The sequence below is a fragment of the Cinclus cinclus genome, chromosome 1, assembly GCF_963662255.1.
Source record: "Cinclus cinclus chromosome 1, bCinCin1.1, whole genome shotgun sequence".
In the NCBI taxonomy this organism is placed as follows: domain Eukaryota; kingdom Metazoa; phylum Chordata; class Aves; order Passeriformes; family Cinclidae; genus Cinclus; species Cinclus cinclus.
In genome coordinates this window covers 30,864,918-30,925,865 of record NC_085046.1, presented here as the reverse complement: position 1 = coordinate 30,925,865, position 60,948 = coordinate 30,864,918, and the positions used below count along the sequence as shown (strand labels likewise).

Sequence of the window (60,948 nt, the reverse complement as noted above, 5' to 3'; positions counted from 1 at the left end):
CCCTCGCCGCTCCGTCCCGTCCCGCCGCTCACCGCGTTCCCGTCTCCCTGGGGACGGCTTTTCCCGGCCCCTTCCCGCTGTCGCAGCCGGGGGCTCGGCGCTGCTCCCTCGGCCGGCGGAGCGGAGGCGGCCCGGTCCCTCCGCCGGGACGGCCCCGGGGGCGGGCGGGCGGCGGAGCCCGTGCGGGCGGAGCCGGGGGCGGAGGGCACGGCAGCGCGGCGGGATCTCAGGGAGTTCGGGACTGTTTACAGCGTCGAGACCCTATGGAGCAGCACCGGTGCATCCTCCCCCGCGCCGCCGGGAACGTGTGAAATACGAATCCCCGTCTCAGCATCTCTCTCCGCAAATGCGTACAAAAGTGCCATAAATTACCTGTTTGTTGCCTGCGCGTACCTGGTCCCCATCGCGCCCGGGACAGCGCGTCCGGTGGGAGCTGTTAGACGCAAACCAGATCACAAATGTCCGGCTCCCACTCGGGGCTCCAGAACAACCACTGGGACAGGTCCCGCCGCACCCCGCTCCCGCTGCGGCGGGGACACAAGGACAAGGGGCTCAGCAGGAAGCAATGCCTCGACAGCAGTTTAATTTGGGCAGCTCCCAGTTAGACCATGAGAGCAGCAACCGCCTCTTCCACGGCGGCGGGAGGACAGCTGCTTTCGGAAGTTACGCTTACCGTGCAACAAACATTTCCTACCGGGATTTAAAACGGCTTGCTTTTTGCAGAAACAAACAAACAAACAAAAACAAACAAATAAACAAGAAAACACCCCCAAAAAACAGGTCACTAGTGTTTGCCCTCAACTTCACAGCTGCTAAAGCTGCCTAACTCTATCTGATTAAGCACAAACAAAACACAGATATTTTTGTAATGCATGTTTTCAACCCAGTGAAAGCAAAATATCTGTGGATGTCATAGAGAAAAACACCCCTTATGTCAGCTGCAACGAAAACCGGCTTCACTTGGTGTGACAGGTGTCCCTCTGAGATTTCTTCAGTTTAGGAGTTACAGTCTGGTCGTGTCTCTACCAGTCCATGGTGGTCTGCCAAGCTGTATAGCACCTCTGTAGACAGCTACCCATCCCAGAAAAAGCTGATTTCTGCCATGTGACTAATGCAAAAACACCCTTACAAAAGGCTTGGGCATCTGGAGATCTCTGTGATCATGGAGTTGTTTTCAAGAAAACATCTAGGATGGAACTATGTGTTGAGCTCTACAACCAAAGTATCTTATAAAGCAGTACCTCTGACTGCACAGAGCCCTGTGCTGCTGCATGTACAACTCTTTCAGCAGCTGAGCACATATAGTGAGGCAATGCTCAGCAAACCACCTTGTGCCAGGCAGTTGCCCCACAGACCTCTGGATCTGGCTAGCTTTCTTTGTGCAGAAAACTGTAGTGCTGCTTGATGAATTTTACTCTCCTCGTTTTGCAGCACAGGGGAACACTACATTTCTTCCGCTGGTTTCTTTTCTGTGAGCACCTTTGTTCTTACATTCTAAGAGAAGGCGATTACTTTCCCATCTGCAGGGGTCAGCCAGAATTCAGCAGTGTTGCTAGGGCTTGGAGCTTGGCTTTCTCACCAGTGCCATCCGTTTGCTTTTCATGCTTCACTTGGTCAACAGTGAGCATGTAACCAACTTTCAGAGCAGTTTCAACCTTTCTCAAGTTTTTTTTGGTTTTTTTTTTTTTTTTTTTTTTTTTTTACTTCTCTTGCTCCTTAGAGATATTGATCTGTGCACTATAGCTCCTCACAGCTAAGCTTGAACTACATCTCTTTTCTGGAACCACAGAGTGGCAAACACTCGTCTTGGTGCAAGTGCAGGGATTTTTCCAGGCTTCCCCTGCCTGCACAAACCTGACGCTTGGGTCACAGCCAGAGGAGTCGACAAACTTAAATGGGCTCTGATGAAAAAATTTCATCTGTCTGTCTGTCTATCTATCTATCTATTGAAAGCAAAGCAAGTAATTTCTCCATTTCCTAAGGTGAAATCAAATAAAACATGCTTTAAAGAAAACTTGAGAGGCCTGTAATCAACAAGGTTGAAAAACCCTAAAAGTTAACCCAAAGTCTTCCTGACTTATGTAACCTCAGTGACTGTCTCATAACTTGTCCTCAAGCTTTATTTGCTTTATTCTTTTCTGATAATCCTTTTGTTTCTTTAAATCTCATCTCAAATATTCAGCAGAAAATCTTCTAGGAGTGCACTTCAGCAAGAATATGGTAAAAGCTTCAATGCAAATTATCTAGTTAGCTACTGCAGCTGTAGCACAATGAATAGACATCTTCAACATAATATATAGAGTGGATATTTGAATCTCTTAGTTGGCCAGTCAGAAGGACAATTAACAGATGGTTTACAGACAAATTCAACAGTAATTTGAGATCATAATAATACATTTTAAGGGATATAAGGTGACAGTTTACTAGCTATACATGAAAAAGATACTGATCTCTAAGATCTCAGCGAAGTAGCATAATAGACGCTTTTGTTCTCTGAAATGAAAAAGGTTGGCACCTTCAAAACGTAGTTTTCTGATCCTTATTAAAAACTGCCTGTAGAATTCTTGTGGAAAGCTTTGTTTAGTTAGTTCAGCTCAGGGTCACATGGTACATCCTGTCAAGTCATTCAGATGAAGGGATAAATACAAATGATTGTGGCACATGTACTTTAATTTCTTCAATATGACAAAATGGTCATCTCCAAATTCCTTTTCTGAACCTGTGACACATCTGAAAACTGTTATCACCTTCCATAATAATTTTCACTCTTGATTTTCCTCCATGTATCATTGCTGTCCAACTGTTAGGGGTTTGTTGCAATATTTGTTTCAGTCAGCTTCTTTTCACTGCATGTGTTTCTGTGAGTTTGCTAGATATCTTCTCAAGACCCCAGATGATGATTTCTTTTCCTCAGTGCCAAACTGCTTTTGAAAGCTGCAAGTGTAAAAATAGAAGACTAACCAAAAGTTCCAATCTTAGTTCCAGAAAAGGCTTTAGGCATTTATTTCAATAAAAGTGAAACTTAGACATGCCAATGTAGAAGTCTGAAAAAGTAATATTTACTACAATACATCTGAACTACACCACTTGAACGTTATCAGTAAATTGACATTGGATGCCAGTGAATGTTTTCAGTAAATTGATGTTGGATGCCAGTGAAATCAGTTCTGCTCTTATTTAAGAGCAGGAGCTTAAATGTATGATTACTTCATGTCTTAAGCTTTTACTATTAAACCAGAGAATTTTTATTCCATCAAGGCCACCAACTTTATTTCTGTGTAGTTTCATGCCGCTATAAAAGAGGAAGCGAAAAAAAGTTGAGGGAAATTTCATTTTTTCTATGTAAGTTGAAAAAATCTCTCTGGTTTATGACAATCTGTAAAAATTGATTGCTTCTCTTAATGTAAACAGATAGTAACATCCAGGATGATTGACATTTACTATGCCCATGCACAGCTCCCAGGGGACTCTACTTTTAACCATATTCTAATCTGTCTGCAAGACCAGCAGTTTAGAGAAATAAACACTAACAAGGATTTCCACTTTCAAAGACCTTTCAATACTGAATCTACTGAGTAGTCTGTGACTTCTGCTCAAGATAAAGAAGCTGCCAGTACCACGTGCAAGACCAGTGTTGTATCAAAGGTGAAAAGCATAAAGTATATTTGCGAAAGGAAAATCCTACCCATTCTCCACCTCCTTCTAGCTGAACACAGTAACTACTAATGGTAACTTACTGCTTTTCCTGACTGTGTAATATCATTTTAGACTCCATTTAGGTTTCTTTTAGTTCTTCAGTCTCCTATTTTGTAATATACGCCTTTTTTTTTTCCTAATTAAGTATTTTTTCACCCTTCTCATCCCACTCTCAGGTAATTCTTGCCTCCTTCAAATATCTTGACTTCTTTTCTCTTTATAAGCAGCAGTAAACTTTAGTGACTGCTGCCAATAAAAATCGAAGACTTAAGGGGGAAAAGGTACATAACCAGAATCCTGTTTGTGCTCTAGCTACCTTCTTTTCCTCCTTTAAATAAATACTTCTTCCACATCTAGTTACGGAAGTTTCCTGTTAGGAACTGACATAAAATGATGAAAATCTGGCATGCCTAAGCAAAAATTACAACAGTACAAAAGTAAAATATGTGACTGGAAAAAATTACTTCACTTGGTTTGGCTTTCACTTCCTTGGCTTTTTTCAACTCACCTGTGTAATTTTGCATATTAATCCCTTAGATTTTTAAAACTGTAAGCAGGAGAATCTCTATTTGCAAGACTGAAGTAGAACTGACAAAAAGAAGTTAGCAAAAGGATATTGTTTTATATACTTATTGATGTACGAACTCTAGAACCTTTAAGTCCTGAAAGATGCATATGCCCACTTAGCATATAGATACACATACTGCCTATCAGCATCAGTTTAAATTAGGAAATTGAGCTGTGAAAGTAAATCAATGCCTCATTAATTCACTTACTTTAAAAAAATCTGAATGTGTCTAGGTCTATGCAGAGAATGCTTCTCTTGCTACTTGCTTTCAGTAGATTTAAAAATCTTTCAGAACTTTGAAAAATGTGTCAACACCAAAAGGTCAGCCAGCTTTGAGATTGGGCTCTTCCTGGAATTTGGTCCAAGTCTTTCCTTTAAAATACACAAAAGTGCCACAAAGCTATGCATTCAGCTAAAAACAACATAAAAAAGAATGCTTAACAGAATTTTGGTACTTGCTAAGAAAACCATCCAACAAACCATAATAAACTGAACAGAAAAACACCCACCACTACATCCACAGTAGCTGGGCAAAGCACCACTCCACCTGCTTGTGATAACCTCTGTTTTTTAGTGAGGGTCTTCTAGAAAAGGTATCTTGCTGTCCTCTCTCTCTCCATGGAAGGTATTCTAGCAAGCAAAGACAGCACATGCCAGCTCTAGGTCTCCACAGCACTTCCATTTTCATTGACAAAACTCAAGATAGCAGGAAATGATGGAAGTCGCTTTGGGGAAAGGAAAAGGAATGGGAAGCAGGGCCATGGGAGGCATTAGGAAGTTCCATATGAATTATTCCTGATATTTGCTACCTAGTTGGACAGAAAATAAAGCTAATGGAATAAACATAAAATGTAACTTTTGATAATTTTAGCAATGGCAGTGAATTTACAGTTGTGGACTCAATTTGGTGTCATGCTTCACGGTTCCCAGAGTAGAATGATCACATCTGAAGGACTAAAAAGGGTAAAACAACATACACATTTATCCTTATGCAAAATTTGTTATTTTCTGATATTGTATATTTGAAATGGTGCAAGCAGAGGACTAGTCTCTTAGCAGTAATGCAGAATTTGCTTCAAAACACACCAGTGCCATAATACTAAAAAATTGGTCAATAAAGACATATTAGTTAGTCAGATGTTCCATTTACTTTGCATTACGACATAGATTGACTTCAGAAGTTTGACATTCAAATAGAGGTTACTGAGACTTTAACAGGTATTTAATCAAACATATAACAAAGATCATGTATTTTATATCTCAGTCAGGAAAAACGATTCTGCTTTGGAGTACAAGGTTAGAAGTCCCAAATTACAAATTCATCTTCTTTTGGAAAATGGAAGAAAGTGGCCTTCTTATGTGGTGGTTAGGGACACGTTATAGTGGTGGGATTTGCAGTGTTAGCTTTTCAGTGAAGCTCAATGATGCTAAAGGTCTCTTCCAACCTAAATGATCCTGTGCCTCTCTATGTATTTCTTCCTTTGTGAAACAGCATGATTTATTCACTGCAAAAGCATGGTAAAGTCTACCATAAAAATTTTTAGCATTTTAGAAAAATTAGTAAAACACTATCATTAGCAATTGGGTGTATCATGGAAGCTATTTTAGTACAACAATGCAGCAGCCTGTCGACACTTCACTAAGAAAAGCTCGATGTATTTTCTATGAATTGAAGTCAGTACTTTCAGGTTTCCCTTTATTTGTTATATTCACTCCCTGTGTGCAATGCAGTGACACTTCAATTATTTATCTGTCAAACTGAATTATCTTCTGTTTTCTAAATTTGTATTTCATCTCTGTGTGTGCGTGTGTCTGTACATATTCCTTACCTTAGGAAATTTTCCCTTTGGTGTGTTCAGGAACAACTGCAGCCTCCATTCGCAAGAGCTGAACAAACCCCACAGAATTCATGCTGAGCTAGAATCTGCTGGTTTAATTCCCTGCTGGGAGTCTGCCAGTTGGGAAATGCTGACCAGCAAGTACAGCTCTTAATTACACAAATCCAGAAGCTGCTGCCAACCTTTCCCCATTGAGAAGCATTTGTTTTCTAGTGTTCTTCTTGATGAACAGATTATCATACAAACATTATTTATTGCTGCTTTATATTGTAAGCAATTAAATGAAGAAACCTTTTAAACTCAAGGGAATTTTAATAGGTTACTTGCAAAATGTTATTGCAGGCAACAACTTGTACATGATTTTAGTTCCAAACCCACCAAAAAATTATACAAATCAGCATTGTAAAAGTGTCAGATTAATGCCTTACAGGCTTTGCTGGAAGAATTAATTTCTAAATTCTAGATGTGGGGAAACATTACTCTCATTTTTTTCCTTTTCCATTTTTTTTAGAAAAATTTACAAGTGAAATATTACTACAAAACTTTTTTTTTATAAGGAATTTTTGCAAAACATTTACATTACATTTTACCATCAACTATTTTTCTGTTTCAAAATCATTATGTAGATTTAATACCCTATGCTGCACATCAATTCTTGCGGGATGACAATTCAGTGACATGCATAAAAAAAACACCACAAGGCATTAAAATGAAGACTTAAATACAAATATTGTTGCAATAAAACAGTTATAAAATTGAAAAATAGGACCTAAACATCATGCTTACTTAACTTTGACAAATTAACTTTTTCTCCTAGATTACACACTTTTATTACTGCTCTCGTGAAAGAATGTGATAAATAATGACTTAACACCAATTGCTAATGTAATCGGCAACACATACACAAACCTAACCAAAGAAAGTATATTGTAAGAAAAAAAACTATTCTAACACTGGAGTTCTACCATGGTAAATACACTTTGCACTGATAATTACAATAAAGCAAAATTTTTAACAGTGGCAAAGGGAATGAACAGTGAAATGCCATTAAACAAGATACTACTGCACATCTGTGCCCTATTACTTACAACAGCTATATCCCACTGAGTCAAATAAAGGACATTGAAATTTACGATCCTTTTAAGACAGAAAAGTGGATTCAGAATGGTATGCAGAACAGACTGGCAGAATGTTTCTAATTCCAGTGGTAAAATGTGCACCTGCTAACACAAGTTAATGTACTTGAGATGCTATGAAGCCAACCAGATTTAGATTTGGATACATCTATAACAGGGATTCATTGCAGATTAAAAATTACTTCGGTTTCCTATCTGCATACATAAGTATGCATGAAAAAAATTACATATGAAATGGTTGTGCAGAATGTTTGTAACTTCAGTTTACAAAACTGTTAACTTTTAGGAAATATTAACATTAGGAAAGTTCCTCTTTGCATAAAGTAATGTAGAGCACTGATTGTGAAGCATAATGATAAAATATATCTTTGACATTTCATTTCCATTATAATAAAATTAACAGTTAATACTACCTAATGTTCATCTGTATTAAATGTAACACCTAATTGCTTCTGATGTTTTAAATCCAGATACATCAGTTAAGAGTACTTTAAATAAAATATACAAAATAATGTACAAAACCCAACTAAAATTTAAAGACTCTGTTACAAGTCTAAAAAAGCTTTAAGAAACTTGAAATTCATAACCACAGTGTAAAATTGTTTTTCTTTAATCTCAAAGCTTTTTATGTAAACTGAAAGTATAAAATACCCTCAGCTTAGTATTTTGCTACAAAGGGCTGGCCTAAAGTGTACACAGTGTAAACAATGATATTTCTTTTGCTTCAAAAATACAGAAAACACCACAAGATTGATAAATTGTTCAGATGAGAAGTATATGCTCTTCAGGGAATGCACAGGGTACCTGTTATGTCTCACAAACCAACAGCTACCACACACATTCTTCTTTCATAATTTGTTGGGGAAAGAAAAACATCTTGTTCTTCTTGCACTGTACTTCCTTCAGATACGTAAAAATATTTTGGTGTATAAATCTTCTTAAAAACCGATCATGATAATTTATTAATAAGTGACTGTAGATGTAAAAGGTTATACTTATGCCTAGGGGAAGTAATTAAAAATCCTGAGTATGAAATATTTGGCCATCTTTCCTCCTTGTACCTACTGGAATTTTCACATAGAAAATGGAATTTTTGTTGTTGTTTTTTTCCTTTTTTTCCTTTTTTTTTTTTTTTTTTTTTTTTTGCATTTCCTCTATATTCACTGTCACATCTGAAAATGTAACCAAACCTCTGAAACCAAAAGTCATGTCCCAAAAAGATGATAATATTTCTCTTTTCCCACTTTGTTTTGTGGTTGGAGAGTCAATATAAGACTTGATAGGTAACAGGTACTTATTATCAGCCTACATATTATCCTTGAAGAGAAAAAAAGGAATGGTAATGTTTAATGGGAAAGAGAAAATGTTTACTTCTTTTCTTATTAAGATGTGATAATTAATTTTTTTCTTTGGCTATTAAGTCAAAGCACAAAGAACTCACCACATTAACCACAACATAATAAACTAGTATTTACAGAGAGGAGATACCGGACAACAGTCAGTTGTCTGATTGATTTCCATGATTCTAACAAAATTTAAACAGTCAAACACCTAAGGTCAAGTTTTTAAGATTCAAGGTATCTATAAGTTAGAAATGGGCCACAGATATATTAAAATACAGAATCATACAACCACAGAATGGTTTGGGTTGGAATGGACCTTAAAGATCATCTTGTTCCAACCTCCTTGCCACGGGCAGGGAAATATAAAATGAAATTAATTACCAAAAACTGACACAATTTTTTTTTTCATTCTACGTAAAGATACCATTACTTCTGTAAATCTTATGTTAATATCTTTCTATGATTTTATCTTTCCTACTGTTCACACTAATTCTATGTAACCTAGCTCTCCACACAAAGAGAGGAATTAGAACTCACTGATTGTCATTTATACACACTACCATAATGTAGTAGTCAAAATTAATCTGAGGCCCACCTCAGAATCACATCGCAGCATGCATCACTCAGCTGCTATTTGAGTAATTCCAAAACATGAGAAAAGATGGCCAAAATTAACCGATGTGTTGGATGGACAAAACCCCAAAATATATCCACTGTTGTTCATCCTGTATTCTGTTTTTCTGTGCCTTGTGGGAAAAGGACGCTCTCAGGAAAATATTACAAATTTATGTTAAAAACAAAGTGCCTTCATCAAATGGTATTAATCCTACTCAAGGCCCACCCAGTATTACATTGATACTAAGTGGTTTATAAACACAACATACATTGCTAAAATAGGGGGGGAAAGTTCACTTGAAATCATTACAGAATATACAGACATATAACTAAAAAAGTACAGTATGGAAATATTATTTCTCTATCTGTTTATCCAGTCATCAATTTGCGCTGTTTGTATTTTTGAAATTTTTGTCTTGTTGCACCGGTGTACACTTCCCATGTTGACCCTCCAACCTGGAACACTTACAGAAGTCATGACTGAAAAAAAGATTTCCTGCTCTGTAATCCACTTTACCAGCCCACTTCCACATCCTGAAAGGTATGTAAACTTAAGTGCAGCACTAGGTGTCCATACAAATGATCCTTTCAGAATTCTTCCATGTTTGTTGAAACGTTAGGAGTTGCTGGGTTTGAATCTTGAGAAATGGCAGCAACAGTGACAATTCTTGGAGAACCAAGAACCTCGGTAACTGAAGAGTCCAGTTCTCCTGAGGTAACAATAGCAAGGGCTGTTCCTCCACCCTTCTTGTTCTGATGAGTTTTGACATGTTTTGAGAGATGGTCACTTCGCATAAACCTTTTAGAACATTCTGGGCACTCAAATCTTTTTTCACCTTTTTTAAAAGAAGAAAACCAAAATGTTACTGAAAGAGAACACCGAACACTGCTTGATCATCTGAATCTCACTCTATTCTAATCAACATTCAAAGTGTCTCTAAAAGGACACACTTTTTTTTCAATCTGATTCATTTCCGGATGTGTTCTGTTCAGTCACAGGCTTTTGGCCACCTACTCTACACTATTAAAATGTTCTCAAGTATTTGCTACACTGTGATTATCTGATGAGAAGTTTGAATTTTAAGGACACCAGAGAATTTTCCTAAACTTCCATAAACCTACCAGAGCAAGGGAGGTAAAAGCACTCAAAGAACAACTTGGTAGCATTTTTAAAGAATACTTTTGTTACTCAGTGATGGGAAGCAAATTCAGAAACATGAATTCCAATGCTCCATGAAGATGTACATTAAGGGAGACAAATTCAATTTACCAAAAGGTCCTGTCACTGTTCAAATGCAATTAGTGCTTAGACATCAGGTGCTGTAGGTTGGGGGAGGAGGGACAGGGAGGGGGAAACACTCTCCTGGGACTAAAAATACAAAGGCTGATAAAGTTTTCAGCTTTTAAAAGGCCAACTTTTCCATTCTGAACTGTTAAGAGAATTTGCTTTATCAATTCCCATTTGAAACTCTAGGAAATTTCCCAAGAAGATCAAATCTAGTGTATGGACTAGATAAATTTCTTAAGGACTGAGCTAATCCAAGGGAGGAAACAATAACAATTGGTCCATGGCCAATCCTACATCCCTGACCTAAATTTATTACATTTAGATCAGGCACTAGCTAATGTACATCAGCTACTTATGATGAAATGGTCATCTTTTTCTAGCTTACATACAAAAGAACAGTTGGAATAGATCCCTTTTTATTTACATGACTTCACAGTCAGGTGAAAACTGGAATCTACCACTTCCTTGTTTTAAAGTGACTTTATTTACACTTAAGTGTAATTTCCAGCTGACTTAGTAAGTGAGAACCTTGATACCATTGTTTAATTATGGCCACTACCATTCAGACTCGCTGTACTATGTAGAGAGGGACGACCAACCTGTGTGGGTTCTTCTATGCCTTTGTAACTCATCACTCCTTGTGAATCGCTTGCCACAAAAAATCCAGTTGCAGACAAATGGTCTTTCACCGGTATGCCAGCGCAGATGTGCCCGAAGATGAGATGTCTTGCCATAAACTTTTCCACACCCTTCAATATGGCAGATATGCTGTTTCTTTTTTCCTGGCTCATTGCTGCCTCTAAAAAGATCATATTTAAACAGCTAAGTAGTTATAGTCTAAAACATTACCAGCTATTAGGAGAAACACTTCATGCTAATAGAGGCAATTTTAAAGCCCGTCTAAAAAAGCCCACACAAATGTACTTTCTAATAGAAAGCATTAAAACTCTAGGCAATATAGGACAATCTCATTCCCAAATGAGGCAAGCCGTGATAAGATGCTTAAATATATACTGATAAAAGTTACATTTACCTTCCTTCTCCCTCTCTGCAATTAGGACACGAGCAGGCAACTCTTCTCAGTCTCTTGCCAGGCTGCACTTCCTGGTCAGAAGCTTGTTGAGCTTGTTGAAGCTGCACTTGTGTTATCTGATCAGGACTAACAGCACCAATTGCTGCATTAGCAATGCCACCTACTGCTACGGTTACAGGAGCTATTGTGGCTTGCTGTACTTTTACTCCATCCTGTCCTTGCTGTTGACCTGTAAATAAAAATTTGTTTGTACCTTTTATTAGTAATTTCAATAAGTGAAATGCACAAAAAAACTTTATACATTTACATTAGATGGACAAAAATCCACAGGGAAGCCACAAACAAGATGCTAAATCCAGCCATTTTCCTGAAGCACCACCTACCTGCTAGTTTAATGTAATTTGTTATTAAAACAGCACAAGACTGCAAATTACTGACTGATACTAAGAAAAATTAACTAGTTTAACAAATGTACTCTTTTTCTTAAAGGCTGAGACATGCAAAATCTTATGTAGAAATGTTGTTCAGTCAATTGCCAATTAATGTCTCTCTAAGAACCTTTGAACTGTATCTGCATTCAGAAAACTAGCATTAATTAAAAAGTTGCTTTATGGCACTTACAGAATTGTCACTTCCCGTTACAATCTGTTGTGAATCAACATCGAGCCAGAAAGGAACTTTTGAATGAAAAAAACTTATGACTAGACTTGAACAAGCTGACATACCAAAGCTTTCTTGAGACTGCTGTTTTGTAGAATTCTCTACTCAGAATGGGGTAATCCTGGTTAGATGTATAAATGGGGGGACAAGAAGCAAGTGCAGCCCTGGAGAAAGACATCTGGTGTTTGGGTTGATGGCAAGCTGTAGAGGAGTCAACATTGTGCCCTGGTAGCTGAAAGGGCCAGCTGTACCCTGGGGTGCATCCAGCAGAGCGCAGTGAGCCAAGTGAGGGAAGTGACTGTCCCACTCTGCTCTGCACTGGTGCAGCCTCACCTTAAGAGCACCCTGTGCTGGTTTGGGAGCCTTAATGTAAGAACATCAAACTGTTAGAGTGTGTCCAGAGGAGGGGACCAAGACAACGAAAGATCTCAAGGGCAAAGCTTAGAAGGAGCGGCTGAGGTCACTTGGTTTGTTCAGCTGGGAGAAGAGAAGGCTGAGGGGTGACCTCCATGCAGTCCACACCTTCCTCAAGGGAAACAGTGGAGGGAGAGGTGCTGATCTTCTCTCTCTTCTTTCTGGTGACTAGTGATAGGACATGAGGGAATGGCATGAATCTGCACCAGGGGAAGTTCAGGTGGGACATTAAGAAAAGGCTCTTCACTGAGAGGGTGGTAGATCACCAGAACATCCTCCCCAGGGAAGGGGCCAAATAAAATTCCAAGACTGACTTGATAAACGAAGAATTCAGCTTCATTGCTTAAGTCCATTATCTCATTGGCCTTCTTGACTTAAGGAAATCTGGATTACTGGCTTGATACTAAAGCAAAAGAAAGTATTCCAATACAGGTAGGAAGGGTAGTTTCTTGAACAACAAAGTAATACTATGTTTGTTAAAAAAGTTAGTACTATATAGACTAAAAAAATACATATAATAAATTAAATCTGACACAGAGATATGACTTCCAATGACAAGATGACAACACTGAACGCCAGCCCTCCTAGTAACAGAAATGGGACAAAATATAATTAGATGCTGCCATTTTCAAAAATTCACTGCCTTCATACAACTGTGAAATTAAAGGAAATACTAGATCCTTATTTAGAGAGTGTAACAGGCAACCAGAATTCTTTAGAGCAGAATAAAATATTTTAAGACATGAAAGTCCTCAGTACTGAAAAATTAATTTAAAATGTAGAAATTCCTCGGGGATAACAGGATTCAGAGATATTTGAATGGGTTTTAATGACTTCTGTAGCATCCATAACAGACACCACCAATGGAGACAAGAAGAAAGCTCTCACTGCAGCCTAAAGGGCCCAGCTACTGCATGAGTTGACACACAGCCCAGCATGGGACTACTTCGTTCACGTGATTGCTGAGGGGCAGCAGATGCTTGGAGAGACTATCTTGTGCAACACCATGCTATGAGCCAGATATGAAACCCAACACACACCACCTAACACCACCACACACATGAACATAAGTTAGGACTGAAGAATATCATATGCAGAGAACCTCCCAAAGTGACTTGTCATCTCAAGGCCACTGCTGGCTACAGGAAATAGAAAAAATCTGGTTTCTGCCTAGGTGAGTACCAGATTACCTTCACCTGAAACACGGACCAAATTTTCCCAGTTATCTATCTCCCTTAGTCTAATCTGCCTAGATATGAATAAACATTAATTCCTTGTCTTCTTAAGAAAGCCACAAATACTGACAGACACAGAGTGTTTTCAGTTCTCTGAAAAGAACAAGGACAAGCCCATAAGAGATAGTGTTTGAATACCACTTACTGTTGAGCAGACAGTAAAAAAAAAAAAAAACAAACAAAAAAACAAACAACAAAAACCCACAAAAGCAAACAAACAAAAAAATCTAAAAGCATGCTGATATCAGCAGCAAATGAAAAATAATTGCAGGCTTAACCTTGAGTGCAGAGGGCCCCCATATGTTTAGGACAAAACCAAGTCTTTCTTTTCAGAATAGTAATGTACTGGAAATGTATATATTTCCCATACTTTAATATGAAAGACAAGCACTCATGATAATCCTTGAGGGAGAGTATGATAGGGTAAGGAGAACATAATGATATAAATGCAAATAGTAATATCAAGTACTTTGGTCTAACAGTAGCTGAAGAGGATACTAGAACTTCCAAAGCAACTGCTAGTCCTGGGCATCTCCTTGTCAGGCTATTAAGCTGCTGGAACACCGACTGAGTGATATAAACAGCCAGAGAGAAAAAAAAAAAAAACCAAAAAAAACCAAAACAAACAAACAAACAAAAAAAACCAAAACAAACCAACCAAAAAATCCCCCCAAAAACTAATAACTTTTTTATATATATCTAATGCTTCTCCTAATATGATAATATTAATATGAAAATATGATTGCTTGTGATAAAACACACTTGCACTTTCTGGTCAGCCAAAGGTAAATGAAAAGGAAAACTTGGTCAATGTGCAGTCTTTTGCAGAGCAAAATCCACTCTCCATCCATGTTAAACATACCCAAGGTGCTAACTCCTTTAATTCACAGAGCAGCACCATAAAGGAAGGGTCTGTGACTGGTCACTACAAACATTAAAGATATAATAGATATTATGGCCTGCTGCAGCCTCCTATTCTATTTTCTTTATCCGTCACATTTTTTAGTACATTGTTAAGAATTACACTTTTTTATTACATTCTGTTAGAAGGATGAATCCATCTATGTCACAAAGTCCAAATGAGCAAAGAAGTCCTGAGACCTAAGCAGGCTGTGGTCAGAACTCAGTTGAAGAAGATTATTATCTCTTTCTCTCTGCTTTTCTTGTATTGATATTAAAGTTTTGATGCAACCTTTCCCTGGGCTGGTGTCCTGAGGTGACTTTATGATGTGGTATCCTGGTATCCCCATCATCTATATTTTTGCCCAGAAATGGACCCTGTAGCTCTAAACAAGGCCCAGAGAGACAGAGAGAGCAAAGGGAGGGTAGAATATGCACACCGTTTATCTGCAGAAGTTTCATTTTTACTCCCCTGAAATTCCTTTTCTCACAGACTGTGCTGCTTAGCACAGGCAGTGAAAAAAAAAACAAAACTCTCAGAGTGCTCTCTGAGTTTGCAGCCCTGCAGCTGGGAGGAAAAAATGGAGAGTCTTTCTTTATTTTACACTAGCTTCTAGTTCATTAGCCAAGACAAGAAGTTTTTCTCTAGACTGTGCCTTCTTCAGAGGAACTGTTGAACTCTGCTCCGGTCCAGAAGACAAACATTGAGAATCCACACCAGCAAACCCCAGTGTGGAGAGGCACCCCCTGCACCCCTTGGATGCTGCCTTGCCAGCTCCTAACCTGAAAAAAGACATACCTAAAAAAAAAGACTTTAGATTCTGCATCTCTTATCTCTTCAGAGCAACAAGAAATTTTATTGCTTAGTATTATTCTTTTTGTTTTTCCTGTTTGTGAGTACTTTGCTCATTAAATAAGCAGCTTTTCCACTTCTCTTGAAGAAAATTTACCTCCTAAACTGGTTGGGGGAAGGATTGATTAAATCTACTTTCTAAATAGACCCCTTCAAAAGTTTCCTCCCTAAATTTATCCTAAATCAAGAGAGCAGCCAAACCAAGGCTTTTCAAGCAAGATGTGAATTGAGACACTTGAACCCTGAGAAGGATGACTCCTTTGCTCATCCCATGATTACTGGTTAATATCCAGGATATAATTCTAGGATATGGCCAATCCACATTTATAGAGAAGCCTGTTCAGCTTTTCTAAAAATACAGTATATTTTGCTGATTCCAACCTTCACTGTCCAAGTAATGAGACGAGCTGTTGGAACCCTGAAGGCCTGGGAGTTTTGAACTTTCTGTGCTTTCTGGCACTGGTCCTCAGGAGAACACTGCTTTTGACTTGAGGCCTTAGAGAAGGCTTCCAAATCTGAGTGATGGAGTTGGAATCACTGGTGTTAGTTTGAATAGAAGTGTGCAATACCACATGGTGAAGGGTCTGGAATTTGGGGTTTTAGAATATCATAATAGGTATAGGACAAGATGGAGGTTCTTGGGCTGTGGCTTCTTCTTCCTTCTTGCTCCTTCTTCTTGATATTAGGTAGCAGTTTTTGGTTGGATAGAAAGTACTGCAGTGCAAGTTACAGGTGTTTGGTCATTGGGTTAAAAGCATAAATAATATAGCTGTTAGCTTTTAATTGGATAGTTAGGAAGTAAAAGACCTTGTAACAAGCAAGATACAGCTCCATTTTCTTGCTTTTAGCTTGTTAGCTAGAGGTGCTGTAGAACTCACTGTACTTTAGATAAGAATTAATAAACAACTGAGTCCGAACACAAAAATCCTGTCTCATGCTTCAGTCCTGATTCTGAGTGAAGGAAGAGGAAAAAAGAAGCAGTCACTAATAATGAGCAACTACACAAGGGTCTTCTGACACTTCTTCAGAATATCAAGTACCACACTGCTGACACACACACTATATACTTTTCTGAACTTTCCTTCTCCCATGTGAGGACAGGGCATATTTTGGAATAGAAGATACACACTACTGAGCTACAACCTTAATCTATTCATTAAACATATACAGTGACACATTTGAGTAGAAATTCTCCACAATAACCATAAAAATGACAATAATAATACAAAGGGGACAGTGTTAAGTAAAGTTGCTCAGGTAGACAATTATATGCCCCACATGGTTTCAGTTAAGCAGTAATTAGATGACTGCTCTTTAGATAGCATTAACTAGTTATGACATTTTCTAATATGCACATTGACTTTTCTTCTTTCAGTTAATCTCATGGAGTCACTATTTTAAACTCCCTTCCCTTGAATTCCACTTACTAAATTCAGAACAGAAGGTTCTGAAGCTCTCAAAATATACGAATTGCCTTATTTGAAGAACCAGGCCACAACATTCAATAAGCAAATCTGGTTTTTGAGGTGAAAGAGTTACTGAAGAAAGCACACATACAAGACAAATATTCATTGTCAGAGATTTACACAGCTATGAGAAAACACTGGGAGGTTCAATAATGTAATTACTGGACTTAATTTTTGTTTTGAACTCCAGAGAGAGCATCTCAACAAGCTAGCACACCAGTAATACACAGGGTAGAAATGTATCTATTCTCATTTTAAGGTTGTTAAACATAAAAGTCTTTGTTCTTTAATAATAATAGTAATGTATTTTAGACTAGTTGAAATACATTTTCTCCTAAAGAAAAAACAGAAAATTTTCACAAAACAACTGACAGAACATGCCCAAAATCTCAAAGTGAGTCTGCTATAGTCTTGAGTTGTATGGGATGCTTTTTTAAACTACATACTAGAATTCTATGGATCACTAGGGGCTTTAACTTTTACATCATTTGTAATTACTAAAGAGGAAGAAAAATAAAGGGAATACAAAGGAAAGATAAGAGAATTTAATTAATTCTTAAAGCACCTCTACCATAGAAAAGATACTGATAAAACTTAATATTTATATGAGTTTGTCAGCAGACTACTAAATTAAATGAGGGCAACTTCTAAAAGTTTAAAACAGAGAGAATTTTTCAGTTGAGAGGATCTAGGTCTAAACTGGCTTCTTATTTGGAAAAAAAAAAAAACAACAAAAAACCCAAACCAAACAAACAAACAACCCTGCTTACTCTAAAAACAGGTGGTTGAGATAATGTTACACATACAGGAACAGAATGATCTCTTGACACTTCCTAGATGGAGAAAAAAGGGCTTATTAAAATACGCTTTCAAATGTCTTACTAGGGCATTAAGTGCTATTTAAAGCCTTCCAGAAACGCTGCTACAATCAGGAGATCACTTGAAATTGCTTCTTTCTGACACACTCCAAACCACAAGACCTGATATCACTACACTTCACCATTCGTAATGAAACCCTTGAGTAACAACAGCTCTCATGTTTCAGCCCAGGTTTCAGAAAGAGATCCACACAAATCACTACGTGAGGGAAGAAAGTCACACTTCAGTCCATCTATATTATTCTGTATGACCTGTGAAAGCAGTCATTACACACTGACACCTGCTTTTGGAAGAGAGGAAGTTTTCTCAAGTTCCTATGATTTCACTGGTAATGATTTCTGAAATTGTAAAATATCTTGATTTAAAAAAAAAAAAACCAAAAAAAAACATCGCTGAACTTGCATATGTCCAAGCTTTACTGAACACATTGTCAGGATATAAAGTTAAGTTACAACCAAATGTTACAAAATAACACTGATACAAAACAACATTTATACAAAATAACATTTTGTAATAATTTTGTAATAATCAATTGCATTTCATTTCCTCTCAGGCCTAAATTCTCTCTTGCTATTGGATAGTAACCACTTATTTGGCCACAGGACAAAATGCATATAGCAAGGAAACCTGATATAGTATTTACTGAACAAATCAAGTGCAACAGAAGTCTCACTGATTGCAATATTAAAAATACGATTATGACTGAATATAAATTTTTAAAGTTTCTCAAATAAAAGAACCTGCATGAACTTAGTCACTAATCTTTCCCATTTAAGCCATTAAGTAAATGCATTGCTTGTTAACACAAGATACAGGGTTATCAAGATAAATGACTGCATGTCCTTTATTCTTCAGCATCATTTGCTCAGCTTTCCAGTTTTAAGTAAAATTGCATCTTAGCAGGTAAAACTCACATATACTTTCCCATACATGAGTTTGTAGCACATTCATGCAAGAAAATTAAACAACTTTAAGTAATTACCATGAAACCAAATAATACACACACACACAAACACACACCGATCACATTTTCAGTTAAAAAATAATTTGCAAAACCTTAACAGCACTTGAATGATTTAAGAAAGCTAATGCATGGTACCTAAAAGAGTACTTTTCTACAGAGTGATTGACCACCGGTTACAAGGCTTGGCCATCCATCATAAGTCAAACCAAGCTTCCTTCCACCACACACTACATCCGCATTCCTACTCTTGTTCACCTGAAGTAGCAGGCACAAAAGATGACTCTCTGAGGCAAAGAAGGCAGAAGGGAAAAAAATGGACTTTACCGATCTACAGAAATCATGAGAGTAAAGCATTAGAAAATCGGATCTTGGAAAACAGAGAAATTTGAGACTAAGAAAAGGAAACTTCTGAGTTCTGGTACACAGTTCCTCAGAAAAAAATTATGTATTTCCTGCTGCTGTTGTGCAACCAATGTTTAGCAGCCAAAAGATGAGAGCATCAATGACAGAGTTATTGGTGACAGCAGTAGGGTGCACCTTACTTCAAAATATGAGAAACACTTTGCAAAATGTACCTAGAGCTACAGTGGCTATCGCTGCAAAAAAGAAAATTTGTTCAACTGTAAATTCTAAAAAGTAAAGAGAAGGTTGCAGTTACAATCCATAATTCAATACATACTACTACTACAAGACAGCCTGCAGAGTTCCAAAGCTCTACAAGCATCAGAGCTGATGCAGCAACTCACTCATTAACAATTCACTGATACAAAGCAATGGGAAAAAAGAAGTTTCTCATCTGCCCCTACCCTGCATACACCAGGTACTGTAAGCTTGAAAAGATACTTTAATATTATTTTCCTACAAAGACATACACATAATTTATACTAAGATAATATCTATATACTTTATATATTTATATAACAATATACTTACAATAACATGTCTATATAATAGAATAGAACATAATGCTTGAAGATATAACCAAGATTTAAATATTGCTTAGAATTATATGTCAATGTAGTTAGAGATCCTCAATATTTTTAAAAAAAACTGCTATGAATGAGGTTCTGTGCTGAAAAAAAGCACAAACCATATTTTAAAATTATATATATGTAAAGGCAACACTGAATTTAAATATTTACACAGAAGATTATGAAATATGCTGCCAATTCTGCTGCCTCTTCTAAGCAGTGGTTAATAAAGATGTATGAAGCAACAATATGAAACATAAAAAGAATTCCCCAGAACAGAAACTGCAAGCATTGATACGAGGGACCCACACGTTCTGTAGAGAAGACCAGTTCAGAGTAAGGAGAGGAATTGGATTCACTCAGCTACTACAAGGGTCATTGCAGATCACAGCATTGTGTACAGATGCTACTACAAGCAGAAAGTTTCCAGTGCAAACTGCAGCATTAAATAGACATCTGTCATTTCTACCTCCTACAGGAACACTGCAGCAAGTTTCTATCTTTTGTCCATGGAGAACTCTGTCAAGATTTGTAAGAACTTTTTATACCCTTCTTCAAAAGCTTTTTAAGTTTGTGTTAAAGGAATTACTGAACAGCATAACTACACTTCTACTGGAAGTACTGCTTCAAGAGTGAAATTTAAGGTAATAAAGTTTGAAGTGTTTAAGCATCTTAAAAAAAAAAAAAGTTTGTTTCCTTTAGTGCAAGAATCATATTGGTAACATAAAATTAAACCAAAGCCCCAGAAGTTTTCACCAGATTACTTCAACGATTTTTCAAAAATGCAAGGTTTTTACCCAAGTGCTTTAGGACAACCTGAGGGCACTTCAACACTTTGAGCCAGAAAATAAGCTTTTCCAGCTGGTAGGACCTTTCATTAAACTGAAAGCAAGTTGACTTTTTATTACTTTATTAAAAATATGAGAGCTACCACAAATACAACACAGAAAGACCCATACAAAACCAACATAAAAATCAAACACAGAGCTACAATTTCACAAAATCTAGTCTTTAACAACCAACTGGTGGTTTCAGTTAAAGCAAGGTAATGTCTCTGGCTGTTCTGGGTACTGTCTACTCAAATGAAAAGAAAATATGGTCTATTTATTAATTATTCTAAAGAATGAGATGGAATCAGAAAAGTAACTTGTTATACTAGTGAAAAGAGACCCTTCCAAAAAAACCTTGATTTTCATCATTATTGAATGAACAGTCAAAAAGAAAAATATATTTAGGGTGAGTGTGCAAGAACACTTCTCTGTAGATGAACATAAGTAATTGCCTGCATGCTGAAACTTAGAGCAACAGCTGAAAACTCAAGCACCAGCTATGCTGCAAAGTATCAGACACATTGCATGGAAACTAGCAGCAGAGGTAAGAAATCGAGATTCTCAGATTTACTTTTATGGAACATCTCCCTCTGTTCCATCCCCTTGTCCCAATTCTCAGATTATTCTACAGCTTATAGCCACAGCAGAATACGGCCCAGTTCTTTCCTTCAACTCTTTCCCCAAACTCTTAAATAGGGGTAGGACTAGAAAGAAATCTGTAGACTGTCAGTCTTCACAGTCTGACTACAGGAGCTCAACACCTGACAAACTGAAACTAAACAAAAATTCCAAAACAAAACAACAATAAAATGCCAATCTTACACACTTCTGCCACATGGCAACAAAAACACACTCAGAAGGTGTCATTTTCTACATCTCCATTCAATTTATGAGTATTACCATGAAGTAGTAATCACTGAATCTTGAAAGAACAGAAGTGGGCTAACATGAAAAAGTATAATCTAAGATTCCAGTATCCTATCTGGATTTTGGGAGGTACGGCTGGGAGTTTTCTGGGTGGGTGCTATGGGATTTTGACTATGCTTCAGCTGGCTAAAATATTTTACACTTAACTAGAAGGTTCATGAATTTCCTTGAAGTAAATATTTTGGCTATATGAAATGTTATGCTGATCAAGATAAAAGTAAATATGGAAACAAAAAAAAAGGTAAGTTGATTAAAAAGGAATTTAAAAGATATTATAAGAAAAAAACCAAGATTCATAAAACATTTTTAAAGATCCTACACAGCAAGACTAAACATGAGCCACAAGCTTTGGTTTTATTAACAGCCTATGGATGAACAGGTTGGCCAGTATTAAAAGTAACCTGTTTATTAAAGATGTAAAAACTGAAACTTTGTTATAGCCTTCATCATGCAAGGACCAACAAAACTACATATAGAATCACAAAAGAAGGGCCACATAAATCTCTAAGATCCAAACCCATAAAAGTTCTAACATTTTGTAGGGTTAACAGTGTTACAGAAAACTGTTTACTAAGTTCTGTTTTTATGAGCAGAACAAACTGAAAAGCTTCACACTTTGTCAGTTACTTCCTGATGGCCAAAGAAACAAGAAAAATCAAGGCACATATCTCTTAAACTTCAGTATTCTTCTCAAGGGAAAAGTGGTCACATCATCACTTGAAACTATAATTAAGGAAACTCAGGCTTGTACTTAACACATATCCCAAGGGGTTTTCTGGCAGTAAGATATTAACTGATAATTCTCGCTTTACAACAAAGCACTACTAGTCTGCCAATCTATGAAGATTAAATATGTATGTTGGAGTGACACAGTTTCTCCAATCACCAAATGATCAAGGTATATGACTGTTATCAACTCTCAGCAGCATTAGACATCAGTGGAGACTCCACTGATAGCACTGTTAGATACAGAAATCACTGTAGCTGTATAACCATACTCCTAACTAAACTAAGCATGTGCTCTGATGCTACATTTCTCAAGAGACTACAGATGTCCAGAGCTACTGTTTTGATGAAAATGTCATAACTAGAGTAAAATATTAATTTAAAAAATTATACTTCATTATGCAGTCCTGACTACTTCTAAAGCTATTATGCTATTGCATGTAAATCAAGCTATTTTTATTAACTAAATTATCCATTAAAAATCATTGACCACTAAAAAAAAGAATTATTTTTCAATAATCACAGAACATCCTGAGTTGGAAGGAACCCACAATAATCATCTAGTCCAACTCCTGGCTCTCCACAGAGCAACCTTCAATAATAACACTTTCACTTGAAATTTATATTCCTCTTAGAAGACAACATCCAATTCCATATATAGTTAGCTTTTTCAATAATCCCCTCTGCTAGTAAAATGATTTTTAATATATTAAAACAGTAAGAAATTATTTATTTCATCCACCAGCTCCAAAGCAATATGAGACTTAGAACTCCAAAATTTAAGTTACAGTGAGGAAGCTGTTGAAATGAAATTTTGAATATGCTTCTTGTCTTTCCCTCATACCAGGTGGTAATGGAAGAACAAGAAGGTTGGCTTAGTGCAGATCTAAGTATGCTTTAAAAAAGAAATAAATTACTAACAAGCTGGTGAAGATGTGCCATATCACTCAATTCACTTGCTTGGCATTTTATGAACAAGAAAGCTCAACCAATTCTTTCCCTGTTCTATATGCCCCAATTTCTAACAACAGGGATTGAGAGACGGGATGGCAAACCCCAATATTCTCAAGAGAATGCATCTGTATTGATGACACACATAATCTAATATGGAAATACAGCTTTAGTAACATTCCTCATTGAAGACTTTAAGACTTATATTTTGTTCTTGAAGTTTATAGCATAAAAATAGCTCATTGTAAGCCTATTTTACCTGTCAGTTATGAGCTAAGTTGGTACTTGAAATGCTTCCCCTTCTCACTTTGTTTTAGAAGCAATGATGAAGTCATGCCTTGCTAATAACAGGTCAGGCAAAAAAGACTCGTTTTACTGAGGCATATTTACCAGGTTATTCTCCATTGGCAATTTATCTGAACAGGCAGACTGCACATTCCTGAGGCATCAAGTTCAGAACCAGTACATTGACACTTCTATTTTATGCTACCATCACCATGGCAAATGTTTGTTTTCAACTGCAGTTTGTTGTCAAACTGTTTCTGCCACTGTATTGAATTCCAGTTTAACAAAATCCTATAACCAAAGTAATTTTGTCACTGGGAGACTAAATGCTTCTCCTGTAATTTGAAATATTTGAAAAGGATGCCAGCATTATAATATTTAAAACACTGTGGTTCTGCAACAATTCTCAGCTCAAGGCAGCCTGAGAACAGTTGTGACCATTCACGACTTTGGAAAGAGTATGCTACATTTCTATACTCCTCCCATCTACACTCTCAGAATGCCAAGTCACAAACTATGAAGTAAAAAACCAAGACAGACTCCTTTTTTTGCTTGTTTGTTTGCTTTTTAATACAGCTCAGTACTTTGTACTTATCTTCTTACTAGATTCCACAGCTTGCAGCTTGTTTCTTTCCAGATGTTTGCTGCATCTTGCTTGCCAATGAACATTCAGAAAAACATGGCATGTTATTTTTCTAAAAAATAAATAATGCAACCCCTATCCTTCAGCTCCTTTGACTTCCACCCTTGGTGTTTATATTTGCCAGTCTTCTTGTATGTAATGTGGCTATTTTAAAGCTTTTTCACCTTCTTATCACCCATAGGAATCCCTTCTTGCTTAGCTACACCACTCAGTGAGCTCTGTTTCTAGACATACCTACTATTACATGAACACAAGAGGAGCCCCACAGGATATGTTATCACAAAAATGCATTTTCTTTCATTCAACAACATAAGTGTAATATTCCAGGACTTTAGACTAAACACCTTTCCCTCCCTCAAAATCTAGACTATGTAACAGAATAATATAAGACTGTGTATGAAGATTAATCAGGTAAATTTTAAATTTTCATAACAGAGGAACTTAAGAACTTTCAATAAAAACATGTCTTATGCAACAATTAAAACAATATATTGCAACCAAATATTGAATGCATAAAAAAGTTAGGCAGACTCAGAAAACACAAAATCGGAGAAAAGAAATCCATCAAGAACTATGAAACTAGTTTTTAAAAATATTCCCACTTTTGGCTCAGGAATATGACTGAATAAGGAAAGAGAATCTGAGCACTGCTCTTGTATGTGTCACCTGCAGTCAGCATGAGAGAGAGTCAGAAACACTTTTGATTCTTACATTCATAGAACCATAGAACGTTTTGGCTCACAGAACATTTTTAAACATCTCTAAAGATCGTGTAGTTCTGATCCCCCTGCCATGAGTAGGGACATCTTCATCTAGATCATACTGCTCAAAGACCTACCCAGCTTCACCTTGAACACTTCTATGGATGGGCATCTACAACCTCTCTGGAAAACCTGTTCAGTGTCTCACCACCCTCAGAGTAAAGCATATCTTCCTGAATCTAAACCTACCCTTCTTCATCTTAAAACTGCTGCCCCTTGTGCTGTTACTGCAGGCAGGTCTTGGTAAGAAGTCTGTATTTCTGACGAGACTTCATTGTATATCTGGAATGCTCCCAGAGCCTTTTCTTCACCAGTTTGAACAAGCCTAACTCTCTCAACCCATCTTCATACAAGATGTGTTTCAGCTGTCTGATCATTTTCATGGCCCTCTTCTGTACCAGCTCTAACAGATCCATGTCTGTCTTCTAGTGGGGATCCCAGCACAGGACATGCTGCTGTAGATGGGGTCTTACAACAGCAGCAAAGAGGGAGAGAATCACATCCCTTGAACTGCTGGCCTTATTTGTTTTGATGTAGCTCAGGATACAATACGCTTCCTGGGCTGCAAGTGTACATTGCCAGCTCATATCCAATTTTTCATCTACTAACAACCCCCAAGTCTTTCTCCACAGAGCTGTTCTCAATCCATTACTTCAACATGCAATCAACACTGAAATTAATGATCACCCCACCACAGGTGCAGGATTTTTCCACTCAGCCTGCTTAAGTACAATGAGGTTCATTGTGGCCCACTTCTCAAGCCTGCCAAGACCCCTCTGGATGGCATCTTTTCCCTCAAGCACATAAACTGCACCACTCATTCTGGTGCCATCAGCAAATCTGCCAAGGGTGCACACAATCCCACAACATCATTAGTAAAGATACTGACAGTACTGGTCCCAGTATGGCCCCCTGAGGGACATCATTGATTAGTGATCTACATTTGGAGACTGAACCATTGATGGCAACTCTGAATGTGGCCATCCAGCCACTTCCCTGTCATCCATAAAATCCATAGGTCTCCAAGGCTAGTGTGAGGGACTATGTCAAAAACCCTTACAGTAAGTCATTTCAGATGATGTAGATTATATCAGCAGCTCTTCCTTTACCTACTGATACAGCCACTCCATCACAGAAGGCCACTGGATTAGTCAGGCACGATCTGCCCTCTGTGAAGCCATGTTTGGTGTACATCTGGGGCAATGTGTTGGCTGTCTCTAATCACCCCTAACCATATGCCTGGACATATCTGGCAGGAGGTTGTTCCATGACCATACCAGACACAGAAATGAGGCTGACTGGTGGGTAGTTCTCAGGGGCCTATTTATTGTTACCTTTTTAAAAATCAGTGTGATGTTTCCCTTTTTCCAGTCACTGAGTGACATACAGATAACCTAATCCATTTTTTTTCCGGTTTAATGAATTGGGTACAATGCTTCAAAGTCCTCACTGAATTTTGACCCAGAATGACAGTCACTTCTAAACAATATATTGAGTCTTTGAACTGCAAGTCCTAAAACTAGTGACTGTCACACAACAAGAGTTAAAAAAGAGGGAAAGGGAAGAGAAAACCTTGAAGACAGGCTGAAGCTGGATGCAGACAAGTGGGAAAATGCACAAGAAATCAGGAGACCTCAAGGTCCTGACAAATTGCATAACTATTAGTCACAGTGATGTGAAAGTATCTGACCAAAGAGAGAAATGCCTTAGTAGCTCACATTACTACAGAGTATGAAACAGGATGGCAAAGCTCATTATATTTTTTTAAGTACCCCAAAATGAACACTTGGCGTTGGATTTCATTGTCATTAAGAACCATTTTGGAACCCATCGCACACCCCTAAAAGACTTAAAACTCTCCAGCTTTACTATTGGTACAGACTGTTTCACTGAACAGAAGTCATTACTCCAGGTTATTTTGGGTGGATGGACTCCAAATACTCCATAATTCAGGCCATGTCACCACTCATCTTCAAGAAAAAGTCTTGAACTTGTGTTGCAAGATGATGGAATCTGATGACTTTTGCTTAAAAGAAGTAAAAAATCTTGGAACAAGTATACAAAAAATACAAACAATACTTTTCATTGTTTTAAAACAGAATCATCCAATTCACTTTTGTATGAGGCAAACACCTCCATCATCATGTAATTATACATCTTAGACTGATTTTGTTAAGGTAGATAGGAGTTTGATCTATTACTTTGTTTTCTCATAAGAATGAGGGAATTTTTGAGGGACAAAAAAACCAACCAAACAAAAAAAAAAAACCCCAAAAAACAAAACAAAAAAAAAAAAAACAAAAAAAAAAAACAAAAAAACCCCACCAAAACCCCACCAAAAATCACAAAAAAAAGAGAAAGAAAAACAACAAAACCAGACAAAACAACTTAGCCTACCAAAAGGAAACAGTTTTACAAACTGTGTATTTTTCTTAGAGCCAATTAGTACTCAAATCAGTTCCTTTCACATAGTCCCTTATATTGTCAATTAACATATCTAGACAAATCAAAGGACCTGAAGATAAGCTTTACAAAGGCAAAATATACCTTATTTTATTTAAAAAGGGACTGAGGACAGGAATCCTTTGAACTTACATCTGCAACTCTCACTGCAGAAACCCTGAAAAAAAGACAAGGGTGCTGTGCAGTATCCGCTTTTCGCCAAGACCACAGGAGCTAAATTCAGGAAGTTGCCACCTGTAACACTCCTATGTTATCCTTTTCCACAGGGAACCATGTGCAAAAACAGCAACTGACAGAACAGAGAAGAAATACTTAGTGCACAACTAGCTGGGTAAAAGGCTGACAGGTACTGATCTCATAGCAAGGCAGATGTCAGTAGATCCCTGAATGTTTAAGCAACCACAGTGGTTTCTATGGAGCCTGCTGTTTGTCTACCTCTTAATTAAACAACTGTTTAAAGACCCAGTTTTAACAATCAGAAACTTAACTGAATGAGAAGATTAAAACTTCCTTCTGTACATTTAATTATGCCTTTGACTGACACTTTGTACGCCTTAATAAAATTTTATGGAATCACATATTGGTGTAGACTTTAAGAGACCTCTGGAGAGCATCACCCTGCTCAGGCAGGGCCACCTACAGAAAGTTGTCCAGACAGTTTCTGAATATCTCCAAAGAGGCAGAGTCTGCAACTTCTCTGGGCAACCTGTGACAGTACTCAGTCACTCTCACCATAAAATAGTTATTTTCACCATTGACATTGAAGTTTTCCCTCAGGCCAGAAAAGGAAACAATGTGAGAACTTCTGTTCTTTGCTTGGCTTTTTGACCATATGCAACATATAACGCTAAGTATGGTACTTAACAGGGTCAGTTTTTGAACTCTTACCAGAAAAACACAACAAAAACCTCCAAACACACTTATGCATCTTGCTAGGTTTAAACTAGACTCTCAGCAACATAGGTTATGAAAGGTGGACCAAAATACAGTATTTACCAGAAGATTTCAATTTTTTTTTTTTACCAATGTGAAATTTCTCTTTTGGAATTTAGAATCCCTTTGACAGAACAACAATAAAAAATCCAGCAAAAAGTACAACTCCTCCCATTTCTCAAAATTTTCTATAAATTAACAATTTCTTATAATTCTAGACTATTTTTCTGCTTCATGATTTAATTTACTACCGAAAAATTAAAGAAAAGCAGGCTTAAATATCTCATAGTGGAAATAACTAGGAAAACCACTGTTCACGGAACAGAAATATGACACAAATACAAAAACAGTGATTTATTGTGATTTTTATTGTGATTTTAAAAGTTCTTTTCCTAGAAATTCAGCTGGCATGATTAAGGGGTTTGATTGAAGGACAAAGTAACTTGTTTTCCCTACCAAAGTTAGAGCACCTGAATCAATGCATGGGATGAGTTCTTCACTCAGCCTTATCCTTAAAGTTTTCTGAGCATCCTCCATACAGCTCATTTCTAACACCTACTTCTACTGCTCATTTGTGGCAAATGATCTACATGTGGAGAGTTCAGCTTATTCTCAAGGTACTTCACACTGGCAAGCTCAGGAACTGCAAAAAAAGAAATACCAGTCTGCAGATATTGAGGTAGCTGAGCTGTTTGTTTTTCAAAAGGTTTCCTGTAATGATGCCTGGGAATAACAACAAGAAAAAAAAAAAACAAACAACCCAACAAAACAAAACAAAAAAAAGATCCAACAACATTTCAAGTAAAAACCAGCAAACCTGAGGAAATTATGAGCCCTGATCAAGTCAGCTTATTCTATTTAGGTGGCAAGCAAAGTTTAGATCTTAGCATGTTCGCAATTTTTTATTCCATAACCATTCTTTCCTTGGAATCTTAATACAGCATTAGGGACTGCATATCATGTTCTTCACTTTCCACTTCACTATGTCTCCCATTCTCACACAGTAGAATCAGGAAGTTTCATTGGACAGAAGCAGAGATAAGTAAGAGAAGGAAATTACAACTAATCTCCTGCATTCACAAAGCTTGTTCTTTCTCCTAAATATAAAGTCCTGGGTGAGAAATAGAACCTTATTAAAAAAGGAAAGGAAAAAAAAAAGTCAGAAGACTTATGGGGTGGAGCACATCTTCAATGGGGAAAGGCTGAAAAAAATGGGGTTGCTCAGTCTGAAGATAAGAAGGCTCTGGGGAGATCTTAGAGCATCTTCCAAAACCTAAAGGGGCTACAAGAGACTTGAAGAGGAACTTTCTACAAGGGTGTGTAGTGATAGGACAGTGAGGAATGGCCTTAATATGAAAGAGGGTAGGTGTATATTAGACATAAGAAAGAGGGGGTGGCAAAATACTGGAACAGATTGCTCAGAGAGGTGGTGAATGCCACATCTCTGGAAACATTCAAGGCTAGATTGGATAAGACTCTGAGCAACCTGATCGAGTTAAGGATGTCCCTGATCATTCCAGAGGGACTGAACTACATGACCTTTAAAGGTTCCTTTCAATCCAAACTATTCTATGTTTCTATGATTCACTGCTGCCAAAAAATTATGGAAACAGCCATAAGATCCACCAGGAGCAGGGTGGGAGAAAGTGTGCACAATGAAGAGGAAGTCAATGGTCACAAAATGTAGTCTAGTTAACATATAAACACTGTATGACTAAGGCTTGGCTTGTCCAGGACCATACTTGTGATTCATAGCTCATTTTTCATCCTCAAATTATCAATCTTAATCCCTTTATTTTCCAAAAGACATCTTATACAAGCACAGGTAGTGTCAATATAACCAACAAAGATGATATTCAGAGTATCTTGTTCTAATACCTGCTAGTGTGTACTGAATAGGAATTAGTATTTTCTATCTATTATAGTAGTACATTATTACAATAGTAGAATAGTACACTATTACTACCAGTAGTACATTAGTAGTTTACTGCTATTTATTATAGTAGTACACCATTAGTAAGCAGAGAAAAAACCTACATGCAGAAAGGTTTTTCCAGCGCCCCCAAATCTAGGCTGTTCCAGAAGCAGGCTTCCTACAGAGTCCCCACCAAAGCAGAGACTTCTGTCTAAGAACACCTTCAACCAGCATCTTTCCATCAAGAAAAAAAGTGTTCCAAGGTAAACAGGACTGCAGCTGCTCAGCTACAGCTAATCAAAACTTCTCTTTGAACCATTATAGCTAAACACAAGGTCAAGATTTTAATTCTGATTACCCAGATTAATGCTGGTGTGACACTCCTTAAACAAGCCAGGTTTAGTACATCTAACTCAGCTCTTAGTATTTCAACATCCCATTCCATGCTGAGAAGTACCGTAGCAGATAAAATTCTTCCAACAGCAAATTTCTTACTACTAAACTATGTCAGTAGTTATGCCTCCTCAAAAGCATTTCAATTAAAGTGAACAATCTTTTGCCCAGATAAACTTTTGTCATCTTAGCATATGAGTATAAAAAGCCAAACCATGCAAGAGTCAATATGATACTAGTGTTTGCTTATGCAGACTGGACAGCAGTTACACATGATGTGTTTTTTCTGACAGTTTTATAGTAAAACACTGTCCCTATAGTCAGGCTGTTGTTGACAAGAATTTATTGTAAATACCACAATAGAAAACTTCTACTTCCATGACATAAACCCAAGCTTAGGTAAGTAGTTATCAAGTTGACAAAGCTAACTCCTACCTAAATCAAGTTTTATATGAAACATTAGAAGTTGGCTAATTTGACATAAAGAGTTGTCCTTGTGGGACACTGCAGATATATTGCAGAGCTTTACTGTAAAACTAAGCTCAGTTATCCAGCCTAGAGCCTTTTAATAGCTCCTTTCCCAACTATTAGACCAGCATAACCAAACAGGCATTTCATAGTACATATCAAAAGTTCAGCAGCAAGTACTGAAGTACAGTCACCAGTTGGTTTTATCTTTTTATTTTAAAGCAAGCCACAGAAACTATGTGCAAGCACACCTTATTCTACTCAAACTCTTTGCAAAACTCAAACTTCTAAGGGAACAACTTAATGAACTAGCACAGAATGCAAGGAGTAGTTCCATATGAATGCATGCCAGGACACAAGGTATCCCAGCTCACATATTGTCACTTCTCATTCTACATGACTCAAAAGGGGATTAGGAACACTGCCTGGTTGGAAAAAGCTTTTTCATGTTGTTTTTCAAACACATCAAAGCTCTAACAGTAAAGTCTCATGTTCACTTCTGGAGCCTACATGTTTTTAGTAAGATGGAGGACAGAAATATTTAAGTATAGTTTATCAAATACAAACAGTTCCATTTCAACTGACACAACTGGTAATATTATTTCAATGTTTAGCAAAAATGTCAGCTACTTTAAAATCTGAATTTTAGTGATAAGTGTAAGATGTTTCTTCACAGTTAGGGGTTTAACATTCATTACAGAAAATTCTGAAGAAAGAGTATAAGTCATCTAAAACCATCTGGTATTCTTGTAATAGTCAAAAAAAAAAAACCCAAACAAACAACCAAACAAAAAGAAGAAACAACCAAACCAAAGCCGCAAACAACCACCACAAACAAAACAAAAAGGCCCTACAAACAAGCAAAACCCCAAAACTTTGTCAGATCACTCACCCGCAACGCTGGTAATGGTAACAGGAACTCCTTGAACTTGAACACCTGCAGCACTCAGGTTAGCAACACTTACTGTTTGAAGATTAGGTACTGAAGCAAGCTGGGCAGCGTTCAGAGTGATGGGGGTACCAGCAACAGCCACTGGAGCAATCTGAGCAATGGTTGTGCCACCACTTGAAGACACAGGGGTAATGGTAAGTTGTTGGGGTAACCCAGCATTTTGAACTTGCAGATTTGAAAGGCTTTGCAGATTCTGAACCTGCACAGTTTGCCAGCTGATCTGTCCTGATGGTGTTAAAGTTGGAGCCCTGATGAGCACCTGAGTTGGGCTCACTGCCTGCAGTTGAACATTTTGCAAAGGCTGCTGCTGGATGGTCTGTATAGTCTGTCCTGACTGAAGCTGAAATGACTGTGGAGGAATGGCCTGAATAATCTGCTGTTGAGGCTGCTGGATCTGTATCTGCTGCAGAATAGGCTGACCTACGATCTGGACCTGTTGAAGGGAACCTGACTGATCCTGAACATTCTGTAGTCCATTGGACTGAAGCTGACTGGAGCTCTGGGCTTCAGAGTCCGTAGCAGTTGTTTGAGGTTCTTCAGTCGCCTGCTCTGAACTGCTGCCTGCTGTGCTTGTGTATTGGCCTGTTTCTGCAGAGCTTACCAGTGTGTCACTGCTAGTCAGAGATGTCGAGGCAGTGGTTGTAGCTGTGGAAGATGAGGAAGGAGACTCTGGCATGGTACTACCAGAGGCAGAAGTGACAGGTGTAGATGCCAGCTGATTTCCATTGGAAACGCCACTCTCAGTAGACTGCCCAACTTGCCCTGAACTTCCTCCAGTGGCAACGTTGTTAATCACAGGCAAAGCCAGGGTTACCCCACCAATGTTTATAGGAAGGGTTGTTACAACTTGTGCCTGAGTACCAGGAATAGTTTGCAGTTGCAGTGGTATGGAAACACCAGGCCTAATTTGGACTGGAACTGTCTGATTTGCTAGATTTTGAGCAATAACATTTCCTGAAGCTGTCCTGTTTGCAGTCGTGAGGATAGCTTGATTATTCCCTGCAGGAATAAGCTGAATTTGACCCTGTATGTCTTGCAGACCAGTAGCACTAGATGGATTGATTTGACCTTCTGTTGTCTGAATCTGTGGAATCACTTGATACTGGACACTACCGCTTGGATTCTGTACTTGAATGACTTGGAATTGTCCAGGGGTTGCGGTAGAAGAATTGCCTGATTTGGTTTTTGAAGGAGACGTACTTCCATTGTTACTGCTGGAGGGACTTGCTGCACTTGAGGCAACAGAAGATCCTTGTTGAGGAACATTATTTTCTTTTGAAGCAGAAGGAGCAGCAGCAACGAGCTGCCAAGCATTTCCAGCAAGCTGAGTTGTTACCAATTCCAACTGCTGTGGTTGATTCTGAAGCTGCACCAAACCTTGATTTGGGTCTATAATAATCTGCTGCTGTCCAGTTCCTTGATTCTCACCAGGAGTTCCTATTTTGCTGCAAGTGGCTGCTAGCAAAGCAAGAGGTGAAGGCTGAGAATCCTATCCATAAAAAGAAAGAAAACAGAAAGGATTCAGGAGAAGAGTGCAAGGATGAACCATCAGAGGCAGCATTAAGGTTTGCACAGGAAGTCAAAGGAAAAAAAAAGATGCTTCTGCATAGAGACCAATGATACAGCTCGAAATAAGGAAGTATGAATTGCTGTCAATAATCTTTAAGTATAGTGTTCCTAAAAGTCCCTAATTATCAATAATTACATGACAGCTAAGACCTCCACTGCATCATCAATTCAGTGTTCCTCCTCTCCCCCCCCAAAAAAGGAAAATATTGTTAAAATGCTTCTATTACATGGAAAGCAGCTGATCAATGCAAAATACAATCAAAGAAACATGTCCAGGCAGTAAAAACATTGCACCCAACCAACTGTGTTTCATCCAACTCAAAGAAAGATGCCCTGAGCAGGAAATGCTGTTAGCTGAACATTTAATTTTAAATGTGAATAGTTTGGGCACTTCCCTATTCGGGTTTGTGTTCTTTACCTGTGAGCCTCCAGTTTTCCCTTTTTTATTATTATTGTTGTTATTCTCTGCCTCGGGAGATTTCTCTCCCTCTGTGGGCATAGTTTCCTCCTTCTTTTGATCTGCAAAAATATCAAGTGTAACAGGTTAATTATTCACCTTCATTTATACAATAACAAAACCTACGAGCATATCCTTTTTGGTTCCCAGCTTGTCGCTTTTGCCTCTTCATAAAAACAACAGTACAAATCATTATTACAAAAGAGTCCTAAGAAACGTGGTTTGAAACCCAACCCATGGGGGCTGGAGAGTTAACACCCAGAAAGGGGAGGTTTGGTTTCCTCTCCCAGAGACAGCAGGAAAAAACCACCCACAACCCTCCTCCTCCTCCTGCCCCCTAAAGCATCGACGGCCACTGAGTGGCCGCCGATGCTTTAGGGGGCAGGAGGAGGGCTGTGCATGGGAGGGAAAGAGGGAGGAAAAGAGGAATGAAGGAGGGAAGGATGTGCACAGGAGGGAGGGTTAGCGAATAAAGGGGGAATGGAGGAGGGAGGTACGGAGGAGGCAAGCCGGAGGGGCAGGCAGGAGAGGAAGAGAAGAAAGGGGGCATAAGAGGAAACAGCACGGATGGGCGGAGGGGCAGCGAGAGAAGAACGGGGTAAGAAGGGGGAGAACAGAGGGAAGAAAAGGGGGAACCCGGGAAGGCGGGATAGAGGGGGGATGAAGGGTGGAGGGAGGAGCGGAGGGAGGGAGGGGTGTGCAGAGGAGGGAGAGAGGGAGGGGGTTACATACCGCTCATCCCGCATTAATGCCCCGCTGAGGCGCCGCTCTAGGGGGGAGGAGAAGGAGGAGGAGGAGGCGGAGGGTGGGGTGGGGGTAGCGGGGAGAAGGCCGGTCGCAGCCGGAGCTGGGAGGAGCGGGACGGCCTATTTTTCCACGAATGGCCGCCGCTGGGCTGTGGCGTAGCTGCCTCTCTCTCCGCCCGCCGCTGCCGCCGGCCTCAGCCCGCCGCCTTGAGTGACAGCCGGGGCCCGGGGTGGGCGGCGCGGAGGCGGGGCCCGCCGGGGCCCCAACGACGCCCACTGAGCAGGAAACCGAGCCCAGCCGCCGGCCCCTCGGTCGGCCCGCTCCGCCTCAGCCCGGCTCCCCACGCCGCAGGCACAGGGGGCGGACCGGGGGCGGGCCGCGGCCCAGGGCCCTCGGCCTCCTCCTCCTCCTCCTCCTCCCGGTCCTCTGCCCGTCCGCGCCGCGCGGGAGGGGGCGTGGCCGCCGAGGCGCGCGCGCTCCGCGGGGGCGTGCGGGCTGCCCGGGCTTCCGCGCTCGCGCCGCTCGCTTGACAGCGCCGGGCGGAGGGGCGGGCGGGGGGCGGAGCCTCGGGCGGGGCGGGGCGGGGCCCGGCCGAACCCTCAGCCCCGGGTCCCGCCGCGGCTCGGGCCGATGATGGACGGTGCGCGAGCCCCGGCCGCAGCGAATCCGACGAGGGGGCGGGCGGGGCCGCGCGCGGCCGCCGGCCAACCCGGTGGCGCCCGCCCGGCTCGCGCGCTGGTAACTGACAGCGCGCGGGAAGCACCCGAGCCGCCGCTTTCCCTGAGGTGCGGCCGCCGCTCCCGCTTCCCCGGCAGTCCAGGCAGCGGGGAGGGGACACCCCCACGGCTTCCATTGGGAAATTGGGGCCTATTCGCGCTGTCGCCGCTGCGCCGCTTTGTACGAGCTCCCGCGCCAGCCCTCTGCCTGAGGGCGGGGAAGGGTGGCTGGGGGATTGGGTTCACACCTGCTGCGTGGGGGGCGGGAACTGCTTCCTCCCTCCCCGTTGGGTCGGCCGCAGCGGCGGGCACGCGCGGCACGCCGGGATATGTAGTTCCGGGCTGGCGGTGGCGATGAGCGCGCATGCGTGGCGGCGGTGCCCGGCAGGTGCCTCCGGCGCGGTTCGGGGCGGGTCGGCCCTGATCACCGAGGGTCGGCCCTGAGCCATCGGCCCTCTGCCTCGTTGCGGAGTCGCAAAGCGGGAGTCAGTTCCCGGCACGCTGTGCTCGGCTAGGCCGCTTGTTGGATTAAAACCAGATTAATTGCCGTGGTGCTGTTGTTTCCCCCCGATGCTTGTGTCGCTGTTCGCTGCGGCTGCGGCCCCGGCCCCGGCCCCGCTCGGCCTGACTGGTGTGGAGCGGTGGCTGGGCAAGCCGAAACTGGTCCTGGCAGCTATGTGGTGCAGGATATGGTAGATCTACAATAACCGGGTCCATGGCAAAGCCTATTAGCCTTACTCAGATTTGGAAAAAAATAAATTAGTGCACATGCACGAATTCTGTTAGTTTAAATTTTCTATGCTGTGTGCCCAAGTTTTTTGTCAAGTTCAAAATCACCATCCTCCATGATGATTAGTGGTATGGAGTACCTCTCCTACAAAGGAAAGCTGAGAGATTTGGGTTTTTTTCAGCCTGGAAAAGAGAAGGCTTAAGGGTGAACATTTTGCAGCCTTCCAGGAGAGAAGGGAGCCTACAAGAAAGAGGGAGAGAGACTATTTGTAAGAGCTATTTGTACTGATAGGACAGCGGGGGAATGACTTCAGTCTAAGAGGTTTGGATTATATACTGGAAAAAAATTCTTTACTGTGGGGGTGTGAGATGCTGGAACAGGTTGCCCAGAGTAGTTGTGGATGCTCCATCCCTGGAAGTGTTCAGTGCTAGGCTGGATGGAGTTCTTAGCAACCTGGTCTAGTGGAATGAGTCTCCCATGGCAAAACCATTGGAACTAGATGATCTTTAAGTTCCTTCCCTATGCGGGCCATTCTATGATTCTATGGTAAGTCAAAGATGAAAGTGCCAAAGCAGTTCTTTACCAGCTGTTCATCCTTCAAAGGGAGGAGGCCACCCTCTCTTCAATCTCTACTCCAGGCCTCCAACAAACTCTCTGGAAGAGAGGAAATGTAGAAATACCATTGCAGACTAAGAAAGTGATATATATGAGCATGATACAGGCTCTTTCCAGACATTATACGGACAGAAAACATAGGTCACAAGGCAGAAAATCACAGTACAGAATAGGTAGGAGGCACCCACAAAGATCACTGAGTCCAACTCAAGTGTTACACTGTCATGGCAGTGAATGAATGATGTTTGTCCCTACTGTGAACATAACACAGCCGTGCTCTTAGTCTCTGCTCTGTTATGCTGTATTGCATTGGTGAGACACCAGAACAGACCAACTGTTGGGCCAAAGGAAATCCCTTCACAGGAGGTTTTTGAGAAGTTAGGATGTGCATGTGCCAGGCTGGTCTGGGAGTATTTGATTCCACCTCAGTGCAGGGCTAGACAGCAATTTTCTGAACTCTGTCACAATTCTGTAGTTCTAAAGCTTTCTGTTTTCTAGAGAGACGGTTTTCTTGTGTCTCAGTCACTGTGGTATGGTTTTATTCTCAGAGCATTGCTCCATACTTTTGAAAGGTTAACAGTTTACCTGCTGTAGTAGTCAAAATTAAAAACTATGTTACTGAAATTGGCCCATTTCCTAACAGCATTCCAAAGAAAGGTGCACAGAAAAGGTATCACACATAACACAGTTAAGATTGCCTCTTCTGTGTCTTCTACGGTGTAAATGTATTTTCACTTCTTGCTTCTCCAAACTGTCCAGCCCTGTTGTTGTAAACTGGGATTCTAAGCACCATTGTGCTTTTAGAGACTGTAATTAAAGCTTCCTTCTTTCATCTATAAATTCCCCAAAATGTCTTGAATTCCTGTTCTATCTACATGGCAATTTTTTTTGTTTGTTTCACAGCAACAACAGTTGGAAAGGCATCATGACCCTACAAATGCTGAATTATTTGTGTTCAGACAAGCAAGTGATAGTAGCTCACAGTTTACAGCTTAGCCAAACCCCAGTGCCTCCTAGTCAGTGCCAGGGAATGGCAAGAGTAGGACTTACCCCTGAGAGTCCACTGCCAAGGCAGGGCAGTGCCCTCCTGGTCAGGGCACCATCTCTCACATCCAGGTAGGTCTGGGATAGTGACAGGACCTGCTGGTGATCCAGTGGTCATCAGATGAGCAGGAGACTGGGCCACCTCCACCACAGGGCCAGGGCTGAGCTCCTTGAGAGCTCCAGCCCCTGGACAGTGTGTGTGAGTGTAGGGTCAGGCTGTTCAGAGCATCACAGCTTTCCTGTGTACTCAGTTCTGGGAAGCAGAGTATGGGGCACCTCCTGAAGGAGGGGATGTATGAAGAACAGGCAAATATGCTATTAAGGTCACTCTCCTTTTTGTTATTAGTGAGAGACAGGGGTTTTAAGTCCTATGGAAACTTTTACACTTTTACTGGATTTCCATCTGAGGCTGTAAGTAGAGTGCTTGAAAAATTTATTCTAGATTGAAGTGACAGATAAAAGATGGTGGTGGTGTAGGTGGTTTCAGTAGGGGCACCATGATTTTAATTTTTTTATTTTTACCATCCATAGTTATTCCTATACCACCTACTCTTTCCCAAATTCCAAATGCCACTCCTGCTCAACTTCTCTCTGCCAGCTTAAGCTTTCTGAGTCTGCACCTTTCAGCATTCTTCTCGCATGAACCAGTACCTTCCCTTTGCACCCTGACACTGATTGTTCTCTGTGGGCTTTGATTGAAGTCAGTAGAAGTCACCTGTTTAGTTATATGAAAGAAAAATCAGGTCTGAGGATGTATGTCTATTGGCACAGGAGTCCCAACGGCTAATGAAGATCTATGAAACTAAAATATCAAAAACAGGAAGAAAATAGACAAAAAGCGTTCATCACTGCTTTCTTTCAGGCTCAGAACTTTAGAAGTGTATTGTCGCCCAGGAAAAGAGCACAGCATGGGAATGCGTGGGTGAGCAGAGACCCACTGAAATATGAGGTTCCTGGCAAGATGTAGCTCAGGCATAGTATCACATGAGGGTGGCTGGTTTACACAACAGCCCAAACTAAGAAAATCCACTTAATGCTGAGCCTCTGTTGCTTTGTGTCTCTCACAGTGTGTATATATTTTAACTACAATGAGCTTAGCTCCTTGCTTTTGATACTTTAATTATCCTTTCTCTCTATCCATTTGTGCATTTTCTGTCTCTTGTTCGTCAGTTCTTATATGTTTTGTTTCTGTTTCCCTAATATTTTCATTTTCTTTTTCTCCAGCTTCTTTCTGCGTGAATTTAATTCCATGGGTTTTGCTTTTCCCATTATTTTTTGCTACTTTCTTTCCTTGTTCTAATAGCCACCCATTTCTCCACCTCAAAAATATTCTCTCACCCTAAATCCCCACTTGTATGTTACATTAGTTCCCCGCCCTCCCCCCCCCCCTTCTTCTCTCCCTTTTTAAGCTCCCAAATTTTCTTCTTTATCACTTCTGGTTTGCTCTTTAAGCTGTCTTTAGAGTTCATTGATTTTTCACCTAACACACTGACTGATATTTTTGAGCCCATTTAGGCATGACTCTCTAGAGCACAGTGGGGCTTGTAATGCTGAACAGAACAACATCCAAATATCTTTACAAAGGGGAAAAAGAAAAGAGGGGGCGTGAAGGGGGAGGGAAAGACAGCTGTCTGCATGCTCCAGTTTCATTGGTTCCCTTCTCTACTCTCTGCCAGCACTTACATAGGTTGCGTTTGGACAGAGAGATGAGAGGCCAGCAGCTGCAAACAGAGGAGACAGTAATGACATGGTGGCTTCACTAAACTATAAGTCCAGTGGTAGGGTAGCTTGTATTAAATTAAAAATGCTTCAGCCCTTAGACACAAGGTGCTGAACCTTGTGTATAAGAACCACACTGTTTGACTGAAGCTGGGGGTGGTGGTGAGAATATTTATGTAAACATATAAAGGAGTAATCTTTGTCTGCCAGGATTGCATAAGATTAAGTATCAGATAACCATATTTCTGAATGAAGCTTATTTGCCAGCTCAAATGCTCTTTTGCCAGTACTTTCATGCTCCCTTTGTGCTCTGGGTATTGCTTTGCCATGAAACGCAAATGTTTCCAAAGAAACATATGCAGGTTTGGGTGCATATTTACTCTTATGCTTCTGGTGCTTTTGTTGTAAACTGTCTCAACTCCAACAGCAGCTTTGAAGAATTTGGTGAGGGCATAGCATTACTGATCAGAAAGAGCCTGGACCAGAGCCACAGTGGGAATCGTGTACTTGGCAAGCAAGCCCCTTCGGCATTGTTCCACATGATCCCAAGTGAACTAAGCAAGAGGTATTTGACCTACTTGGATTCTGTGGAAAACATCTATTGACAGCACCATAGGAACTCAAGCAATGTTTTGTTTTTGGTTTGTTTGGTTTTTTTTTTTTCTGTAGTATCCTCTCTTTGCAAATGCATCTGCCTGGGGAACTTCAGACAGCACAGGACTGGATTAAGAATCCTGCCTTCAGGAAGACCAGTGGTAAAAATGAATGCTTCATTTCTGATTGCCATGGCCCTAACTTCTCCAGGCCTGAAACACAAAGCTTCCCTTCCTTGTACCCTATTCCATTGTACCTGCTTCTCACTCACCTCATATTCTCCTAGGATTTTCTCATGTCATTACTGTGTTGTAGTTACTATGAGAAAGCAGGGATGTCCCAGGCACTGAATAAAACACTTATTCTGAACAGGATTTATGTGACTCTCGACAGGGCTGGGGCACTCCACACCTTGCTGCTGTATCAGCTCTGTCTATTGGATGACAATTGTATCAGACATTGTGAAAGTGAGCTTTTAGCTTAGGAAGGGAAAGTGAAATCTACTTCACATTACTCAAGACATCAGACTTTATTTCTTGTCACAGTAACAGGTGACAGCTGCAATCCAGCACTTCACCATATCCAAGGACACAGTGTGGAAATTGACTTCAGGGCATTCACTCGTGAGCTTCCCCTACTCGGTCAAAAATGAGCATAGAGACGATCCACCTTAAGGGAGTGACAATTCTCTTCTGTACACTTTTCTATGCCCAATCTATCACAAGTTTGAAAACTAAAATCAAGTCTTGCCTGAAGTACATTTGAACTCAGGGGGGTACTTGATTCTACTGGTCATTGCTATGAACTATTTTTGGCTTCTCTCCTCCTGTCCCAATCTTCTGTCAGGTGTAATTCTCTGCAGACATCTTGCCTTCTCCTTTCTCACACGCCAGAGAGCCCCTCTTGGTTAAGTATGTGGCATTCCCTATCATCATCAGTGCTAGATTTAGTAGGGAAGGAAAAAACTTTAGATGTAGTTCCTTCTGATTAGGAGATAGATACTCTTAAATATGTAAAACAAACAAACAAAACAAAAAAACCCCAACCAACAAAAAAAAAAAAAAAACAAAACAAACAAAAAAACCCCAGGAAAGCTATGAGTAAAAGAAAGTCTGATAGAAAATAAATTATTTTTCTTTGAGGTGGACAAGTACACACAGCCAGCAACCACTTGAAAGTAATTAAATCAATAACTGAAAAGGCCTCAGTGAAGATTGCCAGTGGATGAGCTCATGAGCTTGACTGTCAGAGTGCAGGCATGGCACAGTCCCCAGTGGTGCTGGTGGGTCAATCTGTTGATCTCAGTGTTCTGGGAGCTTGAGGGATCATAATCTTGTGTCAGCGTGGCCAGGAGAGAGCTGTGGGGCACCCAGGTTCCAGGCTCTTCCGTGTATCACCTAACCCTAGAGCAGTCTTCCATGGTTAGTTACAAAAAGCTTGCAATACAGTGACTCCTTCCTTTTGATCTAGAGCAAGGAGATGGGAACTTGTGGATGTGATGGTTTGACCCCAGCCAGCAACTCTGTAACACACAGCTATTCACCCACTGTCCTCTGGCCCTGGTGGGATGGGGAGGAGAGAATTATGGGTTTACATAAGAACATATAAAACTCTAAACATCAAACATAAAATATAATAATAACTATTAATAATAACAATAATAATAAAGGCCAGCAACAAAGAGAGAGAGCAATAAAAATAAAACCCAAGAAAGACAAATTATGCATAATACATTTGCTTTCCACCTGTTGATCAATATTCAGTCCAACCCTGAGCAGCAATTTTCTCCTCCTATCAACTCCACCCAGTTTATGTACTGGGCATAGTATTCTGTGGTATGGAATATCCCTTTGTATAGTTTGGGTAAGCTGTCCTGGTTGTGCTCCTTTCTGGCTTTTTGTGTACCTGTTCACTAGCAAAGCTTGGGGAACTGGAAAGCTCTTGATTTAAAGTAATTATTTCTCAGCAGCACCTAAAACAGCGGTGCGCTACCAACATTATTCTCATACTAAATGCAAACCCCACAGTACTGTACCAGCTGCTCGGAAAAAAAATTACCTCAGCAGCAGCCAGGATAGCAGAGAGAATTTTTTCCCCATCTGTGACCCTGATGCAGCTGAGGATATATCCAAGTCTACTACCACTTCCTAACAAAATGGTTGTTTTAATTTCCTAAATAATTATATTTATTATAATATATAATTTAATATCCTAAATAATTTAATTTCCTTGCTTGCTGTTGATTTTCCAGTCCCAAAATGCTGCCAGGGCACTGAGACAGGGGAGCTGTGCTTTGGGTTGATATGTGCTTTTGGGTCATGCTTTGGGCATGACTAGTTATTTCCTCCACTTGCTTAACAACATGCTTACACACTAGTCTTCTCACCAAAAATCAAAAAGAGGGTTGAACTTATTAATATTGTACTTCCCATTCTAGAAATCTCTTTTTGCTGCTGAGCTGCCCCACCTGCATTTGCAGAACTCTTCTTACAGAGCCAGATGTTATGCTCAAAAGCATCCTGTCTTTATCATCATTGACAATATATGATTACACAGAAAGTCGTGTCTGACATAACCAACTGCAGTCTCACTTTTCTTGTGGTCCCTTGTGTGCAGGAAATGCTTCTGGCTTGGGAAGTCTACCTGCATCTGTGCTGCCACTGAAAGCACTGCTGCCCTGCCCACATACTTGATTTTTGCTCAGTTCATCTTCCAAAAATGGAGTCATTGTGATGGCAGGTGTGGTGATAAGTCCAGGGCATTTTATATGAGTTCTTTAAAGTTGTTCAGCTTAAACGGTTCAAAGACAGGATCACAGAATATGCTGAGTTAGAAGGGATCCATCAGGATCATTGACTCCGGCTTGTGGACTAATGTTCTCTCTCAACCTATTTCCTGCAGTGAAACTGTGCTGACAGTTTACAGAGTACCAGAGGATGGGAAAGTGGGATGAAGTTCAACCAGGATGCTAGTTTACATGTCTGTAATACATATAGGCATAAACAGGATACCTTATGCCTGAATTACTTGCAATTTGTAATTCAAATTTTGTATGTTGTACCAGTGACCCAGTTCTGCACAGGTCTTGTATTAATAAATGTAGATGAAATCTGCATGAGGGACATGTCAATTACAATGTTGGTTTTTGTTTGAGAAAGTCAATGAATGTAGCTGGAAATTCAAGTCTAAAGGTAGAGCAGATGGAGGGGGGAATGGGAGGTAGATTTTTTCCTTCTTGAACTCCAATAGAAAATAAATAAGATGGAACAAGCATAGTCTGTAGTCTCAAATATATTTTCTAGTCTTGACTCTTCTATAGGATACAATTTTACTTTCATGAAATTTTTGAGGAGAGGGAGCTGATAACATGAGCCATAGACTCAATTTTTACCTAGCTCCAAGTCTCAATGCATTTTATTGTAGAAGAATAACACTTGTGAAAGAAGTGCGCTAACAAGTGTCCAGATAGAAGTATACTTGCAGTAACAGATAATTTCAAGTACCCAGGATTAATGGCTCAAATACCACTGAAGGATATAGCTAAGAGTAGCAAATTCTTGTTACCACAAAGGACTGCTTTAAGCAGGTGGCTTTGCTGGTGTGCAAGAGATTTAGTCCTAAGTAACAAATGAGATCTGATTTAAGAAGTAATTACAGCTGACTCTCTCTGTCACAGTAGCTGCAAGATAGTGAAGATTAGTGTAGTGATCTTAACTGTAGAATGGGTGTCCACAGGCATAAAAACATGAAATCTAAGGCAAAGTATTTTAGAAAATAAAATCCTTAAAATCAACTTGGTAAATATTTAACTACATTATAGTATAATGATTCAAAGAACAATCATGCTGGATTAGATAGTTTATTTGAGTAATAAATAAGACTATGAAGAGTTAAAAGCAGCCCCCATGATGCTGGTGGAAGCATCAAGAACAGTGTCATCTGAGCTCTGTAACTGATGAATGTGTCAGAGAGGTTCAGCAAGGAAGTGTAAAATTCAAGTAGTCAGAAATAAATCCAAAAGAAGATAAATATTTGGAATCAAAGACCTGCAGGCATCAAGAGATGCATTAAACTGTCTTGAGAGAATGGATCTAAGTCAGCAAGAGATCTAACCTCTGCAGATGTTGCTGTTTAAAATGAGCAGAGCACCAGGGCATGAATTTCTGAAAGACAAGTCACTGTCAGAAGCTGTCATGAAAATATTTAGTACTATAAAAAAAAATATAGCTAATTTAAGTTACAACTTTCTAATTCTTTGAGACTGTAACAAAAGCAACAAGAATGAGAATCCAGAAGGATCCACTGTTTGCCTCTTTCTCAAAGGAATGGAGAAACTCTGATGAGTATTTTTCTAACCTCTTCTTAGAAAGTTGAATGGTGGAGATTATACCACATCTTTTGGTAACCTATTTCTGTCTGTAGCTGTCCTTAGAGTCAGAAGGTTTTCCTGTTTTATGCTGAACCTTTCCAGCTGCAATTGTAGCCAGCAAGGTTCTGTCATGCCTTCAGTGTTGTGAAGCACAATCATGAAGTGGGATCCATGCTTTACAGGATTTTCTAGGTATTGGAAGGTTGAGATATCACCTCCACACCTGCCACCAGCCTTTATTTTTTATAGCAGATATTACCTCTCCCTTTTTCAATAATTTTCCTTATTTTAAGCCACTTTTAAAACTACTCTTCTTTATGTACTATTGTTTTAAAATACCCCAAACAGAGGCTTCTGAAAGGTGAGTTAAGAAAAAGAATTACTAATCCTGCCTTATGTATTACTTATCTATTAGAATATCCCAGGATGATTTTTTTCTGTTTATTCATTGGCATGGTATCATTGATTCTATTCAATATGTGGTTTATTGTAACAGCCAGGTCTCTTTCTACAGTGCTGTTAGTATTCTCAATTTTGTATTTATGCATTTGATTTTTGCTAGCCTCAGTGTAGTACTTGGTCCTTGTATTTAATGAGTTTCATCTTATTGATTACAGACCACTTGTCCCATTTATCAAAGTAATTTTGAATTCTAATCCTCAGCTCCCTTGTACCCCTTTAGCATTTTTCGAGTGTGCTTTCCATTCCATCAACCAAGTCATAAGTAAATATTTTGCACTGGATCAAATTTTGGCCAGACCAGAATTCTATGTTATATATCCTTTTTATCTGAAAGCAAAATATAAATAACTCTAGGAGTATTTTCTGCAAGCAATTATGCATCTATTGTGTGCAGCAAATTAGCCCAGAACAAAATGTTTCTGTACCTGTTAATGAGAATGTCAAGTACGATAGTGCCCAATGATTCCCATAAGTCAATACACATCTATTCTACTGCCTTTTTTGCTATGAGTCAGATAATCTGTTAAAGAAAACACAGCAGATTATCAGGCTTTTTTTGCAACAAATCTTTCCTGTCTGTTTCTTTTTCACTGACCCCCAGGTGCTTTAAAAATGTTAATTTAATAATTCATTCAAGTATTGTTCTTGATGTTGAAATAATCTTGACTGCTAATTATTCTTTTCTGAAGATTATATTTTATTCTCCTCTATTCAGACTACCCATTGTTCAAGAATTCTTGAAAACAGTGATGGCAATGCAGTGTTGTAAATGTTTTAATTCTAGGGCCACTTCACAGAAAATATCTGAGGTAAATATTTAGATACTGTGTGAACATGAAAATTGTGTCTCTGTTCTCAATATTAATATTTGACACTTGCTTCAAAAGGGGAAAATTAAGTAAACATTTTAATAAAGACAAAATTTGCAAGACAGAAAATAAAGTAAAATAACTTTTCAGAAGGAAAGTTGCATAATAAGTATATTAGTATTCTCTGTAGCTTTAAGAGACCTTTCCTTCTAAATATTGCTGAAACTTATTAGAAGAAGCTAATTAGATACTTATTAATTTTCTCTATCCAAACTACATTATAATAAATTACTGGTTGCCAAATTGCTTCTCTGGAGTAAGTCAGTGGCAAAAAGAATTAAAATGTGAACAAAAAGAAAGAGAGGTAGTGAGATAAAGAAATATTGAAATCCACTGTATTTACACATAGCTGGCCATTTTTATCCCCTTACCCTCAACTTTCCCACTCTTGCTCTTCCCCAAATCACCTAAACATCTCTGTTTTCATGCCTCTGAATCCTCCCCTAAACAGTAGGTAGTAAGTCCTGTACACCTTGAAAATGCTTTTCTGCTCCATTGAATGATGTATCCCAACTCTATGCAGAACCTTTGCTTGGTCTGAAAGGGGATCTAGAGAGCTGCTTGCTTGCAGCAACTTGTCATGACTTTTCCATCTGGGCACTGGGTCCCTGTTGGGAGACTCCAGGGAGGGGCCTGGATAAAGTGTTTATTTCTTGGTAGTCCTTGGTTCAGGTTGTGCTGTGGTCAGCAGGACCAGGGCAGTGATTGTTTCCTTGTACTCAGCCCTGCTGAGGCCACACCTTGAACTCTGTGTTCTGTTTTGGGCCCCTCACTACAAGAAAGACATTGAGGTGCTGGAGAGAGTCCAGAGAAGGACAACAGAACTGGAGAAGGGTCCAGAGTGCATTTCTTATGAGGGAGCTGGGGTTTATCGTGGAGAAAATCCTCCTGGAGCAGGAGGAACCTTACTGCTCTCTACAACTGTCTGACAGGAGGCTATAGCCAGGTGGGGTTCAGCCTCTTTTCCCAGCTAACCTGGGATGGAGCATCATGAAAAGGCCTCAAGTTGCACCAGGGAATGTTTAGATTGAATATGAGGATAATTTTTTTTTTTTTTTTTCTGAAAGGGTTGCCAAACCTTTAAACAGGCTGCACAAGGAGTGGTGGATCACCATCTACAGGGGTATTTAAAAGATGTATAGATGTGACACTTAGGGACAGTTTAGTGGTGGATTTGTCAGTGCTGGATTAACAATTGGACTCAATGATTTTACAGGTCTTTTCCAACGTAAATGATTCTGTGATTCTAGGTTCCTGCCTGCCACTCTGCATTCCCTGTACTCCCGTGGACTTGTGGAGACTGATCCTCAGTGGTCTGATGGCTTCTGTGATGGGTCTGAGGGTAGCCCAATGGTATAATTTTGGTTCCTCATCCTTCCACTGTCTCTCTGAGCATCTTTGTGGATGTGCAGGTGAGCTGTATCACACAACTGAATAGCTCTTCTGCCACAGATGGCACTCCAGAAAATAAGGGAAAAAAAAAACAACCATAAACCACCTCTCTTCCACCAAATCGTTGTAACCTTTCAATTGTAACTGATTTATTTTAGTGAAATTTAAACCTCTCTGGAGGAAAGCACCCATTTGCTGTTGGCCTTGTAAATACAGGCATTTAATGGTATGGGTTGTGGAAGGTGGTTACTGGAATCTGTTCCTTCTTCTCTTATAAGGAAAAAATATCAGAAAAACCATGACGAAAATATGCCATTTTACATTGGTCATATTTTTATGGTTTTCTTTATTGCTTTCCTTTTTATCTTGTTTTTGAGTTAAATTATGGTGGAAATATAAGTGATTTCCTTTTTGTAAAAAGCTTCATGTAGATTGCCAAGACTCACTTACAAAGAGTTAAAAGTCACATTCTAAATCACAACAAAATTCTTCTCTTTTCATCCATTTTCAGTTATTATGTGAGAAAAAAAAAAAAAAGGAAGTTGCTTTTGCATACTCTTTGGGCTACGTGGTGCTCAAAGAAGCTGTTGCTAAGAAATTGAGGGTTCAAGCTTTTCTTCTTAGCAGAAGAATTTGGCCATGAACAGCTCTCTATATGCCTTAGAAGAACACCTTAATTTATAGCTGTATATTTAAATGTATATTTTAGAGCACAAGCACAGTTGCCTGGCATGAAAGACAGCTTTCCTATGCAGCGAGTTTATTGTACGTTGAAATAAGCAGCTCACAGAAGTGGACAGAATCAATCTGACATCATGCAACCCATTCATGTTAGTCTTCAGATGAAGTACTGAAGAGTCTTAATGTCAGAGTTATGTCTCTTGTGACAGTGGATAACCACTCTGCACTGGCTAGATGCCTTCTGCTCTCTAAGCTGAACAGGAAATCTAATTTATCTCATGTGGTTTCCTGATACATACTGGCAATGACAAATGTATGAGTGCTGCTAACTTCAGTTACCAGATAGTGAAAGATATCTTTTGGGTTTTGTTTGGTCTTTTCCCCTACAATGAAACATTAAACTTGCCAAACAAATAATGAAAAGTCAACATAAAATAAAATATGGAAATTATTTCTCTCTTAATCTACCTGAAAAAAAATAATTAAAACATAGTTAAGAGAGAGAGAGAGAAGACTTCTGGTTTAACGTGTATATTTTACATATTAAAATATGGAAGATATTCTCACTGAAGTGACATCTGTCCTGAAGCTTCACAAGGGCACCTCACAGCTCTTGAGTGAGCTCTGCTCTGGTGCTTATTTGAGATGGCTACAGAGCATGAATGGAGTGCCAAACTCTTTGGCTGCCATTAAGTATCCCTCTTTGGGAATGTATGCATTCAACTACTAGGGAGAGGACGGGGCAGAGAACAGCCAGACAGTGGCTGCTGTAACCACACAGTAGTGCAGGTGAAATATTTGGCTATGATCAGCTAAACGATTTTGTCAGTTTGGCAACAAATTTTATTCTAAATAGAATTCCCTGGTCCACATCCCTATGCTGATACTAGCTGTTTTTCCTGATTCAAACAGAGAGTGAGAAGGGGGATAACTGGGATAACCAAAGTCAAACCTGACACTTGTTTCATGTGATCAGTAAATACTTCATGCAAAGTTCCTGCAGTCTCTGTGTAAAGCTGAGACAGCTGGCATAGCAAAGCAGGTAGCAGCTCAAGAGGCAGAAAACTGGCTTGCTGCAGCTTATGCCAGTTTGATCTCTTCTGCTATTCTATATCAGAGGATATATTGTGGATTCTTTATTTTCTAATCCATATTGTGGATTTTAATTTTCTCTGTTTTGACAGAGTTTGTAACCTCCCATTTTTAGTTACAGAAAGACTTCAGAAACATTCAACATCTGTGCCTTCTCTTGGTTTGCTTGCTCTTGACAATGCCCATCTCAGAAAAGCCATGATCTTTCAAATCATGGTAGTCTATACTGTTCTCACTGGACATTGCAGCACAAGTAATTAGCAAATGCAGTGCTACACTAATTGAAGTATTCTCGGTTTGGCATTTAATTCTGTGTGCTGATTCATGGCAGTGTTGTTCCTTGTGCTGGGTTCATATGCAGCATATGCTTCACAACTGCCTTTAGCCAATTTGAGAAGATACTCTTCCAAAAAAGAATGATTCTTCTTGCCCAGGTGTGCATCACCATTGATTTCCTTGTGGTTTTACCAGGGTAGCCATGCAGCAACTCAGGGGATCTCACTTAACCCACCTGGAAAAAAACAGTCACACAAGATATTTTCTCAGCTAAACTGTTTCAGCTGCCTGTGGTGATAAAGCAGCACAGCCCCTACACAAAAGGAAGGTGAGAAGATGTGGCCAAGCACAGACTAGAATTGCACCTTTCAGCAGCAGTGGAGATCAGGTACAAGAGGTGTGATGCCATTTCTTCACTGTGGAGTTAGCAGAACACCTCTACACCTTTTCTCTTTGCTTTCATGAGGCCTCTTCTTCTTTCTCTCCTTTGTAAGAAGCTCAGCCGTGCTGTGAGACTGTGCTTGTGTCATAGCTTGAAAGAGAGGCACGCTGTTTGGACTCCTGAGCTGCCTTTGCTGGCAGCATGAGCTGCATGAGCACCTTACAGCTGTAACTTCAGCTCAGGCTTTAAGCCCAGACTCCAATTATCCACGCTGGTTTTCAGCTTCAACCTGTGTACAGGGACAAGTGGACTGATGTACCAGGAAGGAAAACCTAAGTAGGAAATGCTAACAGGAGAAACTAGTCTGACCTTAGGACACATGGGGCAGAGTTAGCTTAAGCCCAGAATGAGGAATGTCTCATGAGGACTCAGCATGAGACATGATGTACAAGCAGCATCCAGACATTTGGTGGCCTCATAGTGATTTTAAAGCATATAATTAAAGTTTCATAGAATTTGTGGATGAGCCTAAAAGTAAGCAGGAAAGATGAAACAGTTACCCTTCTCAAAGTACTTGTGAAAGTTGATCCCCTGTCTATCATTTTGCCACTGTAGATATTTACAAAGAGAGGCTAATGCTGCTTTAACTGGTGCAATACAGTAACACTCTCTGGAGAGCTACTATGGCATGTGAGACATGTCATCTTCTTTGGCCTTGCTCCTAGTCATTTCTCTTAAGCCAAAAGCTGAACTGAGTGATCAGGCACTACCATTTCACTGGGTTTAGAAATCTCACAGTATTCTATAATTTGGAGAAGCTCCTTGGCTGGATATTTCATATTCTTAAAAAAATTCAGGCCTAAAGTATGTCAGCCTTATTTTTTTAATTATTCTTTACTGCGGCATTTTTACTTGTTTTCAAAAAAAACCCAAAAAACCCAAAAAAAAAACCCCAAAAAACCCCAAAAAAACCCAACAAACCAAAAAACCAAAATCCCTAATGGTTCTTGACCATCCCAGTATCTCCCAGTCACAAGTTAATGACAATTTTGCCAGTTGTGCTATTTGGCTTCTGAGGAGAGGATACTTATGCCAATGGCTGTGTGACTGTGCCATAGTTTGGGAAGAACCTGTTAGTATTATCCCAAGTGTCTGATCTAATTTCATCAGAAGAAGACCCAAAAGTCTGAAGAATGTGCCTGGGATGTGACCCTTCAGCAGATACCAAATGCACTCCAGAAAAGAAACACTGAAAGTATCACTTTAGTATGAACGAACCTGCCCTGCTTACTGACCTTTTTAGCCTATATTTACTATCAGTGAAGGAACACATTAAAGGCAAGAGTCAGCATTGACTGTGAATGATCTCAGCGGGCAAGAAAACCCTGCTCCCCATGCCCTTGCTCCCTTTCTTCCTGACCCACATGTTCTTGTCTCCTCAAGCACCCATCCTTCCTTGTTCCAATTATAACAGGCTTTGTTGTGAATTGACATGACCCACTGCTGACTAAAAGTCATTCCCAAATAGACCTCATTAGCTGTGGAGCGAGCATGGTGGAAGCATCGGGAGTGAGTGGTCAGTGCTGGGGCAGAAAGGAAGAGTGGGAAGGGCAGGGAGCAGTGTGTGCATCGGCTGTAGAGAAGTGTTGAGTCAGCTGCCTACAGCTGTAGAGCCATTCCTCAAAGATGAACAGTCTGTCTTGCAACCAATGACAGTGGAAATACTAATCAATAAGGTTCTATAAACTCTGGTAAACAGTGTTCCTACAATTACTAATGAAGACAAAAACTGGAAGGTAATGCTCTTCAAGACTGCCTTTGCTGCAGGTAGATCACTGATAACAGAGTAATATGCAGTTGAAACTTAATTGGAACACTAAGGAAAGCTTGAGCTATTTATGGTATTTAATAATTTAATAGTACAAAGTGCACTGATTGTAGTAGTATTCACTTTTCTATTTAATTTAATTATTACTTCTATTTCTTAATTAATAATGCAAGTGTGTATTTTTGTGTAGCACTTTTTTTGGTGCAGTTCCCATTTTGCACCAGAATTGAATAAAGATCTTCCTGTTGTTTGTAAAAAATGAGTACATTCCAGTATACACACATTCTGAAAAGTTGCTTGAGTCTGTCATGCATGAGATCCCTGCAAGTCTCATAGAGGACCTTATCACTAAATGTTTATTCCAGGATGTGTAAGAGCACTATAATTTTTGCATTCTTATGTTTACAACACTCGGGTAAAAACAGGGAGTTCTATTTCTCTCACTACAGCTGGGATATCAAAGTGCAGAGGTGTTGAAGTCTGTATGTACTCAAAAAGGTTATTTAAGGTCATGGATCCAACTACATTACTTGCCTAGAGATCTAAGAAAAGATTTTGTGGAACAAGGACTGAACTTACATCTGCCAAATACAAGAGGATCCTCCTTACTACTGGACTTTGCTGTCTCACTAAGATTGCAATAAAGAGTTCTTTAAAGCTAGGTTTAGAGTACTTTGTTGAGTGGGAAGAAAGTTTTTCTTCTAAGGGAAGTTTGGGATGTAGGTCACAGGAGGGCAGAAAGGATATAAAATAGCTGCTGATGCACATGATGACTTTTTTTTGGGCAAGGCAAATAAAAGCTGTAATGTTTTGGGGAAAAAAAACACATTATCCATGACATGAAAAAGAAGCTTAAATTAAAGAATACTGGGTTATACTGAAGCCCTAAGAGATTGATAGTAGATTAAAGACAGTAGAAAATAGTCATTCCACTGGAAAAATAAAGGAGGTACTCCATAGATTAATTTAGCATTGTTCTAGAACAAGATGTTGTTACCTAGAAAGAAAGTGTGCTGACAGCATATGTACCTATTCAGAATGTATAGCATGGAAAAAACCATAAAATAATCCACTTTAAGGTTATGTCTTTAATGTAAAGAAACAAGATGCTATATTTGTGTTATGGGCTTGCTTTTGTGTACTGACGGTAAAATACTTCTCAGTGTTTAAGATCATTTATGAGTATAATCAAGGTCTAAATTTTGTACCCCTATTTTATATGAAGTCAGTTTGGCTGAGATATTTATAGTGGACCTGCATGCAATTTTTATGGCTAAGAAAGCAAATATTAAATTGAAGGGCATAAAATGAGGAACAAAAAATTTCCAAAGGAATTTGCTTCAACATGAAAGAAATTCCTGGTAGGACCTCTAATTTCCTCTGCTTGATACAGGAGACCAGCCTAAAGGAAGAAAAAACAGTGAATTCTGAACAGGTGGTGTAGACAGAATATACTTTATTATGACCTGCCTTGTTCTGGGAGTTTTAAGTATCATTGATAACAGAACTGGACTTTAGGTCTGTGCATGATGCAGTCTGACTAGTCTTGCTTTCCAGAATATGGTTTCACTCAATAAATTTTCTATATTTTCATAATGTAGTATTCGACTTTTAATTTTGTTTTAATTTTTATTCTGACATTTTATTAATAAAGCTGATTTTATACAATGCACAGTATATTGAAAAAAATGAGTATTAAAGTGTTGTTATTTTGCCAGTTCCATGAGTAATGTATTTTCTGATCACAGTATTTTCTTCTGTAGTCTAGGTAAATGTGCTATATGTGTTATAATAATAAATTATTCTCTTCAGGATGTTCAGAATATTTGATTTAATGAATGGAAACTAGTTTTAAATGCTAGAATTAAAGACAGATATTGGGTAATCTTGAAACAACAAAATTATTAAATACATGAAAATTGTGAGAAAGCAGCAATATATTTTTAAAAAGGAAAAACATGTTGTAATTGTGCAGTGAGTTTTTTATTCTTATGTTGTCCATGTTAGTACTGTTCAAGTGATTTTGCAAATAATGATCTGTTTCCACTGCATTTCATCTTTCTTCCTTTCCCTGAGCAGTATTCCCGATAAGACCCACACAAGTAAACACTGACACATTTGAGAAAGAAACACAAGGTAAAATTTGCTGGGATGTATTTCCATAATCCCCTTTTCTAACATTTTGCTGTCCCTCGAGAAGGGAAGGTTTTGCTCCAAGCCAACTGAGCTTGCTGCTCAAGAAGCTCACTGGTCATAGAGAATGTTCTCTTTTCCTGTGCTTGTGTGCTGTGCTGCTGAGCTGAACAGATCACAAAGAGGTGCCTGGTGCTACCTACGTGGTGGGAGCAGGTGCTAGGTGACACCATTCCTCCCTTTTCTGTGGTAAGGGGTGGTTTCATCAGCTCACCCTGCTTAATGTAACTTCAAGTTCATTTAGTGAAAAAAGAAAGGGTTTTTTTGCTAGGTCAGTTATTGTGAAGGCAGATAGGGAAACCCCTAGAGGGACTGTAGCCTCTGAGTGACTCCTAGTGGAATAACAACTGTGATTAAACAATCATCAAGGCATTGTGTTGATATGACATTTAATATGGTACTGAATTAGCCAAGAACTTTCAGAAATTGTTTGATCAGCTTTATTTGGAAATGATTTAGCTGGAGATACTCTAATGAAGAATTTTTTACAGCAAGCAATGCCCTTTTTTTAAAAAATTATTTTTAATGAGGCTGTCCCACATTTCCTAACAGAAGTGATTTTTAGTTCTCTGAGATTCTGTTAATGTACACACTAACTGCATCAGCTCTTCACAGCAACATAACAAAGTTTTGAAGACTAAGCAAGTCTTCTCCTAGCAGTTTCACTACCTGTTAAGGTTAGGGTTCAAAGCACAGTGAGCACCTACCAGGTTGTATCCGTAGTCCCTTGGAAAATACTGAGCTCATTACATAGCTGGTGTTCAGAGCAACTGGGAAATTAAAAGAAAGCATAGATATTTTTCAGTGTCTTTATCTTCCATTCCACATAGAATGACATGGCTTGTTCCTTCCAACCCATGTGCTAGAAACTGCAGCTCCTTCATCTCCCAAACTAGCCTCTCATCACTGCTCAGAATAAGGTGTTCATAACTTCAGGCAGTGATAAATGTCAGGTATACATCAGTGAAGGCATGAAAGCAAGATAAGGCAGAGCCAAAGTTCTGCTTCATTCAGCCTGGAAAGAGGTATCACAGTGACCTAATTACAGCCTCCTAATACCTGAAGGGAGCAGACAAGAGAGATGAAGGGGGACTATTTGCAAAACCATGTAGCAACAGGACAAGGGGCAATGGATTCATACTGAAAAAGAGTGGGTTTAGATTAGACATGAGAAAAAAATTATTTCCTATAAGAGTGATGAGACACAGGAACACGTTGCCCAGAGTAGTTAAGGAGGCCCCATCTTTGGAAGTGTTTAAGGCCAAGTTGGATGGAGCTCTGAGCAATCTGCTCAGGTGAAAGGTGTCCCTGCCTTTGGCAGGGTGGCTGGAATTAGATAATCTTTTAGGTCCCTTCCAACACAAACATTTTCTATTTCTATCTATTTCTATTTCTATTTCTATTTCTATTTCTATTTCTATTTCTATTTCTATTTCTATTTCTATTTCTATTTCTATTTCTATTTCTATTTCTATTTTTCCATTTCTATTCTATTCTATTCTATTCTATTCTATTCTATTCTATTCTATTCTATTCTATTCTATTCTATTCTATTCTATTCCCTCCCAGGGAGGTGGCAGATTATGGTGGATCACCCATTCCTGTCACTGTTTATGAAGAATTTGAACAATGTCATTAATGTTATACTCTAAGTTTTGGTCAGCCCTGAACTGGTCAGGCAGTTGGACTGGTTGATTTTTGTAGGTGCATTCCAACTGAAGCAGAAAATAAGTGAAACAAAGCACCAGTTTAGAACAGCTGATCATCTGAGTCTCATCTGTCTGTCTGGACCCTTGCACAGTGGGCTGTGGAAAGGTGACCTGCTCTGCTCAGCCCCTTGGCCCCTTCCAGCTAGCTTCCCTACCAACTGTACAGAAGGCACAAGAAGGGGCTAAGTTTATAAACAGGTATCTCATTCAGATCCAGAAAGATTACTTTGCATTAATGAAATACTGTTGAAAAATGAGCAGGTTTCTCTTTTAAATGAAAGTAACAAGTAGCAGTTATTTGAAAGGATATTAAAGCTAAGAAGTGCATGTTTCAAGAGATTGTAAGCAATGTCACTTGTGGCTGTCAGACACCTTAAATGTCTGTGATTAGGCTTGAACAGGAGGAATGACAAGTGTGGATTTTTAAAAGAAAAGTCAATGGTTTTTCTTTTCAGCACTGAAAAGATAGGATCCAGTACTTTGGCATTGAACAAGAGCTGTTTTTCTGTGTGCCTGGTTGAAAGGAAGAGTAAATGAAGAGGGAATAACAAGCTCAAACCCCAGATTCTTCTGTTAGCTTACTCAGGTGGAAAAAAGAACAATTATTATGAAAAAAGGAAAGTTACAAGCCTATCAGATTACAAACAACACAAAAGATTATTCTCTAAAGACAGATACCAACTTACCAATGTTTTCTGGAAACATTATGTTTTAGTTTTATGTGGCAGATGCTTCCAGAGAATATCAAAAGCACTTTCAGTTACTTCTTCAGTGGCTATAAAAGCAACATCTAATCACAGAGAGATTGAGCTAACCATGTTAAAAAAACCCACAAGCTTGAGCTGTGCTTACTTTCATACTGTATTCTTTGCATAATGCAAATATGAAGACTTTTTACTTAGAATAGTTCTTAATTTTGTTAGCATTTCTCTACTTTATTCAAATTAGGACATACTCTCCAAAGTAGCCTAGGCTTAAACTAGTTCTGATCACAGCCTGGATGTTGGGGTAGGCTCTGATTTGCTGCATAAGTAAAGACCTGTTCAGAGTCAGGAGGTGTGTGCAGCTTTCTTGTAGCTTCCTTTAATAACCTGTCTGTACCAGTCAGGCCAAATGCAAAGCAGCATCAGAAGTCACAGTCACTTGTTGTAATTGTAGTGTTGAGTGAGGAGATGGAAGTGGCAGAAGCTGAAAGACGAGGAAGTGGTCAGGAGAGAATGAGGCATGTAGTGATGTGGCCCTGCAAGACTCTCATTGATGCAAATGCATCACAGGACTCCTTGTAACCACAGTCTGCCCTTGGGCTCTCCAGGTTTCCCTTAGCAAGGTGGTCTATCCAGCCTTTCCTTAGCCACAGCTCTGTATTTGTTACCACTGTAAGGACAGCAGTGTGCCTTGTGGCCTGGAAGGCCAAATGAATCCTGGGGGGCATCAGGAAGAGGATTTCCAGCAGGTTGAGAGAGGTGATCCTGCCCTTCTTCTCAGCCCTGGTGAGGCTGCATGTGTAATAATGTACCCAGTTATGGGCTCCTCAGCACAAGAGACACATGGAGCTCCTGGAGCAGGTCCAGCAGAAGGCCACAGAGATCATTAAGGAACTGGAACATCTCTCTTATTAGGAAAGGCTGAGGGAGCTGGGCTTGTTCAGCCTCGAGAAGAGATGACTGAGAGGAGCCCTCACAAACTGAAGGGAGGGTGCCAAGAGGATGCAGCCAGGCTGTTCTCAGTGGTGCCCAGCAGCAGGACAAGAGGCAATGGGCAGAAACTGCTGCCCAGGAAATTCCAGCTGAACATGAGGAGAAGCTGCTTTACTGCGCAGTGACCGAGCACTGGAACAGGTTGTCCAGAGGTGTTGTGGAGTCTCCCTCACTGGAGATATCAAAGAGCTGTCTGGATGCAGTTCTGTACAGTGTACCCTAGGATGACCCTTCCAGCCTTTCCCATTGTGTGATTCTGTGTTTCTGTGAAAGAAAACCTAAACCTACCACTTTAAGTACCTAGAACCAAGGTTCCAAGGAGGGAAGGATGTTCCCTAATATTCCTATCTATTTCAGAGAAATAAAATAAATGCCTTCTGCAGGAAATTCCAGGCAGATGAGGAAAATATACGGAAGACAGGTAAACAATACATTATTCTTCTTTAAGCATTTGTTAGCATAGAGTATTAAATTTCCATGGTCACAAGCACTATGAGGCCACAGATCAAAACAACACCTCCCAGTCAAACTTTGCAACAACATTGTCTCACCTGAAAAAGGAGCTAAAGAGCTCATGGTAAAATACAAAACATTTGGTCTTCATAAATGTGTATTTTAACATGGGTGCAACCTTAAAACTATATGTCACAAACAGGTGATGTATACACAAAAGATGATGGGTAACATGACTGCAAATAATTTTTGCTTCTGCAGAAGCAATCTTGTCATGTTCTGTATTTTTCACCTGTGTTAGCAGCATAAACCTTGCAAGAATTTTATTCTAAAATTATTAGAATTATTAAATTGATCTTGGTTTGCATGCTGTATTATACCTGACAGTCCACCACAGACACTTTTGCATAAATTTCACTAGGTTCTATGTCACTTTTTACTCGTCAAAATGCAAAAAATAATTTCTATTTATTCAAGTTAGAGAAATAATGATTTGTCCTTTAAAAGTTTTCTTTTTAACAGTTGTCATCATTATTTTCATTCTAATAGAGCAAACTTGGCTAAAATTAAAGATTATGGTTTTTATAAGCCTCATGTCTGTGCTAACCTTAGCACAGCACAACTATATGTAAAGCTAAAAGGTTGAATACATTATTTATGATGACAATAAGATACAAGATATTTAAAACTATCGAGTTACTTAGGCCTTTTTTGCTAGTATTTACTATATGATAAATATTTATCATATATATTTCATTTGACTAATGTGAAAAAATAGGTGTACAAGGAGGTATACAAGATACTCAAATGTACTTTAAAAATTTAGTAGCAATGGGGTTAATTTCTATAGGAAGCTTGTAAGAAAGTGAAGGATTATTTATTTTAAAGCTGCTGCATAAATGCTGTCTGTTATTTGACTTCAGATCTCTGAGATACTTTATAAATTTCTAATGTCTTCTTCAAAGGGTTACTATCTTATCGTAGCCTAGATCAAAGAGTTTACATCTGACTGTAAAACTGGAGAAACTATTGGTTTCCTCATTGAATCCCAAACTGTTTGTTTTTTTCTGCAACCTATCAGTCATTATCAAGCTCTGAAGGCAAAAGAGTGAGCTGGCTTCCTTCAGGCTGTAGCAGAAGAGAATGACAGCTCTTTCCAACAGCTGTCCTGCATCGTCTTAGAGGTCATTTCACTGATTAACAGCCCACATGCATTAGCTTCATTTTAGTCATCTAAATTTTTCTGTCTTCAGCATGCTTCTTTTTTAACTCTACTCTTACTGTTTAATCTGCTATTAAAGCATTTGCTTCCAATAGTGAAGTAAATATCATCTTGCTGAAAAAATAGTTTGCTGATGTCAGGATGAGCTGTGTACCCCTGACTGTGTGGGACAACAGAAAAGGGGTAGGAGCATGAATCAGGGCTGGGGAAACCACAGAAAGGCTTTCAAATGTGAAAAAGATATGAAAGGGATATGATAAAAATCTATTGCCTTTTTATTTTCTAGAAAATTTACAGATTGGATTGGAAACAGGACCAGGGCAGTGATAGACATATCTGAGCATCAGTGCTTTCTTATCAGCCTGTGCAGAGAATTCTGTGAAGAAGCAGGGAGTTGGTCAATGCTACCCATTTTACCTGATCTGGCATTGCTACAGGGAAAGGAGCAGCAGGGGAGAAGATGAGCTTCACTGAGGTAACACAGAGTGTTACCTCTGCTTTACAGAAACCAAGTTACAGCACCTGAGTCGTAGGGATCCCTGGAAGATCTATGTCTCCACCTATGGATAGACAGGTGATAAATAACTGTGTTAACTGTACAGCTTCAGTCTTCAGTACTTGATCTGGTTCTTCAGTACTTGATATTTCGTATGCTCTAGGGAAATTGCCACTATAGACTTGTACACACCAATTTAACACCTCTAGATGGTGATTATTTTACTCCAGGGAAATCTACACTAGGAACATGCTGATCCATTTCAGGACGTGCTTAAGCACAGAGCAGGAACTGGGTGTCAAAACTCCTTTTAGCAACTGAGATTACTGTGGCCTTTGTACTTGGTTCTTTGTTTAGAACCTAATTTTTAAAGGTAATGGAGATATTTTCCTACCTTAAATTACATGGGATCTGATTCAAAACCCAGCCAGGTTACAGAGTTTATAGCAAAATGCAGTGATTTTTGTTTTGCTCTCTTCAAACCTTACCCCAAGATGGTGGTGAACTCTACCACTCTACCATTAAATCTGACACAACCACAGTAGCAGTTGAAATCTCTCAGCTGATAATTTTCCCTCTTAAAGCAGATGAATGGTAAATTGCAACATAATGTTCATGTAACCTGTAGTATTTAGCAAAATGGCAAATATGACATTTTGAAATACTGTCTTTTTTTCCTGAAGTGGCTTTAGTCCTTGTTGCACTATCTGACAGTCTAATAGTAAAAACTCTCACTAATTTACTGAATGAGTTTTAAATTTACTGGCTGTGTACCTTCATGAGTTACATATGTTGAATATAGTATTTATGATGAGGATAAGAAATAAAATATATTGATAAGTAACTGAAAATTAGTTATGCTGCCTTTTTGCACTTAATCTCAGGGATAAATCTGGAATGAGATCTATGGAAATTTCAATATGGAAACATGAAATATAAGATTAATAACCTGAAACGGAGAGCTGTTCCTGAATTGTAAGTAGAAATTTTTTTTTATCTTTAAATTTAATTAATTCCATTCAAATTATGTGTGCATATATGATGAATGTGCCACAGGACAACATTAAGAAAAAATAAATTAACACATGCTGCAGTTCCTGTCATGCAATATTAGTTTTGCTGTAAAAACCTTAGGTATGGGGGGATTATGACTAATTGATAAAGTTTTTATTTCCCTTTAAAAAAGAAATTATCACAATATACTTTTGATTTTATTTAAAATTATCTTTCAAATTTAAATTAAAATTTTTAAAACAGTGTAATATTTGAAATAAAAGAAAATAGAATATTAATAATTATTGAAATCAAAAAAGAAGACAACAAAAAGAGAGACAGGAATAAAACTCCAGGAAGAGGAGTGATGCACAATACAATTTCTCACCCTTTGCTGACTGCTGCCCAACCCAGCCCTAAGCATTCATTAGATCCTCCAGCCCAGCTCCCACCCAGTTTATATCCTGGGCATGGTGTGGAATATCCCTTCAGCCAATTTGGTCCAGCTGTCCTGGCTATGTTCCCTCCCAGCTTCTT

At 39.4% G+C, this 60,948-nt stretch overlaps 1 protein-coding gene across 1 annotated transcript; it reads right to left on the bottom strand.

The window, feature by feature from the left end:
• Positions 1–6,356: 6,356 nt before the first annotated feature.
• SP4 (Sp4 transcription factor) lies at positions 6,357–34,916 on the bottom strand. Its single transcript, XM_062508218.1, has 6 exons — positions 34,865–34,916; positions 34,094–34,194; positions 32,047–33,595; positions 11,518–11,746; positions 11,084–11,283; positions 6,357–10,032 (listed from the first exon to the last, which is right to left on the bottom strand). The coding sequence occupies exons 1-6, from the start codon at positions 34,869–34,871 to the stop codon at positions 9,785–9,787; spliced, it is 2,334 nt and encodes a 777-aa protein (XP_062364202.1). The 5' UTR covers positions 34,872–34,916; the 3' UTR covers positions 6,357–9,784.
• Positions 34,917–60,948: the final 26,032 nt, after the last annotated feature.

Excerpts from the sequence above, each read along its gene's own strand:
- SP4 (XM_062508218.1), bottom strand. Across the intron at positions 11,284-11,517 it reads TGCAGAGAGGGAGAAGGAAG|AGGCAGCAATGAGCCAGGAA; the intron begins GTAAATGTAACT and ends TGATCTTTTTAG. Across the intron at positions 10,033-11,083 it reads GCATAGAAGAACCCACACAG|GTGAAAAAAGATTTGAGTGC; the intron begins GTTGGTCGTCCC and ends CTTTTAAAAAAG.